The sequence below is a fragment of the Lissotriton vulgaris genome, chromosome 1_1 (genome assembly GCF_964263255.1).
Source record: "Lissotriton vulgaris chromosome 1_1, aLisVul1.2, whole genome shotgun sequence".
Lineage (NCBI taxonomy): Eukaryota > Metazoa > Chordata > Amphibia > Caudata > Salamandridae > Lissotriton > Lissotriton vulgaris.
The window spans coordinates 1,721,780,534-1,721,852,622 of NC_141685.1; positions in this window are offsets into that span (position 1 = coordinate 1,721,780,534).

The following is a 72,089-nucleotide window of genomic DNA, read 5'->3' on the forward strand; positions in this document are numbered from 1 at the left end:
TCGCATCGCCGTGAGGGAAACAGCAGAATAATCCAACTCCCAGGTGCCCCAGCTGTTCCAGGTGCACCAGTGAAGATGAAGCCTGTGCCCGACGGCGCTACAAAGCTCTGGAAAACCTCCTGCCATGCGGGACGCGCGCAGGCGGCGCCTGGTTAAGCCTGGGAAAAGGGCGGGCCGTCTGTGGCCATCCGGGGCCAGAGGAGGCCAGGCTGGGCAGCCCCCCTTTTCTCTGAGTAGCGGGGTGCCGGCCAGCAAGGTACTGTTTGCAGTAATTACTGAGGGTCGATTTGCGTCCCCAAAAGACTGGCTTGATCAAAACTGGCACCTCCTGGGGTTTGTCTTGATTTGTGGTACATAGAAGTGCTGTGCATACTGATTCCGTACCCCCCATCTCGCCCTCTCCTGTCTAAGTGAAAGTGATGGGAAAAAGGAAGTCTATGGAGGGGGAGGTTCAGCTCCATCAAAAAAAGGGAAAAAAACCTAAGAAAGTTACACATGCAGCCAGTAATTGTGTATTAACAAGGATAGAGGCAATTGTAGGAGAATGTGAGGAAGTTTTGGGGGCTAAAAACGCAACTCATCCAGTTACAAATAATGATCCACTGGACGAGGCCCTAGATGAGGTAAAGAGAAGAGTAATTCCAGCAATCTTCAGTAAAAGAATACCACCAATTAGCGCTATTGGAGAGGTACATAGGTCAGAGGAAGGTACATCAGCACCACTTCCTATAGTGCAGAACGTCAGTTGTAATGGCCGGTGATACAGCCAAAGGCAGCACTGAAGCGGATATAGCCAAGGCCCAAATTCCATGCTCTAATCGATATGACATCTTAGAATCAATTGACGAGGACAACATACCTATATCTATGACCAAAGAGAATGTAACCCAACCACCATTTAGCATAGAGATATGCAGTGCCTGCTCTCCCAACATCAGCGCTATATTCCAAAGAGTAGCTCTTCTCGAAAAAGAATTAGTTTCATTGGGGAAGGAGGTGGATGTTCTTAGGCATAGCCGAACAAATTCTCCTGCTCACCCTCCATTACCTCTAGCCGTGGGCAAAAAAACCCTACTTTTGTGGTCCCATCTACTCTCCCCTTGCCCCTTAGTGTTAATAACAGACCACGTTCGGGGGTCGCTGAGGGTACAGAGCTGAGGTCAGCATTAGGGCATAATAATACTGTACAGACACTCCATGAAAGGCCTATCTGCCAGGGTAAACCTAGTACTAACCCTTAGTGCAATAGAGACCTATCCCTAGGAAATAGGCGAGTAGTACCAGAAAAAGAGACCCTTATAGGTATTGTACATAGTAGCGCCCTGATAAGGGAAGGTATGGGCAGCCATTTAAGACCAGGCTTACATATGGGAGTCATCCACCCAGAGAACCCTCTTCCCAAGATATATATGACCAAGGTTCCTAGGTTAACAAGTAATAACAACTATGAGAGTAGTGATTCCCTCAAAAATAAAGTAATACATTGGACGAGACATGTCAGGGGTTCTAGGTCGGTGATCAGAGAGGACCTAGCAAGAGTAAGGAGGGTCAGCCTGGGAAATTCTATGACGGACTGTATTGAGATACAGTTATTTAGTGCTGTCATTGCCAAATATTTGGTGGAACTCGAGCTTCGCACTCTCCCCAGAGCATTCTGCAAACCTCAATGGTCATCAGGAGAAGATGGGACAGAGTCTGGCCTATCCCACTGTGACCGCCGCCTTAAATGGCATAATGTCGCTTACCAAGAGGAGAGCTCATCGAGCAGAAAACTTTGGAGCTCGAGGTGATTAATGCCGCTACGGAGAACACAGTGCCCTCTCCCTTGCCCGAATTCTATCAGAGGACGATCGATGGGTTGGGGGAGTTATTCGCCCTCCCGTACCCTAGCAATCAGAGTACCAATAATAAACAGCTACCTAGGCCTTCAAACCTGTGGTAATCAGACGTTTGCAGGGAAAAGAGGTGTAGCCTTTCTCTGGCCCTAAAAGGGAACAATCCTCTTCTGGTTAGATTAGCATGAAGGGAATATGCCAGGGCAGTAATGCTAGCTATACGCAACTGGGAAGAAGACCACTGGCAGGAACTCAAAGCCGCCTCCCTATTGAAAGATTCTGAAATATTTTGGGAAATCCTTAACAAAGGCAAGCGAAAGGGTTCTGATCCAATCACTTACCATATTGCGGAACATGAATGGCATGCCCATTTCCTTGCCTTGTATTGTGATGCAGAAACAACTACGGCAAGGTTTAACAGACCTATCCCATTAACTGCCGAGGATCATAGGTCAGACTATCTGATTGAGGGCGCTAATTTAGAGGAGCCGTTCGTGATCAATGAAGTTTCATCTGCCATAGCTGGACTAGCGGCAGGAAAGGCGGCGGGTCCCGATGGCCTTCCTGGCGATCTACTTTTGCGCAAAGTTAAAGTGTGGGCTGACGTCATCCTACTCATAATGAACCTGCCCCAGACTATTGGAAAGGGGCAGAGGTGGTCACGATATATAAAAAGGGCAATAGGGAGGATCCTGCCAACTACAGGCCGATTAGTCTAATTGATTTGATACAAAAAGTGGTTGGCAGGGTCCTCCTAATGAGATTAAGGTCGTGGATGGACAAAGCTAACGTCCTCTCGCATTTTCAGGCGGGGTTCAGGAAGAAAGTAGGGACGATTGATCAAGTGTTCAGATTCTGCAGTCTACACTGGAAAGTAGTAACCATTGGGAAGGGCAGCCTATACTTGCTTTTATCAATCTCAAGACCGCATTCAATCTGGTCCCCTGGGCCAAGCTATGGCAAGTCTTGCATGACCTAGGGATTCACCCCATGATTCTTGATTTTATTAAGCGCCTCCATGAGGGGAATTATGCCAGAATTAGGTGGGGTAATCAAGGCCAGTTAACGAGAAGGGTGGCAGTGAATAGGGGGGTACGCCAGGGTTGTGTTTTGGCTCCAACATTGTTCTCTCTCTTTGGTAATGGGGTGGTGGACCATTTGAGAGAGGTTCCAACTGATGCCCCAACCCTGGCTGGGGAGAAAACGCCCAACCTCCTATTCGCAGACGATACGTTACTGGTCTCAAAAACACCTTCAGGCCTACAAAAACTGCTAGATAGGTTTAGCCTCTTTTGTCATCTACGGGGCCTAACGATCAATACCGATAAAACAACATTTATAACATTTCCCCCTTCCAAACGTTTTAAGAATAATATTAACCTGAATGGTATCCCCCTGGAAGTTGTAGAGTCCTTTGATTATTTGGGGATTAGGTTGAATAATCAAATGAAATGGAACACTCATTTAGCCAAAATGCTCCTTAATCATAGAAGAGTAGCGGGAGCCATTTTAAGAGAGCAACATCTCTCAGTTAGAAGACCAGTAGGCCCGGCTCTTGTGGTCTATGAAGGTAAGGCACTCCCTACGGCTCTTTATGGGTCGGAGCTATGGGGATTCGAAGATGTCAGCGAGCTCGAAAGATCTGAGAATACGTTTTTTAGGGGCTTGATATCCCTGCCGCTCTCTACCCCCCTGACTCCGCTCTGCAATGACCTGGGAAGGCAGTTGTTTACCAACATTGCTAGATTACGTCCTTTATTGTTCTGGGTGTGCCTAAGAAGGACCCCAGAACTGTCAAATTATGCGACTGCACTGGACGAGATTATCACTCTAGACAGAGGGAACAAGATTAAGTGGATCTGTAAACTAAAACAGTTGGCAAAAGAAATTGGGTTTGAAGAAGCTTGGGCAACCCAGACCGCGCCGGCCAAGCAATCCATCAAGAAGGCATACTGGGAGTGGGTGAAAGGGGTGAAGGCACGTAAACCCAACCAGGGGACCCTAACTGAACAGTTTTAAGAACACAAGCCAGTTGCTAAATTCGAGCACTATCTTGATTTTATACAATCTTCCCGCGATAGATTGCTGTACATGAAGTTCAGGCTAGGAACGCTCCCACTTAACGACCTGGTAGCGGGTTGACAGATTTATAGCTTGCCCTCCATGAGTTGCCCGGGTTGCCAAGCCCCAACAGAATCGCTTCCCAGTTTCTTCTTTGCATTCCCCTCTTTTAGGGCTGCCAGGAGAAAATGGTTGAAACCAACTTGTAAAAATCTTTGCTTTACTGACTACAGGGCAGCACTACGTTTGTTTAAATCTGACACTTCCTCTCTTAGCATGATCTGTGCCGTAGCAAAATAATGGGCAATGCCTGGCTAACACGGTCAAAGATGGTAAAACTTAGCAAGAGCTAGCGTCTTAAGGTCCCAAATGCTGGTATATGTTGACTGTAAATGAAATTGTTTTTATTGTACATAGTGTAAAAATGTATTTTAAAGGTCTTTTAGTGATTTTATTCTGTTAACTGTGTATTAAATTATCTTGCTAATTGTTGTATGAAATGTTGGATTTTCTATTCCAAAAAATCTGTTTATGCTTTTATGATATTATATATGGAACAAAGTAAATACAACAACTTGGTTAACTTTTCCTTTTGTCACCATTGGAAGATATTGTCAAAAAAACGAAGACCTTTTCTCAACATTGAAAACAGTTTTTTGGGTGTTCTGACTAACTAACGCACACACTTAGAGGCAGATTTATGAGGCCCTTGCGCCACGTTTACGCCACTGTTGCGTCACGCAAGGCGGCGTAAATGTGGCGCATCCCTACAAACGATTTACAACGTGACGCATCTAGGCAGATGCGTCACGTTGTAAAGCCCTGCGCCGCTTGTGGGCGTTCCGGCGCAGGGTGGGCGTTCCGGGGCAGGTGCGCCTCGCAAAAGTGGCTGAGTGAAATCTATGAGATTTCACTCAGTCACTTTTAAGCCAATGCTGCGTCAAAAGCCTGCGCCTGCTTGAAGCAGGCGTAGGTCTTGATGCAGAATTGTTAAAATGGGGCACCCCCGAGCCTTGCTGGAGCTGCGTCGCGCTTGCGACGCAACCCAGCAATGCGACACATTTCCGGCACAGATGCGTCACGCATCTGTGCAGTTTTTGCACCATGGTCCCGTCCAGGTGTCATTGGCATGTGATAGGGGGTTCCTTTGAAATAAATTATGTTTCTGGGCACAGCCCAAACTGTCACCCTGCCAGAGGAGTAAAAATACCTCCCCACAATCAGACCTTTCTCTCTTACAGCAGTTTTTACACAATTTTTCATGGCCATTGACTAGCTGGGTGACAGTTGGAAGGCTTATGGAAAATTAGCCTTATGGAGTTTCAGCCAGGGAAAAGGTACAATTTCTAAACGCTGCATTTTCATATTATTGATTCCAAATCTAACTTCACCCTTTGGGCTTTTAATACATAGTAAAAAAGAGTTGTTGAATCATATTTCTATTTGTTCCCTAACTGAGATAGCGAAATGATTATTTAATATTGCTTCCCATTTTAATTTTTATTAGCATCTTTCCTACAGTGAAAATAGCTTTTAGGTGCTAGTCACTCTAAGGGCATGTTATCATTAAATGTCTACATGTTCTACTTTTAAATAACATGCACCCTGCTTTGTAGGCTTGAAGGCAACTTAGGGGTGAGATATTAATATTCAAAAGAAAGGTTTAGACCTGTGGCGCATGTTAACTGGCGCATCCCTCGGGATGCGCCAGTTAACATAAATCTGCCCCATAAAGCTTTGTGAATGAGATACGAAATCTAACTGGTATGACAGCATGGACTTTTAATTGCAAAACTAAATAGGTGGGACCTGTTAGCATTATAAATAGTGGTTGAGTTTGGATGAAAATTGTAATTTTTTTTAATGGTGAAAACGTACCTTTATAGGGAGGTAAATTGAAAAGAAAATGACGTTTTGTTGGAAGAACACTTAAAAATGTTTGTAGTCTTAGAAATGCTATTTAATCCGTGCTAAAGTGATTTTCACACGGTAAATTTCAATTTTTTCAAACCATGTGCAGGGAATGGTATGTAACGGCCCTGGCTTCCACATACATGAGCACGGAATAAGAGAGGCTGCCAAAGATAAAGAGACAGATCTAGCCCTAGGCGGATGGAGTAAGTTAACATCCACCACCGGGTAAAAGAGTGGTCCGTTCTATTTAATGCGGAACGCCAATCTAAACAGAATGGATGGTATGATTACTATAGACTGCCTGCCATAACTTCTTGACTAGAAATCAATAAATAGTATACAATTTAACAAATATTTGAATTCAGTTTTGAAGGCAAATCTTTAATAAATCAGTCAGCTGTGCCTCTTTTCAACAGTATATGCAAATAAATACACTCGCACGGATTCTCTTGAACAATGGTGCGCATTCATCAAGCCAACATTTTGATATGGTTTCGTGATACAAATGTTGCTGGCTAGAAACCTAGGGGCATATTACCAAGCAATTGCGATAATTATCGCTATTGCTTGGTTAGAGATAAAAATTTACCGCTTAGCTGCGGCGATTTTTACCGCAAATAAACCTTGGTATTACTAAGGTTTATCGCAAATGCAATAAAAATCGCCGCAATGCATGAATATCGCTGAAAATTCAGCGATATTCATGCATTTCCGAGCTAATGCTCTTAGCCATGTTATCCACCTCCCATTGGATAACATGGCTAAGAACTGCTCAGGGCAGGTGTTAGCTTTTGAAGATATTCGCGCTTAGCGCGAATATCTCCAAAAGTTGGTAATAGGAGATAGCGATGTTAGCGACTGTTTTCAGTCTCTAACATCTTGGCACGCCCACTTTGCATGTAATTAGTGATAAATATCACTGACATGCAAAGTGGGGCCCAAGATGGTCGCTATCTCCTACTAGCTGTCGCTAACTGGTGTTAGCGACAGCTAGGTCATAGGGAGATAATTTTATCTCCGCTTTCTTGGCTTTTAAAGCCAAAATAGCGGAGATAAACCCCCTTGATAATATGCCCCCTAGATTTTTGCCACACCTGCTTATATGTTTGAGAAAATACAAATTTCGCTTCAACAAAGCAAAGAAAAACAAATGAACCATATGTCTAAAAGCTATAAATGTGTCTAGCCTAAATATTACTTGTAAAAACTAATGAAGGCTTTCAGCTTGTGAAGCACAAAAAAAGCTATCCCAAATCTGCTGGAAATAACATGCTAGCTGTGTAATTGTTACCATGCACCAAAGCAGAAAAACAGATGCCTAAAGCTACATAGCTGACAGCTTAGTTGTTTAAAACTGCAGGTTGTCTTGAGAATGACAATGGTTTTAGAACTGCTGTTCAAACCCATGCTGTGATGCCTTATACACGATATTTTACGATGCTTTGGTTTGCCTACTCTTTAATTTTATGTCAGTTTCTGTCAGATTACATTTGTAGCAAATATATAAATAATAGACCTCGGAATTTTTTGTATAGTTTGTATATTTATTAGTAATCTCTTTGAATCTACAATGTATACAATTTACTACGAACTATTCTTTTTTACAGAAAGAGAGATTGAGCCCGGGGTTAAAATGAAATAAACACCTAACTAATAAAGGCTGCTGGATTATTTATCTTGAAATGTGGAAAGGCTAAAAATGAACCTGTCACTTGATGACAGGAAAAATAAATGCAATGTGCAGGAAAACAGTTCTAGTGGGGAGACACTATCATCCAAGCGTTATTTCAGGAGGTTCTTCTATTTAATAGTTGTCCCCTTTGTATTATTTACTTTGACATAGCAACATTAGAATGTATATACCTCCTGCTCTACTAAAGTGGTGTATTCGTCCCAAGTCTTAATTGGTAAACCAACTTAACATATATGGCCAAGGACCTAATTTATAAGATCATTTAGTAGTCTTGTACCCTCAAATTCCTTAGGACCACTGCCTACTCTTAAAAAATATGGTTGTCAACATTTACAAATGGAAAGGGGTCCCTTGGGACGCTTTGCCATTGGACGAATGGGTGTCCACTACTTGAGATGTCAGTAAAATAATAATACTTAGCTACCGGATTTTAGTAAGTAAATATTAAAATATCAAGTTACAAGTTGCTATTTGGAAGTGACGCCCTAAACATGGCACTTCTAAATATCAATTCTGTATGTAGTCACAAATCCAATTTGCAATTTAATTACGTGCTAGAGATTTGCAATTTGTGTTAAGTACATACCCAAATGCCATTTTGTGGTCACAAAAAGCCTGATTTTGGTAATCGGAACCTTTGTGACTACAAAGAGCATTAGTAAAGCTGGCATCCAGTAAATACTAGCAGTAAACTTGCAACGTTCTAGTAAATGCTTCACATACTCGAACAATCATCTCGTCTGCCAACAGTGGACAATAGCAGCAGTTTGTATCTTTTGTGCTATTCTTCATTTTTATGTTGCAGTCGCTTTGGGTTGCAAATGTGATTATGGGACTCATATCCAAATGGATTTGTAAAATCATAGGCTTGTGATCTGAAGATTAATAGCAAAACAATGGTAGTTGTTAGAAAATGAGGCACTCATCCAAGTGGTTTTCAGTGTGCTGTGTCCATGCATTGGTATCACGAACCATTGATTGATACTGACTCCTAAAATGAAATGGCATCAATTCACAAAGTAGTAGCTGTTGGAAATGACCCTTTTTACAGGGTTATCCCCAAACTTTTTGCTTCTTCCTCCCTTTTTTTCTGACTTGTGGTTGTTGGCAATAGGACTTTGTGCACTTTACCACTGCTGATCAGTGCTAAAGTGCATAGGCTCTCTGTGAAAATTGCTATTATAATTGGTTATCCATGATTGGCAGATTTCTTTCATCAGTAGGTCCCTAGTAAAGTGCACTGAGTGTACCAGGGCTGGTGATTCATATGCTACTGGTGGGCCTGCAGCACTGATTGCGCCACCCACATGAGTAGCCCTAAAATGGTGTCTCAGGCCTGCCACTGCATTGCCTGTGTGCAGTTGCTAATAACCCTGGGCAGTGAACTACGCTCCGCTCGCGGAGTCTGCGAAGTAGCCGCAACTACTCGCTATGCAGTGAACGCGAAGTTGTTGACTACTTCTCAATCTATAGCGTAGCGTAGTTCTCGAGAGTGTTAACGACTTACCCTGGTTTTGCGTTCGCCTTCTCGATTTTCTCTCCCGGTCGAGTGCGCCACGACATTTGGAATCCAGCCGCACAATCCCGCGAGACTGTGTGAACGCGATCATGTCATTTGGACGCACGGTCACGTCATTAAGACGCACGATCTTCCTCCTGGCGCAATGTTGGTAAGATCGCGTTTCAGAACACGCAGAAACTGCAATCTGGCACAGAATATCTCTCGAGCATGATAAAACCTTCTCGAAAATTATCTTTTTGCTCAGGAAAACCCCTCAGATTGTGATTTGGCTGTAGTCTTTTGTGCAAGGATTCCTCTTTTTTTCTACTCTTTTTTCAAGAGTAAGGAAGTGCCCCTGAGTCTCCAACTTCCTGTTCCTGTCCACCAGGCTCCTCTCAGTGCTTTGTCCATGTGCTGTGCACTTTCATGTGGATTTGGAGCTGGAAGGATCATTTTTTGTGTATGTCTGCTGCATCATATCATTTGATTGGATTGGAGAACGTTTGGATTTGAAATTTTGTTTTACAAGTAAGTTGGAGAATTTGATTGCTTTGGGCTTTTTTTATGCTACAGTTATCTGGGCTTTTCAATCCTTGTTCAAAATTATTGTTGAAGGAGGCCTGTACTTTCATGAGGGTCCAAGTTGTATTTCTTTGAAATTTCATCCAGTAGGCCGAGAGGTACCTATGGGTCCAACCATGTTTCTGTGGTGTCTGTTAAATTTCAAGTTTTTAAACATCATGGATGGCATTGGATTCAATTGCAAACTGTGTTTTTTGGAGTGGAATTTCAGTTTTTGTGTGTGTGTTAATTAAATATTGGCCTTTCAGCCAATAGGTAACCCTAGGAGTTCATATAGTTAGAGGAGGCCTGCTTGAGTTCATTGTATGCACTTTTTGTGGGTGGCCTGGCCATGAGGTGGCGGCCATTTTGTGGGACCAGCCACTGTGCTTTTGCTATAGGCCTCCAAGCTTGTGGCCTACTCTGCCACTAGGCCCAGAGTTACTACTCGAGTCATCATGGGTGCATGAAAGTTAATCAACTGTTTTTGTGGTGTTTGTTTAATTTGTAACATCATTTATGGCATGGATGGCTTTGGATTGATTTGCAAAATGTGGTTTTTGGTTTGGAATTTCAGGTTTTGGGTGTGTGTTAAATAATATGGCTTTTTCTGCCAGTAGGTAACCCTAGGAATTCAGCTCGCGTAGTTTTGGTAACTTTGCACAGTGCAACAACGCAACCTTACAGTGTTTGTCTTCTTCGCCTGCTCAATCTGCGTGCTCAGGCACGCGATAACGACGTTTTGTACAGTTCGTGCTGCCAAACATGCCGAATTTGCAATCTCGTGAACAATATGTCTCGAGTTGCATAAAACCTTCTTGAAAATGATGATTTAGTTCAATTTGCTAAAGAAACTCCTCAGGTTGTCATTTGGTTGTAGTTTTTGGAGCATGGAGTCATTTTTCTGTTCATTTTTTTTTAAAAGAGGAAGTTAGTTCCCCTGAGACCTCAACTTCCTGTTCCTGTCCTTTGTATGTACTTTGTTGTTTGAGGGTGGGCTGACCATGTGGGTGGCGGCCATTTTGTGAAGCCAAGCATTGTCCTTTTGCCATTGGCATGTATTGTCTGTCTTCTATTACTTTTCATGTTGTTGTGGGTGGCAAGGCCATGTGGTGACGGCCATTTTGTGTGACCTTCCACTGTGCTTTTGCCATAGGCCTCCAAACGTGTGGTCTATTCTGCCAGTAGGCCTAGAGTCCCAGAGGTAGTCAGCGGGGGTGTTTGATGTAGCTGTTTCTATGTTGTTTGTTGAATTTAACATCATTTAGGGCATGGATCGCATTGGATTGAATTCCCAAATGTGGTGTTTGGGGTGTAGTTAACTTTTTGAATGTGTGTTAATAAATGCATTTGTTGTATGCTGATTTTATTTTTTGCATTAAGCTGTGATGTGTAAATAAAATAACAGGCATCCTCCTTTGTCTGGCCACATAGGGATATAGGCCTGCTTGAGTTTATTGTATGTACTTTCTTGTTGGTGGGCTGACCATGTGGGAGGTGGCCATTTGGTGAAACCAGACACTGTGCTTTTTCCATAGGCCTGCATTGTCTGTTTTTTATTTGTTTTCTTATTTTTTTGTGAGCACCTGGCCATGTGGTGGCGACCATTCTGTGGGACCAGCCACTGTGTTTTGCCATAGGCCACCAAGCTTGTGGCCTACTCTGTCAGTACGCCCAAGGGTACTACTCAAGTCATCATGGGTGCATGAAAGTTAATCAGCTGTTTTTGTGGTGTTTGTTTAAGTTTTAACATCATGTGTGGCATGAATGGTTTTGGATTGATTTGCAAAATGTGTTTTTTGGTGTAGAATTACAGGCTTTGGGTGTGTGTAAATAATATGGCTTTTTCTGCCAGTACTTAACCCTAGGAATTCAGCTCGCGTAGTTTTGGTAACTTTGCACAGTGCGACAACGCAACCTTACAGTTTTTGTCTTCTTCGCGTGCTCAATCCGCGTGCTCGGGCACGCGATAACGACTTTTTGTACAGTATGCGCTGCCGAACATGCGGAATTTGCAATCTCGCAAGCAATATGTCTTGATTCGCATAAAACCTTTTCGAAAATGATGATTTTGTTTATTTTGCTAAAAATACTCCTCAGGTTGTCATTTGGTTGTAGTTTTTGGAGCATGAAGTCATTTTTCTGTTCATTTGAATTTTTTTTAAAAGAGGAAGGAAGTTCCCCAGATACCTCAACTTCCTGTTCCTGTCCTTTGTATGTACTCTGTTGTTTGAGGGTGGGCTGACCATGTGGTGGCATCCATTTTGGGTGACCTTCCACTGTGCTTTTGCAATAGGCCTCCAAACTTGTGGCATATTCTACCAGTAGGCCTAGAGTCCCAGACATAGTCAGTGGGGGTGCTTGATGTGATGTGATGTGATTGGATACTTTTATAGCGCACTACCACTCCAAGGAGCATCTTGGCGCTGTGACTCCCTATGTCAAGCAGATGACCATAGCTAGACTGTTCTGGATGAGGAAAAGGATCAGATTAAAGTTTTGCATCCTGTGTCTGACAGTGAGTAGATCCATGTTTTCAACATTTTTCTGAAACTTTGCTCTGTATTGGCTTCACGAAGGTGTTGAGGTAGTTTATTCCATGCTTTTGCACCGATTGCAGCTAGGGATTTGCCTCCCTTACTGGGGCTTGGTGATGAAAGGCCCTGTAGGGGATTGTCAAAACCTTAAACAGAATGCGGTTTCGTACCAGAAGCCAATGCAGGGCGTCAAAGAAGCAGAGGCCGAGGATGCTCTTGGCCATACAAGAACTAGTCTGGCCGCTGCGTGCTGGACCATCTGGAGTCTATGCAGGGCAGATTTGTTAAGCTCTGCATACAGGATATTGCAGTAGTCTAATCTTGATGTTATCAGTGCTACTGCAACCGTCCATCTGGCGCTCAAGGGAATCAGGTCAAAGCCCTGCATACAGGCTATTGGAGTAGTCTAATCTTGATGTTTTCAGTGCTACTGCAACCGTCCGTCTGGCACTCAAAGGAAGCAGGTCAAAGAATTTTCTGAGACCTCTAATGATGTTAAAGCAATTTCTGTCCACTTCCCTTGCATGCTGTTTAAAGGACAGTGTGTTATCAAATTTAATCCCCAAATTCCTTACTGCATTGATGGTATTCGGTGGAGCCTCTGCCTCCTTCGGCCACCAAGACTGAGGTGAGAAGCAGTTATTGGTTCCGAACGGCACAATTTCTGTTTTTGCGGAATTACATTTTAGGTGGTTGTTAGTCATCCATGAAAATGTTGCCGAAAGGCATTCTTTTAGGGTCAATTCAGCATTGGTTGGATTTTTGTCAAGTATTAGTACCAGCTGGGTATTTTCGGCATATGCGATTGTACTAATACCGAAGGAAGAGATCAGATTGATCAGGGGAACCATATAAAGGTTGAACAATGTGGGGCTCAGACTTGAGCCCTGCGGGACCCCTGTTATCAACACTTTCTCCTCGGAGCAGAATTGGCCCAACATAGTGACCTGACGCCTGTGTGCTAGGAAACTTCTGAACCATTTGAGAACGGTTCCCGCTATGCCCGCATTAGCTAGGCGATGAAAAAAGATAGCATGGGACACCGTATAGCTGTTTCTATGTTGTCTGTTGAATTTAACATCATTTAGGGCATGGATGGCATTGGATTGAATTCCCAAATGGGGTGTAGTTAACTTTTTGGATATGTGTTAATAAATGTCTTTTTTGTATGTGTTGTTGTTGTGTAACTTTCCAACTTTGGGGGGGCGTGGCCGACCGAGCAGCAAGATGGCCGCTGAATAAGCGAGCTCTGCCGACTGCGGCATTAATCCTGTAATTATTCTTGTAGATCTCGAGGCACACTTAAAAAAACCCTGCACAACGTGGTGGCGGTGAACGAGAGGAACCGGCAGATACCTTTTTCGTGCCTGCAGCGTGTGTGATTTGGTGATTCTGTGCTCTGACTGCTGACGCCGAGACGATGTGGTGACGAAGGCCGAGGAGATGATGTCCGGTATGGGCGCCTGAATCCACCTGAGGCCAGGGACGAGAAGGCGCACTGGAGATGCGCACTCTAGCTCGCCAGGAACAGCGGACTTGCTCCGGACAAGCGGCGGCGATAACGTGATCCACATGCCTGCCACAAGTAATGAGAAATTATGTGTATCACCTGGGAATATATTTTAAAACATCAGAGCTGGACAAGTTGAGATAGGCGCCATCTTGGATTGGGAAGAACTGCGAGCCCATGACCTGTGTTCCTTCTCGCACTGCCAGATGTGTTGTCATGCTCTTGGCCTGTATAAAGCCTTCCTTATAACCATGCTCCAGTGAAGCTGCGACCATTTGTTAAATAAAACTGTAAAGGCCTACACGAACCAGGGTGAACTTTACATAGGCCGGGTCAAAATGGCGGTCAGCGGCTGAAGGCGAAAGGAGGTGATCGGATACCGGTCAGAGTTGGATAAGCCCTGAGTGAGGTGTGGTTGATAACGCTACGCTGCATTGAACACTGCACCCTTAATACGGGAGCTAGTGCCGGCGACCAGTTGAGAAGCCGGTGTGCTTCCGTGACTTGTGAGCTCCACGGCATCTGTGCACTGGCTAAACCTCCTGATTCTCTAAAAGCGATATGGCACATCCTGCGTGACCGTGAGAACAACAGCTAGAGTGGGTGAGCCCAGTGGAGTAGATAACTGCTTGGCGGCTGAGACCGCGCTGACCTGCTGGGACCCGTGAACCCAATTTTCAGACAATCCTACATTGCCCTGTTGGTACCACTGGGACATTGCACGTGGGCTGCTCTGAACACTAAACCTACATACCGACTGTATGGGGAAGATGGGCAAAGGGGATCCAAGGCAGTCGCGCCTCACATTTGAACAAAAGCGCCAAAACAAGCAGTCATCCCAGGACCCCGGAGATGCAGAACCGGGAGCAAAGGGTGATGAACAGGACATTGATGTGAAACAATTAATGTTAGAAGTGCGCTCTAGCTTACGGAGCATAGATACAAAGTTGGACTCAATGACCGCCCAGCTGGAGTCGGTAAGGGCACAGGTCAGCACGCATGAGACCAGACTGGATTGCCTAGAAAACCGCAATACTGAATGCTGTGAATTCCAGCATGACTCTAAGGTACGGTTCACTAACATGGAGAAACAAATGGAAGAGCAGCGCGCCAAAGCCAATGATTTGGAAGCACGTTCTAGGAGATGCAACGTCGAATCACGGGGATTCCGGAGACCACGGCATTCGGGAAAATGGAGGTCTTCATCAACGACCTACTGCATGAACTATTTGACCCTAACCTGTCGCCTGTGTTCACTGTGGAAAGGGCACACAGGGCTTTGGGTAAGAAACCGCCAGTTGGAGGAACACCAAGACCCATTCTCGTGAAACTGCTTAACTACCAGGACAGGGATAACATACTCAGACTGGCGACAGAGAAAGGTAAAATAACCCACAAAGGCAATAATCTCTCCTTCTACCCTGATTTCACGCCCCTGGTGCAGGTGGCCAGGAAAGAATTTGTACCGGCGAAACGCCTTCTGCTACAGGGGGGCCTTCCATACTCCCTCCTATACGCCGCAAAACTACGAGTTGTTCACAAGGGGACAGCTAACTATATTACAGACGCTCGCTCTGCCCTAAAATTTGCAAAGCACATCTGTGGCTCCAAATCAAGGAGTAAGACTATGCCAGATGGGGACACGGAGGCAAGATTTAGTGACAATGACTAAGTACAAATAGCCCTTCGCAGATGTGAACCTGGTGGAGGGGCCTCTGTGGGTCGCTTGGCCAAAATTCTCTGTGATGAACCCGACCCTGCATAGATGACTCCCACTACTGCTAAGAGTATAATGAGAATTGGGAGTAACTTCACCCTGCGCCCCTACTAGGTGTATCTCCGGTTCCGCCATGGCGAACTTTAAAACTTTCTACAACTTGTGCCTTAGACCTTACCTAAATAGACACAGTCACCCTGTGAAAACGGGGCTGTATGCTCGAGATGCCTTGCCCCCAAGGGGTGTCTCCCACTATTTAGTGGTTTGGGTGGTTTTATGCCTGTTATGTTTTAGGGGGGGTTTCATCACAACCTGATTGGGGGGTTGGTGTGGGAGGAGGGAGGATTTGGGGAAAGGGGTGTTTGGCTGAAGGTTGATGCTTCGATACTATGTATTCTATTGCTCCTATAGATGGTCAAAACATGGTTGGGCTGGATGATGATCACTGTGACTCTGTGATGGGCAAATGGGAGGTATTAGGCTGTCACCTGGAACATCCGAGGACTACAGGATAATAGAAAGGCAAGACTACTTCATGGATACCTGCAGAGGCATAACATTGACATATGATAAATACAGGAAACACATCTGAATGCCTCACCGTCACCCAGGCTCAAACTTGCCAGATGGGGCCATGTGCACTCTGCCATCTTTTCAAATTATGCACGAGGTGTGGCGATACTTATTAGGAAAGGCCTTGACTTGAGGGAGCACTCGATGATTTGTGATGAGGAGGAACGCTATGTAGTATTGCACGGGACCCTATTGGGGAAGCAGGTGGTGCTTGTGGCAGTATACGGCCCGAATGTCAATGATCCAGAGTTTTTCAGGAAGGTATGGGCCCAGATCACACTAATGCATTGCCCAACGATTATCTGGGGTGGAGATTTTAACGTAGTTCTTAATGATGCACTGGATCGCAAAGGCGCCCCTAGGCCACCACACCCACATGCAAGCGATGCCGTAAACGACATACTCAGAGAGGGTTCACTGATAGACATTTGGAGGGTGCGACATCCCATGAGCAGGGAAGGCACCTGCAGCTCCAGTCATCACGGGCCTGGTCTAGACTAGACTTTTGGTTGGTCACCTCAGATGTTGCTGCATGGACTGTTAGCGTAGAAGGGATGGCCCGTTCGCTGTCCGACCACGCCCCATGCCTGTTGATATTAAAAGGCCCAGATGTACCCACCCATGCCTTCTCCTGGCGCCTGCCACCACACGCTTTGCTAGATGCTGCCTTCACGGAAGAGATAAGGGCGGATATCGTTAGCTACTTTGACAACAATGTGGGGTCAGTGTCTACGGAGTCGGTACTGTGGGATGCATTCAAGGCGGTGATCAGAGGGCAATGCATAGCGCGTCAGGCAGGTGTTCTCAAAGCTATTAAGGGCACCCTCAGCGCGTTAGAGAAAGATCTCAAGGACCTTGAAAAATCATTTTGTGACAACCCCACACCTGAGCTCGCGACACAGATTAAGGCTAAGCTGCTGGATTATACTGAGGAAGCGCAGCGCGAGCTTAAATTCTTGTGGAAGCAGGCTGAGGCGCGTAGATATGGTGAAGACATTAGCCAGGCTCACATCTGCTACAGCTGCGCCCGCCCAGGTACATACTATCATTAATCCTGAGGGGGAGGATATTGTAGGCCAAGAGGAGATTCTGTCGACATTCACCACATTTTACTCAACACTGTATGACTCCACTCAGGCGCAAACACGAGAAATGCTAGAATCCTACTTAGACTCCATTGCCTGAGTCTGGTTTAACGATGCCCATCGCAAATATATGGACCTTCCAGTGACTGTCCAGGACATCGCTAAGGTTATTAAAGGACTGCCCTTGAATAAAGCCCCAGGCCCTGACGGGCTCACTACAGCCTTTTACAAGGCTTATGTAGAAGAACTAGCACCGAGACTGCATGCTGTCTTTACCGAAATACTGGTTGAGGGGACGCTGCCGGAGCCCATGAGAGAAGCCCTTATAGTTACACTTTTAAAGCCAGACAAAGACAGCAAATCCCTAGACTCATAGAGGCCCTTGTCTCTCATAAATGTTGATGTAAAGATATATGCGAAAATCATAGCGGATCGCCTTTACCACTGTTGCCGATGGTAGCCCTCCCTCACCAGTCGGGATTTATACCGGGCCGCGCAACCTCGCATAACCTACGGACTGTCTTCTCAGTACTACACTACCTCCGTCCGAATGTACAGGCAGCAGCTGTATTTTTAGACGCCACTAAGGCCTCTGATTCTCTTGAATGGCCCTATCTCTTCCGAGTGTTGGAGCGCATGGGGTTCAGCCCAATGTTTATAGCGCTAATTCGCCCACTATACACGGCGCCTATGGCGAGGGTGAGAGTGAACGGCCTCATATCTGCCCTGTTTTCGGTTTCCCGAGGCACGAGACAGGGTTGCCCCTTATCCCCGCTCTTGTTTGCCATTGCAATGGAACCATTGGCGGCCAGAATTCGGCAACACCATACTGCGTGTGAGATAGGATTTAGCACCCGCTGCCTATTGATTTCATCATACGCTGATGACGTGACACTGTATGTCTCGAAACCGGCTGAAAACTTGAACCCGTTGCTTCATGAATTTGTTAAGTTTGCTGGACTATCAGGCATCTCTATAAATTGGGCCAAGTCGGTCATATTTCCACTAACTGAAAACACTTTAGAGGTGCAGTCCGAATTTCCTCTGCGGTGGGAGGCGGATGAAGTTAAATATTTAGGGGTGTGGATCAGCCGCAAACTCCAAGACATCTGGACCCTAATTTTGGCAAAGCAATGGCTTGGCTTGAAGGAAAGGTTGCCAAATGGACAAAACTGCCGCTATCCCTTACAGGCAGAATTGCCCTAGTGAAGATGGTGGTTTTGCCGAAGTTCCTCTATCTCTTTGTTAACATTCCGATCCCCTTGATGAAGCACTTTTTCACTTGTCTGAGATCTCATCTACGATCCTAGGCCTGTGTGTCTTTCAATTGTTCCTGTTGGCTTACTGTTTACATCCCCATTGCTATCTGCTGCAGGTCACTGAATCTGCATCCATCCGATATGATGCACAAATGAAGGATAAACAAGTTCTACTTTCACTACATTTGTATTTTAGTTCTTTGCTATTCTTACTCTCACTGAGTGTACTAACACTACTAGTAATTAAAATTAAAGCTCAACAAATTCCACATTTGACTGATGTTCTTCTGCCTTCTTTGCATGTAGGTGCACTAAAGACTATGGAGGAGGAGTCTGTCATCATTCATCGCCTGTTGTACTGCCAGATGGATGTCCTTCTGTTGTATGTGACGTGACGTGTGGTGTAACCCGGCCGGACATCTCTGAAACTTGTGCAACTGAGTGCTGCTGACATCTGAAGAAGATGGGCCCAAAGAAAGCAGGTACCAGGTCCTCCAAGACCAAGAAAGTTGCTCAGAAGAAGGAAGAACAGAAGAAGGAAGCGACGCTTAAGTCTGATGTTGACCCCAAAACCTTTTTTGGGAAACCAAAAAGTACACCTGCAGCAGCGGTGTCTGGGGTACAAGCTGGGGCCAGCATCTCTGCATCAGTGGGCCCAACCCACTAACCCAGGCCCAAGCAGATGAGTCTGGAAGAGGTAGCCAACCTAATGGTGGAAAGCAGTGATGCTGAGCCTGACCTAAACTTATCGCTATCTCAAAGTAGTACACAATCAACGCAGGAGGGAACACAGCAGATAAGTGGTGAACAACAACCACAACCACCGCCCTCTATAGTAGTTGTTCAACAACAATAACCACAACCACCACCTGCAATAGTAGTTGTTGTTCCTCCCGAAGTAGGGGCAGTTCAGGAAATTGAGCCTCATGCAAAGCAAGAAGCAGAGGATGCCACTCATGCAGGAGATCTATTGTCTTTCAAATCCCCACCAAGAAAAAGGAGGATTAATCCATTGAGTTCTTCGCCAAACATCCTCCCTTCTGATGATCTAGATCTCACTTGGGATCCACAACAACTGGAGCATGAGAGGGAGACACATCCCAAGACCAGGCTAGGGAAAAGGAAGGTCCTAGAAAGCCTAACACTGATGGAGGTCGATGTAGAACAGCAGGATAATGATGATGATGAGTCTGACCCAGTCATCACAAGCATCACTCCTGGCCCCGAGGACATGGAGACCAACATTTTCACCCTATCCAGAATGACTGCAACTAGTAGGGATGTAGCATGCATACCTCCAACCCAGGCAACACCAACATGACCTCCAGCTTCCATTTTTACATTAGCAAAGGGCCGGCAGCGTCCTACACCCAGCACAAGCACCACCTTAGCAGAAGTAGGTAGTGGTACTACTGCGCAGCCACTTAGTCAAATTCAACACACACCCTTCAGTTCATACGACATTGGAAGTGGCACCTCTAGCAGGAGACAAAAGTTAAGCTCCCCAGTGTGGGACTTCTTTACGGTTAGCGCAAAGGAGACAACATTGAAATATGCTCCATTTGTCATTCCTCTGTTAGTCGTGGTAAGCTTGGTACAAACTATGGTACCGGAGGCCAAATGACCCATTCGAAAAATCACCACGCAATCAAGTGGGAGGACAACCTTCGTGGCATAAAAACTGGAACCATTGATGTTGGTGGGGATAAACTAGTAGAAGGTCCACTCACGGTCGAACAGGAAGAAGAAGAGGGAGACATTCTATCTGGTAGTGGTACACAAAGTACCCCTGTCCCAAGCACTGCTGTGGTACAGCCCACATCCTCCGCATCAGCAACATCTCAGTGGCACAAGAGTAGAGTCAGCCGGAGACACCAAGGAGTACTGAGAAGTCTGTGATGCAAAGTGCTGCATCAAGTCTAACCGAAAGAAATACCACGCAGCGTACCATTATTAGCATGTTTAGGCAGGAGGGAAAGTAATAATGCAACCACCCAATAGCATTTTTGTACAACGCTAAGCTTGCTAAAATGTTAGCACTGGACCTTCTCCCTTTTTCTTTTGTTGAAGGGTTGGGTTTTCTGGAATTTGTGACAGCCATCTACCCAAAATGGAACGTTTCGAGCCGCTACTATTTTGCCAGAGTTGCTGTTCCAGCACTACATCACGACGTGCTGGAATTGCTTGGAAAAGCCTTACATCAGAGTGCTGTTCATAGTATCTACCTGACAACAGACATGTGGACCAGTTGCCAAGCCAATAATTACATGTGCATCACTACTGGATCTCTTTTCAGGTGTTAGAGACAAGCTATCTGCAGGCATTGACACTGTTGAGATTTTTAATGAGACTCGCAGACATGCAACTGTAGCCATGTTTGCTATGGAGAAATCTCATACTGCTGCAAACATTTTGGCTGAGTTTAACAGCAAGATCTTTGAATGGCTGCGACCAAGAGGGCTTAACATTGGTTTTGTTGCCACGGACAATGGCAGTAATGTATTTAAGGCCATGAAAGATGGTGGCTATTTCAGGGTCTAGTGTTTGGCACACTGCATTAACATTGTTATTCAAGACTTTCTGAAAAATGAAAGCAAAGTCAGCAATTTACTGACCACCTGCAGAAGAATATGCACACATTTCAATCATTCTTTTAAAGCCCGGAAGCAGCTAAGGGTCATTCAACGTGAGCATAAAATTCCAGTCAAAGCACTCATTCAGGAGGTCCCAACACGTTGGAACTCAACTTATTATATGCTTGATCGTCTGTTTGAGCAGTACATACCACTTAATGCTTATGTCATGACAAGAAGATTAGGGGGTCCTGCATTGAAAGCCATGACCGTTGAGATTTGGCAATGAGACCTCATTAAATGCCTGACAGAGATGCTACTTCCTTTTGAGGTCTTCACACGTGCAGTCAGCAGGGAGGACTGTATTATGGGCCAAGCTATCCCATTGTTATACATGATGGAGCAAGAGCTGAAGGAGGTGTCTGAAACATAATAAGGTGTGGAAGAAAAAGTAGACGCATGTTATTTGGCTAAAGCCTTAGCCGCCCGCTTATCTGACAATTCAAGGATTCAAAATAAGATTGTGTCATATCGACATTACATTACTGCTACAATTTTGTATCCACGGTACAAATTATTTCTGAACAGTAATGCAGTAATTCCTTTTTCAGAAGGGGATGTTGCCAAGTACAAAACTTTAATAGCTGAGGAAGCCACTGATTTAGAAAACGAACGGCTCTCAATTAGAGGCCTGCCAGTGCCATCCCAGGACAGTGCAAGTACTACAGGGCATCCTCCAGAGTCAAGTTCTTCTTCAGAGTATGAGAGCAGTGCGTTTGATTCCCAGCAGTCAACAACACTACCAATAACATCAACAGCACCAACAGGATCTGATTCATCAGACACAACAAAAAAAATAGCTGCTTGGTTTCTACAGAAAGGGATGGGTAAGACCGTTGCTGGTGCAAAAGTCAAATCGGAGCACCACTGAACATTGAGTGGATGGTCCAGCCCTATCTGGATGACACAACAGAGGTGCTCATGGAGCAAAGCCCATTGGTAAATTGGTATGGGAAAAGAAGCCGATGGCCAGTGCTCAGCAGGCTGGCGATAAAGTATCTGGCTTGCCCTGTCACAAGTGTCTCTTCTGAGCGTGTTTTCAGTGCTGCTGCTGCCATTGTGAAAAGGACCAGTCTCTTGCCCAAAAGCGTAGAGAGGTTAACCATGATCAAAATGTATCAGCATTTCATACCACCAAACTACAAAATACGTGAATCACAGCAGGAAGAGGAGAGCGACTCCCAAGACATAACTAGTGGGTTACATGACCTACTTCTGTCCGAACCACCAGGGTTTGAGGACGAGCTCCTCTTCCCTGACAACTAGGCTTTCAAATTGTTACTTTCTCCCTTTCTTTATTTGTGTGTATATCTGTCTTTTCTGGTTCGAATCAAACCACAACAAATCCATCACCACCGTCTCTTACTTTTATTTACCTATTGGAGTTGCACGGCTGTGCATTTAGCTGTCCACTCCACTCCTCAGAGTCCTGCTTCATCTTCCTGACTCGCCCTAAATACAATTCCATCTTGCCAGACATTGGATGGAGATGGAGAATAGTACAATAATGTAGCCTCTAACAGTCCCTCCATAACAAGTGCAACGTACATTACTATAGCCATCATCTGTTTTGTTTCCAATCCGAACCTCATCACTGTCTTAAGGCTACCACCTCTGTCTGCAGGCATCCACAACTAAGCATGGGCGGAAAATCCGTTTCGCTCGCGGATTTTGCGGATTTTCGGTAAATTCGCAATCCGCGAGATCCGCGAATCTCCCGCAAAATCCGCAAATCCGCGAGCAGCGGATTTTATGGCTTGCTCGCACTGTTCGCGTGAGTTCGCGGCTTGCCAGTACAACTTCGCACCCCGCGAGTAAGTGCTAAATTGCAGAAATACGATCTTAGCAAAACTGAAACTACTTACCAGGTTCAAAAGTTCAGGCTCATCATTAGTAGCCATTTCCTGTAGTGCTTCCTGAGGGGCCCCTCCAGAGTTCAGTTGCCAGTTGCAACTATTATGTGACCCTGCTCTGAACCTCAGAATAGTTACACATATGCCACAAAGGTCATGAATTACAGCTAAGGGAGACAAGCAGGAGCCAGGCTGGAAGTTAAAATCCATTAATCAGCCCCTAATTCATTATTGTCAGTTGGGGCAGGGCAGGTGTTGTAACTAATTTTGCAACAATGAAAGCACTTAGCAAGTGCAAAAGATCACTAATCAGGAAGCACTAAGGAAGCAGGTGCCAGCTAAAAAAATATTCTGTGACATATTAATCAGCCCCAAATTAATTCAGGTCACTTGAGGCAGGGAAGGTGTGCTTCGCTTTGCCGAAAATAATGTACACTGGACAACCAGAGGGTGTGGTGATGAAACAGAGGGTGGCATGGGTGGGCCAGAGGGTGGCATGAGTAGTCAGAGAGTGGCAGTGGTGACAGAGAGTGGCAGTGATGAAGAAGAGTGTCCCAAACAGGCTGGACACGTAGAAACAACAAGTTCGCAAAACTTGCGACCCGAAAGGTAAGTTCGCAAATTGCGAAATTGTAAAAACCCTCGCGAACTGGCAGAAACACGCGCGAACACAAAAAAAAAATCCGCAAATTCGCGGGAATTCGCGGATTTTGCGGATTGCGAGTTCGCAAATCCGCAAAATTCGCGAATGCGAGATTCGCAAAATTCGCCCATGCTTAGCTTCACTGTCAGAAATTGAGCAGGCATCCAAAACTAAAGTAAACTCGTCATCACTTTCAGCAGGCTTGGTCGGCATCTCTGATCTGACAGCCAAAGAGAAGAGCAAGACAGGTATATGAAATGAATGATGCCATGCATTGCATTGGATGCTTGCTGACTCTGAGCAAATGTGTATGAAGTAGAACTATACTAGTAGTTTTTAAATAATAACGAAGTACTTGTGACTCAAGTGATAGACAATGTTTCCATGTTGTTTAATAATATTAACTGCAGGTGCAGTCTGGACTTACTTAATCATAGTCACTCACTACAGACTGAGTTACTGTTGGTCTGTTGGACAACACATACACGTACCACACCTGATGATGATGACCACCATACTATCTTTGCACCCTGTCAGTCATTTGGATGTGAGATGATTGATGGAAATGTTTCAGGATGTGGAATACAAGGTAAACACAACCAATCAACAAGAACCACAGCAGACCTAGGCTACATGTCTGTGCAGTGGTGGAGTACAAAAGTGGTATGATGACTGACATTGGCTCATTGATTTAGTCACTTGATTTGGAAAATGCTAGGTTGCTGTATGTATATGCCTTTTGTCTGGCTCTGTCAAAAATTAAGGTAAATGGAGTTTGGATCACGGACTCACGGCCCGGTGCCATGGGCCTGTTCTGTGCTGGCTCCTATCTTGTTGTTCTGCTAGTATAATGCTGTGTAACTAGTAAAGTAGACACAATGTATCCAAGCCGCCTCAGTCTGAAAGTCTTCTCGCTCAGAAGTCTTGTCTTTTTGCTCTACACTGTAACAAATTTTTATTTTTTCATTCATTTATTTTTTAATACTCCTTTTGTTTTTCCATCAACACTTACAGACCGGCCTTTTACCCAGTGCTATTATACTTGGAACAACAACTCACACTTACCTTACCAAATCCTCATCAGCCAGCCAGTGGCACCCAAGAATGATGTTCAGAGTATCCATGGAAGGGAGGAACAAGATGAATGACGAGATACAACTACACATTTGGACCTGGATAATAAAGTAACTTTAGTATCATGTTCGTATTTTTAATAATTTGATTCCTTTTTTCTCTTCATTCATTTTATGACTGTGTGACGTTGTTTGGTAATTGCTCCCTACAACTATTTTTCAATTTTCTTTGCTAGCTTTCATCCCGGTACAGCAGGAAATTAGAGTTATTCTGAGGGCATACAGCCAAGGCAAATGTAATATATAATAAATACTTCTTTGTACTGTCGAATTGTGTAATAGTAGTTAAGTACTACTCATTATTAACCATCAAGTTATCTTCCTCATGCATGCATTTCCTTTTTCTACCTTTAGTTTATAGGTTTATTGGATAGGGGATCATCAATCATCGTCTTCATTGTTTTGCTTTTGTTGTCTCCATGCGTACTGTTTTTCTTTGTCAAACCTTTACCCAAACCCCCCTTCCCATCCATTCATCAAACCCTAACCCTCTTCCCCCGGGCTGTGTGGGTTTATATTGAGGTGTGATGTGACTACATTAAATCTACACCAACAATTGATCACACGCTTGCTGGGGCAGATGTGTTGAAAGCAACACTAATTAAATGTCAATGAGGCAGGGCGAGGATTTTCTTCTGCTTGCCCACCCATGCTCAGTGTATGTACAAGCCAATTTATTTTCCAAAGGGACCCACCGAATACATCTTAATTAATTGACGGCATTGATTGGATTTACAGCATTAAATTTTGCGAATTAGGATTGTGTTTAAGTGACTTCTTCAACACAACTACAGTTTAACTTCTTATCTTCTTGTACTAGGCTGTCCACGACACCATTGTTTTCTTTTAGTTTAGCAGTTGCAATATTGTTTGTTTGTCAGTCTTCTTATGTACTGCACTTTTCTACTACCCCCACAGTCTCTCTCAGGCAAATGACTGTCTCTCTTTTTTGTTTGCAAATGCTAGTGCCAGTGTCTACTACTACCACCACAACCACGGCATCTTCTCCATTGACTTGGGAAACCATGCAGCCATTGCTGTGCCGAACTTAATCATCATCAATCACAGGTGAGATAAGTTTGCTGGGAGGTATAATGGAGTAGGAGGAGCGACTGGCTGTACTAGTAGGACAAATATAACTCAGTGAGGGGTACCGTATCTATCTGTTTGCATGTTACAAAAGTGGCAGATTATTTAAATCAAACACTGGCTGCTGCCCTGCATCTGCAAGTAACCTTGTGACGTACTTAAATTCATAAAACAGTAACCCCACCACAAAACATTAACATCGTATGTGTAAGTATAAATAAATAACGTTTATTTTCATTAAAAAATAGCCTATCCCACACCTCCCCTCACCCACCCCTCTCCCTAACCCCAACCAATGTCCAAGTCCAACCAATGTCCAAGAGAAACCCTAACACCCAATTCCCACCTCCAACAAAAGTATAAAAAAGGGGCAAATCAACAGGGTCCATCTATAATCGGCGGGCTTTAAGGTGTTTGTCTACCAGGATTTTGATGCGCTCCTCTAATTGGTCCTCCAGCTGGGCCATCCGAAGGAGAAGTTGTTGGCGAAATGCACGGTACCAACATTTGCATCCATGTGGGGGGGCGGCAGATGTTGACAAATGGTGGCGGTGGGCGGATGCCTGACCGTGGTGCTGTACTCCTGCAGGCGGGGCCTGGCTGGGGCCCGGGGCATTGGAAGAGGCAGCATCTGCTGCCACTGCCTCCTCCTCCTCAGCCTGAGCCACCAGCGGGCGGTGTTCCTCCTCGATGGCCTGCAGTTTTCGTTGCGAGGCCCTGGCTGCCAACTCCTTCTGTGATGGTTTTTGGGAAGGAGGATCGAAACAGAATTGTAACCGAAACTCTTAGCAAATCAGTAACACAAAATGAATTCAACACATAGTGGCACAGTATCACTAGCAAGCGCAGTACAAAACATTTGTGGTAACTTTAAGTATCTATCCTTCTGCTTCCCAGGCCTCTAACATTTGTTGGAGTTTTTCCGGCATTATACTTTCCCTACTGCTATGGATGGACTCCAGTACACAGAAGAATACCAGTCTTTTTCGTATCTTTAGTTTACATAAATTAGATAATCTAGTTGTAGGCTGTAGCCGGCAAGTCAGCTAAGCTTGCGTCCAACACCAACATACGAGGATACGCAGACGCCTGTTACTTTTAACTATGCTGCAGGTGGGAAATCTCGTATATTTTTCGATTAAGGGTGGCACTGGCCATACTCTCTCTGTTACATGAAGGGCAATTGCTCAATTTCACTTTCACTGTGCCCTGACGTCTGGCGACTACAAAAAAGCAGATTAATAATAATATAATATACCTATGATCCAATGATCATTACTTATATGATACGACAGATCAGTCCAGTAGTGGTCAGAGGTGGGAGTGCTGGCGGATAGTGACGTGGAGAGGGGCAGGGTGGGGGGAGCAAACTATGGATTGTGGACAATTACTGGTAAGTAAACATATAAATAAAATTCAGGAAAAAAAAACATAGGTAGGAAGTGGTCCTTGGATTCAGAGGAAGGCACTTGATAATATATATGATGTGCTTGCAAACTACTGAGTCATCAACTGTATTCTGAAATGAAATCCTACTTTTTTATAATATATGATGACCCTCTGTTTTGCTACTCTGGTGCAGTTTCTTTTACATTATCTTCAAAGTAAGACTCTGCATCCAGTGACAGTCTCCACCTACGATGAATACAATCCATCCAGGGGGCATCCATCTAATAAAAGTAAATGTCTATCATTCTTTATTAGGTATCGCTTAGCTGGTTTCACTTTCATGAACAACCACCCATGCGTCCACTCCTTCCTTCCTTGCCTTGGCTTTGGGTTTGACCAAAACACCGCTGATGATTCTTCCTATCCACTATCCACCCATATTGTTGTGTCACCCAATCAGGCAGGCATCTTCTTTCACCTTCCACCCATCCTTCAACAACCCATGCATCTGATTCCTATCAGCCACCTGCATGCTGCTTCCAAAGTATCCTTCTCTGCTAGTCGTATTACATCTCTTTCGTCCTTCCTCCTTCCACCCTAGTTCTTTCCCTTTTTTTCATCACATCCATCAAGGTCATCTGCTCTGACTTTTAGTCTTCTCCATAACTTTCACAGCTGAGTTGGAGTCTAATAGAAGAGGCCTTTGTTTACCCAACTCACGCTATTAATGCTATTGCTAATGCATTGGTAATACTAAGTAAAGCGTGTCTTCTTCAACCGTTGTATATTGTTCAGTACAACTTCAAGTTCATACTTACTTAATAAGTCTCACAGTACAGTGAGGGAAGTGTTCCCCTTCCAGCTAGTAATGCCAATAGGTAATGAAGATAACTTGCCACCGCCCACGGCTACGGTTTCTTCTCCCACTGGTGCTCCTGCAGGTGCTGCATCTCCTGCCCCCTCCTGAATGGCAGCATTGGCATTGCCGCTCTCCCTGTCGGCACTGGTGGTTGGTACTGGTAGTGCACCTATAAAAACAAGTACAACTTTTTAGATGCCTCTACACCCCCCCTATTTTACTCGTTTTTTCACCAGAAAGGAAGATTGAAAAAAACAGTTAAAGTACAACATAAATCATCACTGGTCAAAATTGCATACCACAGTAGAGTCAGTAGACAGACATTAGTAGTATTAATTTATTATATGGTCCCTAGGGTCATCTCATCTCTACTCCTACTCTAGTCTTTGGAAAGTTAGCCTGAGCCATGTAACCATTTTAGATTTTAGATTCATGTCTACTGTTTTACACATGTTGTTACCTCGCAGCTTGTTGCTCGGTAACACGCCTTTGATGCCAGATGAGTGTTGCATACAAGTGAAGAGGTTGAAAAAGAAGGCACTTTTGTATGGAGTTTGGTTAATACGAATTGCTTAGCCATAATGTTACACTTTTTGGCATGACTGCAAAAAGCTTGCATAATTGTATTTTATACTGTCTAACGTGCCCCATTTTTCTCATATTAGGCAGATGAGAAGATTGCCTTCTACTAACCAGAGATTTGCAGAGCTTACGAAAGATGAATGTAACCAGTATACGTTCGACAGTGAGGGGTCTCCCACAATTCCCAGTTCTCTATTATGCACTAGTTGTACTAATGTTTAGTTTTAATCTTCTTTATTTTGCATGTTGGAGCTGAATGTATTTCATGGAACAAATTACAAAGCTTGCTATTATTTGAAAAAAATAAAGCTTTTGAACTTGCACATAGACTCTGTGGTATATTTGGAGTGTCTGTGGTGTTGTGGACTTACATGAGTGAGTGAGTGAAAGGGTCTTATGTTCTGTGTTGTGTTATAAATTCTTTGGGTATCTTCGTGTGGGGGGTCGGCACAAATGACTAATGACTGAGACACTATAGCTAGTCGGTCAGTGAATTGTGGGTTCTGAGTTCTGTGACTGAGGTGTAAGTAAGGTCCAACCTCCCATCACCAACATCCTATTTTCTTGTGCATAGTTCTGTATGTGGCTGTGCAGAATACCACAACAGTAGTAGTAGTATGTACTACTTCCCTAACAATAAATACTAGACAAACTGCTGGTTGCGCATTTTGTTGGTGGGAATTGTCAAAGCCTAAAGATTAAAGAGGACAACGCAAAGGACAGGAGTGGACCCAGTGGCTACAGCTATTCTATCACAGCTTTATTCAAAAGAATACCTTAACTAAAGAGTGGCCAACAGGGCAAGCTTAGCTACAGACAGTCTAATAGCAGTAGTACAGAGATTCATAGCAGAGGCAGTTTGAGGGATCTGAAAGGCAGGGATACCCAAAAGTTGGAAAACAGATAATGAAGATCAAAGAAGCTTCTGTTAAAAATTGAAATAGGAGGAAGCTTAATTAATAGTTTGGAAAAAATAAGGTGCATTAAAAGCTATGGAAATATAATTGTTAATAATATAAGCACTGTGGGTCTTACTGGAGCCAGCAGCAGGATCCTCGGTAGAGGAGCGCTCCTCTGGTGGTTGTTGTCCCGCCAACTCAGACCCTGTCTTCTTGCCCCTGGGTGCTGATCATGTAAGAAAAAATGAAGAAAGAGAGAAACATTGAGTGCTGTGAAGCAAAAAAAAAATCATTAAAAAAACGCTCAAACATTTTAGGAAACAACAATTGCAATAAAATTGACTTATCTAAACGACTACTGGCTTGCAGGATTTACTGAACGTCTACTTATATGAACACTAATCAAATTCCATAATCATTCTGATTGCAGAATACTAACTAACAAAGCCAATACCACCTGACCTACAACACCTATTCCAGATGGGCCAATTGTTCAGTAAGTCGGCATTTCTCTTTCATTTTTGCCAGCAAAAATGCATAGATGCGATGGAGGACACACTGCCTTCTTCAAGAAAGAGGTGAAAGCCATCCTTATGGCCAAATTCACTGAACTTTATCGTTGTTTGATCAGAGACTTTGCACCGCTTTTGTATCACTGGCTACCTCACTGTCTAAATTCACCTGAACTTTATCCTTGTTGGATCAGAGACTTTGCACCGCTTTTGTATCACTGGCTACCTCACTGTCTAATGTCTAATGATATCATATTCTTACTTAATTGCGAGCCTATTATACTACTCACTCGCTGCCTATTACTATATTGCTCACGTTAGTTTGCTGAAACTTGATGTCCCTACCCCTTCTCTCTCTGTAACTCTTAGAAAGTGGTATAAGCCATCCTTATAGCCTAGCTCTCCTGATCTCTATTGTAGTTGGACCAAAGACTCTGCACCGCTCTTATATTATCGTTTACTTGACTGTTTATTGTTATTTTAACAGCACATGACTGCTATCCGATCATGCTATTGAATATTATACTGTACCCAATATTATGTTTAGTCACCCTCACCCCCTGCTCTGTGAAGCGCTCTGATATCTGCAAAGATCTTGTTTGCGCTATATAAAACTCTGAATAAATATAAATAAATGCATAAATTTGTGCAGACACCAAATTGTTGGTTGGTTGCGTCATATGATTTTCTGCTACTGACTCAGTGACAATGCTATTGGTAAGCCTACCACTCACTAAACAAACTACAAAAAGGTTCTATGGAGGACTGGGATAAGAAGCAGCATTCAGTGACAGAGGAGGCGTCACCCAGACCGTAAAAAAAAATGAACTAATACTAAGTAAACCTATTATCCATCCACCACTATTTCACTGAAGGACAATGGAAGCACTAGACTCTAGCAATAACTAACTTCAGTTCTCTAAAGTAAACTCTAACATCAATAATCAGCCAAAGCTAGCGCAAAGTTAAAAACAAGTAAGAGAAGTGCCGAGCAGCACCTGTGTCATACAATCACAGAAGATTTTGGAACGGTATTGATCTGCAATGTACTCAACACAACGCTCAGGAACACACAGACTTTGCTGGCAGAGAATCATCTCAAAGTTAACGCTCTAAAAACGGAATTCCTCCTAATAGCACCTCCCACCAAAGTCCCCATCACTCAGGCTTGGCTTAATCATCTCACTGCACTCAACGTTCAACCTACCATCGTGGACTCAGCGAAATCTTTAGGCATAACCCTCGACTGCAATCTCAATATGCAGCATCATATCAGCAATGCAACGAAGGGAGCTAATTTCCAAATTAACACATTGAGGAAGCTGAAACCCTTCCTCCCAGCCAATGACTTCAGGACTGCAGTCCAAGCCCTAGTTATCCCTCGAATAGATTATAGAAGTGTTGCCCTCTGTGGCCTCCCTATATCAACAACCACACCCCTAGAAGCCTCTATTAATGCTGCAGTGAGACTAATCACGGGCTCAAAAAAACGCTCACACATCTCTCCCCACTTAAAATCCTTGAACTGGTTGCCATACGAAACTAGAATACACCTGAAAATCGCATGCATGACACACAAGGCAATACACCACAACTCGCCCTGTTACCTCTCTCAGAAACTGACAATCTCGGTGGCTCAAGAGCCCCAAGAAGAGCAGAAAATCTTCTTTTGAAACCTCAAAGATTCCACAAGAAAAAATCATATAAACGCTCTTTCTCAGGGATGGCGCCCAGGATCTGGAATGCCCTCCCTCCAGAAATCAGACCTATCTCATCCAGGGCATCCTTCAAAAAAGAAGTAAAATCACTCTTCTTAGCTAAATTCACATGAATATAGACTAAAGAAATCTCGTAACTCATTTTTCCTCTCATGACTTTGTCCAGACAGACCACCTATGCACCGTTGCTACCTTACTTGACTCTATTGTTATCCATTTGCTCGTCTTTGCACAAAATGACTTGTTTAATTATTACTCCTTTGTCTTTTTATCCCATTTGTGTGTAAAGCGCTCTGATATCCATAAGGATCTGGTTCACGCACTATAAAACTTTCAAAATAAATAAATAAGTGCACCAGTAATTGTGTTATTCGTCCAAGAATTATACACAATACCTATACTACTATATATTACTAGCTACTCACCAAGCCCCATGACCTCGACACCTAGCAGGTCCAATAGGTCCTGCTCCCAGTCCAGGATGTCGGACCACTGGTAGGCCAGCTGCTGGTGGGTGCGCCGGATCCCCGAGCAGCGAAACACTGCCCAGCGCACCTTCGCCCACCGGTGGTGACGCTCCTGGGTAAAGTACTTGGAGCCTGGCCTGCGGCCTGCTGCCAAGATCATGGGGAGGTGGCGCTGGATGAAGAAAATCAGGGCGGCCACCTCCGCCTCCCCGAAAAGTTGTCGGGCCTGCCGCATGGCAGTCGGCTCTTGGGCGCAGGCTCCTTGCACTTGGAGCCGGTACTACTGCCCTTGGCCATGGTTCTGGCGTGGAGGCAGAAAAGAAGGAAAAAAGAAAGTTAGGGGGAAGAAGTAGAAGTTTTAATAAAGAAGTAAAATAAAACAGTAGAAAAGCAACAAAAACACAGTGAAAGTAGACATAAATCACAAAATATAAACTTAGGGACAGAGAGACAGAGATGATAAATAGAACAAGTGAGAAAAAAAGTGAAAAGTAAGTAAAGATTGCAAAGATTAAAGCTGGATAGAAAACTAGGCCCAGAACCATAGCATAGAGTGAAAAACAAGATGTCCGTGCCCGTCGCGACCACGTGGGTAAGTTTGCGCGTTATTTCTCACTAACACGCACTTCTCGTGAACAAGTAGATAGCGTTCCCGAACATGACGTGCACTACGCGAACACGTTATACGCGACCCAGAACAGGAAATAAGGCAACACGAGTGGGTAGGAAAATTGAAAAAACAAGATGGCCGCACCCATACCCCACCGCATGGGTAAGTTCATGAGCTACGAACCCGTAGCACACAGACAGCGCCCCGAACACGCACAATGCACTCCCGAGCAAGAAAAATGCCTCGCTAACAGGTCCGACAAACTACTACGCATGCTTGCGAAGCTCGCGTAGTGCGAGAACGTCTTTGCTTAGCTTCGTCTGGCGGGGCTACGCGTACTACGTGTACTACACCCACCCCTGGTTGCTAACTGCCATACTGATCTGACCAGTGTCCTCATTGGCCAGGCCTATCCCTTCCCTTTCTGTACACATTGGACACCCCTATGGAAGTCCCAAGGTATCCCCTTGGGCAGGGTGCAGTGTATGTGAAAGGTAGAGCATGTACTAATGTGGGTGACATGCTCTGATAGTGAGCTACTGCCAATTTCGTTTTTCACTATTGAAAGGCTATCTTGCCCATAGGCTAGAATGGGGAATACTGTGTATAATGTTTACCTGCATATCCTCCCATTGGAGCAAGATAGAAAATTAAAGTCTGGTATCCCCGAACTCAGAATTTAATAATCCATCTTTAAGGAAGGATGGTTTTTAAATCCTGTGTTTTAAAACATCACCTTTCTGTGTGCCTTTGCCTATTTATGAATTGACTGTCTGGTTTGTGAGTGACAGGGGCTGGGGTGGCTCAAGGAGGCTGGGTGAGTCAGCAGTAGGCTGAATAGCTTCGTCTGCATCTTGATAGGCTGACCTGCAGTTGCTATTCTGCCAAGGAGAGGGAAGGGCTTTGCTATTGCTGGGTCCCCTGCTTGAAGAGATCTCCTAGGGCCTGAGAAGAGCTAGCCTCCTTTTAAGAAGTCCCAGGATCAAAAGGACTTCACCCCCAGCTTCCCCCTGAACTCTGCTGTGTGAGGTCTGACCTGCCTAGAGTGCTTGATCCATTTGAGGGGCCTCTGGAGGTTGTTTCCTGCTGTTTGGGGAGCTGGAAAAGAAAACAAGAAGAAGATCTACAATTTGCCCGCATCGCTCGCTTGTGGAGCACATCGTCAACAATGCAAGAGAATTCCCGTTGCCGCGAAGATCGTCACAGTGCCTGTTGCCGGTGCAAGAACCGATGCATCATTCGCTTGCGGAGCGCATCGCCCTGGTGCGGTAAGATTCCTGGCACTGCGAGTATCCTCGCAGAGCCTGTCGTCACTGTAAAACCGTCATATTGCTTGCTTGTGGACCACATCCTGTTGTTGCAAATATCGTTGCAGAGTCCAGCACCAACACATCGAGGGGCAGAGGCAGAAGAGGACCAACACTATGCCGCGCATCACCACCTCTACCGAAGATCGTAGCCGTCCTGAAGATCGCCGCATCGTGCCTCTGCGAGACGCTTCTTCCGGAGAACCTGCACCCCGGAATCCACACAAGGTATCGCATCGCTCCCCTTAGAGATCGGATTTGTCGCAACACACCCACTGCTTGCAGCGGGGTAATGCATCGCCTCCCCAGGGTCTCAGGAGTGACGCATCGCATGTTTTTCGACGCTGCAGTTGCCGCTAGGGACTTTTGTCACATCTACACGTACTTTGGGCTAAAAGTGACGCAACTGTGGATTATTTTAACGCAAACCCTTAAACTCTTTTAAAATCATGTTCTTGAACTGTATATGTTGGATTATTGTCGTTTTGTTCTTGTGTAGTGTAGATAAAGGTACTTATTTTTCTAAACCGGTGTGGAGTCCATTTGTGGTGTTTTCACTGCGTTACTGTGAGTGTTGGTACAAATACTTTACACATTGCCTTTGATAAGCCTGTCTGCTCATGCCAAGCTACCAAGGGGGTGAGCATGGGTTATCCAAAGAGTGTATCCCCCTTACACTGACTAGAAGAAAGGGTCCCTATTTGGACACTGGTACCTACCTCTGCCAACTAGAGACCCCCAGATCTAACAGTAGCTATATATTGTGGTAGGCTTCCACTTCGTTATTGGGACCACTAAGTACATTTTATCAGATGTGCATAATTTCAAGTAATTTTACTAACATTCAGAGTATTTCACACAAAAATTTGCAATGTCACAAATCCATCATGAGTACAGAGATCTCGGCTGAAATAAATCCTTTTCAAGGCGTGGGAAAGTTGGCATTCCAATGAGTGGTTAGCCTTGCAATGTGGGAGCTACCCAGTAGCAATTGGTGGTGGGAGTACGGCCGGGCAGTGGCGTGGGGTTGGGGAGGGGCAGGGTGGGGGGTAGTAAACTACGGAATATGGCAAAATGCAGGTAAGTAAACATATAAATAAATAAAACAAATGTTGTTGTGCGCACTGCATCGAATTTAGCGATGCAGTGCGCGCAACTAAATTCTTTTATTTATGTATATGTTTACTTACCTGCATTTTGCCGTATTCCGTAGCTTACTACCCCTCACCCTTCTCCTCCCCCACCCCACGTCACCGCCCAGCAGCACTCCCACCACCTACGGCTACTAGAACTACCACAAACTTATAGGATTGTGGCCATTCCAAAACTCCAATCCATCCTCTTCAACGTTGAAGGGGTAGAGGAGGAAGGGTTTCTTAGTGGGAAATCATTTTTCCTGCAGAAAAAATAAATAAAAATAAAAATCTAAAAAAGTGCATCTGCACAAGGGATATCATTCCATGTGTGCATGCTTTGTTGCTATGGAGTACTCCGCGCACTAGGAATACAATCACTCAGTATTTCCAAGGGTTAGACCTGAAACCCTCCAGCTTTTCCAGGGGTTAATCCTAGAAATATTTGTAAATTCTTAAAAGTATGAATGTACGTTCAGGCAGAGGTGGTGATCTTTTTGCAAATTATTTTCCTGTTTTTTTGTCATTCAAGCCAAATGTTTTATTTGCATTCACCTCCTCATTTCGATCCTCTTGCTATTGCTGGCATGCCACAATGCCACTTGCCTCTTCAATATGTTCTTTATGATTAGTTGTAAGCAAAAGGTCAGATCCTATCCGAAAAACGGCCGCACCAGGGGCAAGACCTAATCCTTGTTCGGCACTTCCTCCTCAAGGAGCTGTACCCACGAGCTCCTGATTCAACATGTGTGCTGGAGTGTTTTTTTAGGAAGAAAAGGGTACTCATATTCGTAGTATTTGAAAATTATGTTGTCAAGGGAGCATGTTTTTGATTTATAATCCTTTTATTTAGTGCAGGTGATTAGGTTCACGGACAAGAAGAAAAGCAAAAACAGCTGACACATGTTTCGCCCGTGGCACCTAATTGGCCGAGGGCTTTCAAAAGGCTGTACATGATATATTGTGATCATCTAATGCCACGTGTGTCATAATTATGAGAAAGAAGAGGGGTTACAATTTTAATTTTTTAGACAAAGGCCCAAGTACAAGGGAATCTGATTTGTGTGAGGGACAGGGATAAGAAGGAGGGAGAGAGAATAGAAAAATCAGAGTGAACACAAAAGTAAAGAGAGAAAAGAGACAGAAAATGGAAATCAAAGAGATGAGTCAATGAATTGAGTGTTTGAAGATGTGAACATGCCAAAGTTGGTGAGAATGGTGAGATGTGCAAGTAAGGAGAGGGGGTAAAAAGAGAGCGGATGTAGCATAGTTCTTAATCAATGACCAAACAAAGAAAATAAAATTAAGATACGCAGCAATGGTAGAGGAGAACAAACAACAGCAACTAGAAAAAGCCAAACAAAATCCCAAGTAAAAAACATTTCCCTAGAAAAGTGAGTTCTAAGGTACATTACTTCGCCAGTTATATTAATGTTCATCCTCAAATGGGTCTGCTTTTATGCTGCATAATGAGGGAAAAAGAACAAACTATGCTAGCCTATTGAGTAGTAGCAGTGTCAAAGTTATATTCTAAATCACAGCACGTATGTAAAATCTTAGGTCATATTAGGTTTGGCAATTAATCTCCATATCAGGTCTGTGAATGAAGCAAGCAAGTATTTATACTTACACACACAGTTATTTGTTCAAGACAAAACGTTGGCGATAATAGATATAGGTTGTAACTTGTTACCAAAAAACGTAAAAATATACTTAAACCGGTGCACTTACTCTTACATCATCATAAGGTCAAACATTACGTGTAACATACGACAAGCCATAAGGTACAATGATCCACTCACCAATAACTTGTCCATGTGTTACATAGCATAAAGGGGGTGAGGAAAAAGGGACAGGAATCACAGAAACGTAAGGACAGAATCAAAAAGGAGGGCAAGAAACCATCTGAAAAAGAGAACCCGAGATCTTGCCGGTGTTGATATATGTAAATATAGTATTGACGCAGTGCCGGGGGTTATATTCAGAGCAAACTGAAGGCCAGAAATCAAAAACTATAAATACGAAAGTGGCTATCAGTGGCAATAGTACAAACATATGTTATGGTGCATAGTGGAGGTTATGGTTAGGTCAAAGGAAAGCCAAAACGAGTTTAAAAAAAACATAATTGCAAAACCGCATGGTAATTACAACATCAAAGGTACGTCACTCGCATTGCTGTGGTCCAGATACTGATGCTAAGGTGGGCGCGCTCGTCTAACGTGGACAAAGGCCTGGGCGATGTCACTGCGTCATCACTGTGTCGATAGTGTCATGGACAATGACATACAATTAAAGCAATACTATCTCTTCAGCCATGGTGAAAGCTATTGTTTAGAAATCTTTTTAGGAAAACTTAAAGTTAAAAATTGAGGGTGTACTTAATGGGCCGAAAAAAAGAAAATTAGAATGATGTAAAAAGTAAATATAAACAAAACTAACTCAAGGGAATATGAAAGGTAATAAAAGTCAGAGGTCAGGCCCTTAAGGCATTAGTGTTGGACTCCAGGCAGATGGGCCGTAATGTTAAAAACACACTATTCTCAGTCAGTCAGTCAAGAGGTCTTTATTCGATTCACATCATAAAAGACAAAAACATATATATTTAAAAACAATTCATTTTGCATATAAGATAATAAATACATTACATTTAAAAACAAGTTAAGAAAAGTATTAAATTTTTAAACATTGATGAACGAGAAGACCCCTTGCTACATAATAACAGTGCTACTTTAAACAAATAGTCATAAAAACTATATAATAAAAAACGTCATTTGCCAAGGTTACGGGTTCGGATTGACCACGCCCAACTCACAAATTTTGCTACACCAATAACGATGGAGGGGGAAGTATCAGTTTTAAGAATCCTAAACGCTGCAAGAGCAGAGCTGGTGCCTAGTAACCGACAGACTGGTAAAAGCCAAACTTTCCTGGGTAACAAATACATAGGGCAGCAGAAAAAAAGATGTTCAATATTTTCCACTGCTGTTACACAGAAGGGGCACTTATCACTACCACCAGTAGTCCAAGAGTGCGTAAGCCCCCGCACAGGTAACGAGCCTACTCGTAGTTGGTGGTACAGTTTGCGATCCTTTGGCTTGGTGATTAAGTCCCAATAAGCTTCATATTTAGGGACATCTTTTACAACCAGAAATTCCAGTGTCATGGTAGGACCATCAACCATAGCGGATCTCCTCTCAGTAATCCAATGCCAGTAAATATCTTTGAGGGCCTTCTTTGAGGGAAAGGTCGCGCGTGCTGGATCAACCCATAATGCCTCCAAATTTAGATTTTTCAAGAGCCTCCTGAGGTGACTGAACCAGGGTACCCTGTGAGACCCTTCAAGACCCCTCACATCGTCAATGGCCTCAGCGAACAAGGATAATTCAGGTGTAGTCCACAGGCGCCGCCAAAACGCCAGTGGTCTATACCGTACCTCATCCTCTATGCATTTGACACCTAGGTCAAGCTGCAGGGGTAAGCAGGGTGTCGATTGTGGGAGACCAGTTGCCATTCTCAGGAACCTATTCTGAGCCACCCTCAAAGAGGATAAATCACTATACCCCCACAGTTCGGCACCGTAGATAGTTGCAGGAATTACCTTGGAACCATAAATTTTAACCAACGGTGCCATGGGTTTGGTGAGAGATTTTGCATACTCCTTCAATAAGGCTCCCCCAAGTTGCGCGTGTTTCAGGGTCATAAGATCCATTTGAGGTTTCCAGCTCAAATTCTCACTTAATGTGACACCCAGGTATGTAAAAACCTCCGTTTGATCCAAAATGGCGCCGCTCATTGACACCTTGGCCTTCACAGCCTTGGGGCCTCGCAGAACCATGAATTTGGTCTTACTGACATTCACCTCTAACTCGTGCTCGCTGCAGAAACACTCAAAACGGGCCAGGGCGGACTGCAATCCCTGCCTCGTTTTAGAAATAATAAGCGTGTCGTCCGCGAACATGAGGAGGGGAATTTTCCTTCCAGCAAGGGTGGGCGCATCCGTTGGGTAGTTAGAAAAATACTTGGTCACCCCATTAATAAACAAAGAAAAAAGGGTGGGGGCCAACACGCACCCTTGTCTAACCCCCTTAGCTACTTTAAAACTATCAGTGACTTCCCCTGGACCACCCCATCTTACTTTGGCATAGGTATTTGTGTGCAAATTGATCAGCAGCACCACCAGCTCTTTGGGCATGCCTAGATCCAGCAAAACTTCCCAGAGCTTGATCCTGGGTACAAGGTCGAAGGCTGACCTGAGGTCCACGAATGCCGCGAACAACAGGCCTCCCCCAAGAAGGACCACCTTCCAATATATTAACATAAATCTAAAAACTTGCTCTAAGGTCCCCATATGTTGCCGAAAACCCGCCTGGAGAGGACTTAAAACATCATGGTCAGAAATCCAGGTCTGGATCCTACCTAAAAGAAGGCGGGCCACAATCTTTTGTAGAGCATCAATGAGGCTTATGGGTCGGTAATTTGCCGTTACTGAACGGTCACCCTTCTTATGAATGGGGAGGATCTCCGCCCCAAGCCATGATTCAGGGACTTTCGCACCCCTTGCCAATGCATTGGCCAGGAGAACAATATATGGGACCCAAAGGTCCTGTTCCTGCTTAAACATGTCAGCTGGTATACAGTCAGGACCTGGTGCTTTACCCCCCGGGATAACCCTTAGTACTGCCCTAACTTCAGTAGGCGTAAAAACCAAAGCTTCGTTGGTAGTAAAATGCGTCAAATTAGCGGGACTTGAAACATTCTCTTTGAATTGGTTCCCGTAATACTCAACCCATTCCCTTGGCTCTACACTATTTGTGGGGGATCTGTCCTGTGGGCGATTGCCCCATTTAAGCTGCCGCCAGAATTTGGTCATGTTATTACTCTGGCAAGCCTCCAATAATTCCTTCCAACGGATCTCGTCCCAATTCTTCTTGGCAGTGGCCTGCACAACTTTATAAGTGGCCCTGCAGCAACGAATTAGGGTCTGATCTCTTGATCTTAAGGCTGCATGTAGCGCCCTTTGTGATTCCCTGCAGGCGCTATCATACCAAGTTAAGGGTTTCAGCTTATGCCTACTAGGGGCAATAGATTTAATAAAGAAGGTTTTGAGATTTAAAAAAAGGTCACTATGTAGAGATGTAATATTATCCAGAAGGGCCGACTCCTGACTGAACCCGCTGATTTGGGTCATTGTATCCCTCAACATGGTTCTAATCCTTAACAGAACCTCCTCATCCACGGCTATTTTGGGCCAACTAACCCTTCTTTCATTGTTGGTCAATAGGACCTGTGGCAGGGACGCCTCTGCCACCGTAGGTACTGCAAAAGCTCCTTCTTTAATCGATAGAACCAAGGGATGATGGTCACTCTCGACTCTATTTACTACCACCATATCCAGCAAACTAGGCCACATTTCCACATTCACCAAGATATAGTCAATGCGAGAGCCAGATCTACCATTATCAAAAGTCATTGCCCCCATCCTATCGGACTTCAGACGCCCATTTACTGCACGCATTCCCTGGTTCAAACAAAGACCCTTCAAAAATATGGCTGATTGGGACCATTTCTTGATGGGTTGTAGTTCCAGACCCGGGATGCCCCACAAAGAATCCTCGTCCTCGGTGAGCATACCATCATCCAACCCCATAGGTTCGAAACAGGTATTAAAATCCCCCAATACCACCCTGTTTGTATTCACCGGTAAAGAGCTTAGGAATCCATCCAACAACAACGCAGCAGGAGAACATTTTCCCCCTTGGATACCCCTCATGTAGGTATTTACAATCACCATATTCAGTCCTGAAGACGAGATTACCCGTATGGCTAACATATCGGGGTTATCCAATGGGAACTCTTCCACTGTTACACCTGCATGTTGGCGTACCCAGATGACTAGACCACCCACTGGTCTACCCCTTGCACCCTTCACTGCAGGTCTAGAGTAGTTCAGAAACCCAACACGAAATACAATGATCCACTCACCAATAACTTGTCCATGTGTTACATAGCATAAAGGGGGTGAGGAAAAAGGGACAGGAATCACAGAAACGTAAGGACAGAATCAAAAAGGAGGGCAAGAAACCATCTGAAAAAGAGAACCCGAGATCTTGCCGGTGTTGATATATGTAAATATAGTATTGACGCAGTGCCGGGGGTTATATTCAGAGCAAACTGAAGGCCAGAAATCAAAAACTATAAATACGAAAGTGGCTATCAGTGGCAATAGTACAAACATATGTTATGGTGCATAGTGGAGGTTATGGTTAGGTCAAAGGAAAGCCAAAACGAGTTTAAAAAAAACATAATTGCAAAACCGCATGGTAATTACAACATCAAAGGTACGTCACTCGCATTGCTGTGGTCCAGATACTGATGCTAAGGTGGGCGCGCTCGTCTAACGTGGACAAAGGCCTGGGCGATGTCACTGCGTCATCACTGTGTCGATAGTGTCATGGACAATGACATACAATTAAAGCAATACTATCTCTTCAGCCATGGTGAAAGCTATTGTTTAGAAATCTTTTTAGGAAAACTTAAAGTTAAAAATTGAGGGTGTACTTAATGGGCCGAAAAAAAGAAAATTAGAATGATGTAAAAAGTAAATATAAACAAAACTAACTCAAGGGAATATGAAAGGTAATAAAAGTCAGAGGTCAGGCCCTTAAGGCATTAGTGTTGGACTCCAGGCAGATGGGCCGTAATGTTAAAAACACACTATTCTCAGTAAACCAACCATAAACGCGCTAGAGCAAAGTACAAAATTAATGTTATGGAAAGCACTTATAATACACAAAAGAAGCACATATATTATATACAAAACATACAAAATCAAGGGAGTATGAAAGGTAATTATTGTCAGTGGGCAGGCTCTCATAGCATTAGTGTCGGTCTTCAGGTGGACGAAAAAAAGATCAGGTCCAAGACATTGATGACAAGGGGCATAACACTATTTTTGGAGGAGGGAGGACGTAAGATTATGAGCCCAGAAAAAAGGGGTTGATAATGGCGTACGAATTGATGGACACAAGTCATCATGTGAAAGTCATTACGAGATCTATGGGTAATGGATGCACACCTTTTTTAACCTCAGATTCTCTTTGTCTCGTCCTCATTTTCCAAGAGTGCGTGCTCACCGGTATAAGTGTCTTGCCCAACTGACACTTCATTTGGACAACAACTTCTTCGTTTGGGGCCTCATCTCACCCCAATGCCGGGCGCACTGCTTAGTTAAGCTAATCTAGCGATCATTTTTACCACCATCTTTCTTCTTCTAATCCATGTACTCCTTTATTTAAAGCCTTTTTTTTAAAGTCAACACTTTATAGAAACACCTTTTCTGTCCACACGCAGCAATATATGTCATTTCCAAAAGCTTCCCATGTTTAAGTTGTGCCCATCCGGACCGTACTAAAACACGAACAAATGCCTAATTCGTCCAGGCAGAATTTATTTGAAACCCAATGCATTTCAGACTACCAGAGCCTTTCTTCAGGGGTAACTATAAGTGACAATAAAGATAAAAACATTTACCATTAACGTGTTTACATAATTTTCGCAGACTGTCAATAGTCATTATAATACTTCATTAATCATTCACTACTGGCCGTGCATTATACATATGCTCATAACACAATGGTTTTCACTCGAACCTGTGTTTAACACAAATGGCTGATTTACTTCCCCTTTACCCCTACTATCCCCCCTCACCTACTCATTAACTTCGCTCAAGTATGCGTGAGCACGCCAAGTGAGGGGAGGACTGAGATTGAGCAAAGAGGGAGAACGAAGAGGTGCTGGGAAGTTGTGAGTGTGTGATTGTGGACAGTGTGCAAGGTAAAGGGTGGGTGATAGCAGAAATGTAGAAAAAGGAAGATGGAGATCTGGATAGTTTGTTAGCATGCTGAGAGAGGAGAGGAGGGACAAGAAGCAGAGTGGGAGAATGAAGTGGGGAGATGTGAGCGTATGATAATGGATTGTGTGCATACTTGAGCGAAGTTAAGGAGTAGGTGAGGGGGAGATAGTAGGGGTTAAAGGGGAAGTAAATCAGCCATTTGTGAAATGGAGGGGTATAGATTGAGTCTTTTTTCGAGCTAGTATTGTATGACTTTACCAGTGGAGTTAAACACAGGTTCGATTGAAAACCATTGTGTTATGAGCATATGTATAATGCACGGCCAGTAGTGAGTGATTAAGGAAGTATTATAATGACTATTGACAGTCTGCGAAAATTATGTAAAAACGTTAATGGTAAATGTTTTTATCTTTATTGTCATTTATAGTTACCCCTGAAGAAAGGCTCTGGTAGCCTGAAATGCACTGGGTTTCAAATAAATTCTCCCTGGACGAATTATGCATTTGTTCGTGTTTTAGTACGAGGTCCGGATGGGCACAACTTAAACATGGGAAGCTTTTGGAAATGGCATATATTCCTGCGTGTGGACAGAAAAGGTATTGCTCTAAAGTGTTGTCTTTAAAAAAATGGCTTTAAACAAAGGAGTACATGTATTAGAAGAAGAAAGATGATGGTAAAAATGAGTCGCTAGATTAGCATAACTAAGCAGTGCGACTGGCAATGGGGTGAGATGATGACCCAAACGAAAAAGTCATAACTAGGACAGAGCAAGACGTAGCAGTCGTAAAAAAGGGGCTGACAGCATAAAAATATAATGATTAATCCAATCATTTGAAGGAAGAATCTAAGTGAAAGACGGAGTAAGGGAGTGGTATGAGATGGACAGGTATATCCTCCTGTGAGGGACAGTCAGATGTTACATCAGCAAAAGGGACAATCTTACTTGCTGTCGTCGGGGTAAAAAGTTGCATCATTGTGAGTGAAGAAATCCTCCTGAAAGGGAAATCTGAAAGGGGTTGGGTTAGGGGACAGGGGACAGGGGAGAGAAAGGAGGACAGAGAAAAGGAAAAGACGCCCTTTTGCACAAACTCAAATACCCATTGTGACCTGCAAAAGGGATACCAGAAAAGTAGTACATGAATCAAGGTAATTGTGGTCTTCTTTAGAAAACTCCGAAAGCTTTGGAGGAGTTTAGTCTTTAAAGCCGATAGTGCATTTCAGCATCTTTGTTCAAGCCATTTGTAACTGTATTCAGGAATATGAGTGCATTTTCCTTCCTCAAAAAACTCCAGCAAACATGTTCTTTATGATTACCTGCAGATTTGGGTCTCTTCCTTCCATTGGTCGGGTTTTATTTCTGCAACGGAGCAAAACATCACAGAAAACTGCGTGAAAGGGGACAATATTTATGAGGCAGCATTAAGCCAAAAAATGTGGCGTAGTGCTGCATCTTAAATATGGATGAACGTCATAAAAAGTTACATTCAAACAGCGCTTGGGGCCTCATAAAAGAGCCGCTCCTCGGTCCTTTGAGGATGAGATCCAGCTTCTGCACCCTTGGGCTCTTGTCATCCTTAATCTTCTGTACACAGGCAGCACTACGTTGCACAAAGACGTCAAGTGCGTTTGGCAGCGCTTTGCAGAGGTGCGCATGCTTCTAGTCATGAGGGTCCTATGTGTCTTCTGCGTTCTGATGATCATGGATGTCCTCTGATGTTCAGAGATGTCATCCAAGACCATGATCCCTATTGGACATCATGTTGTTTGAGGTGGGGCCTAGAATTCTTACTTCAGAAGTCAAATGACACCATAATGTATCAGGCAGCGTTAGGATTTCTGAAGAAGACAGAGCCATTGGTCTTTTTCTTTCCCCCAATCACACTCTGGATCCCTCTTTTGCTTTGTAGCCCTAATAGAAGTGGACATGATGCAAACACAGCAAAATCAAGACAACCTTTGAAAGGGTGGATGACTGAATCCTACTGAGCAGACAACGATCAGTACTTTATAAAGGGACAGGATATTTATTAGGGACCTTTGGAGAATAAAGAAGAAAAAAGGAAGATGACGTTTATTTGTGTGATGAATTTCCAGATCAAGGGGTTACCCCTAAAATGCCTACAGAGTGACCCAGCTGGAGAGAAATACAATTTTGGACTTTGAAAAATACAGCAGTTTGTGAAGTACTTTTCCTATTGCATCAGAACTAGGTATTTTCTCAAATGGTTGTTCTATGCCAAACCTGTACAGTTCTTGAAAGAAATATGGACTGAAATGTTGATATTTAACAGTGATTAAGAGAAATCGAAGCATTTCACTGAACAAAACATTATCATGAACCTCTCTGAACTGCAAGGTTACTGCAATGATCTACATAGAGGCCACACAGCCATACAATTACGAAGACCTACAGAGCAAAATCTCGCTTCTTGGTTTAAAAAGAATAAACACACAATAACAACACCAAATTCTCGTAATTATCCATCAGTCAATTTTTGTTATTAAGTTTATTTTAAAACCATAAAAGACAGTAACATTTCATAGCAATACAAATACAAGCATCAATAAAATTGCAAATATGAGCCAATCATTTTTCATAAAACAGTAAATATTTACACCAATCCTCTCTAAATAAATCTAGCATTCATACAAACATAAAAAAGATGAAATATACAGTTCATCATACACAGATGCTGGCTTAAGCTAAACTAAAATCCACTTTTCAAGATGCCTGTAAGAAAACCAAAGCCCAACTATTCATGAGCTATAAAAGAGGCAGGAATAGCATCCTCTTCAAAAACTGTTTTTCCATAGTTCGGAAGCGAGAAACATCAGTGTACCCCCAGATGTCGCTTCCGTAGGAAGCAATAGGAACACATTTTATCTCATAAATCTTTAAAATCGCTGCACTGGGCGTTAGCCAAGTCTGATAGCAAAGTCCAGTATAGAAGAAATTGATCAGTCAAATAAGTGTTGGAGTCCTTTCGCCGTTCTTGCTAATAAAACTGCATCATCTACATAAAGTACTGAAGGAATCGGATGCTATCCAACTTAAGGTATATCATGACCACCCTTCGCTAAGGTGTTTTCTAGTTGATTAACAAATAGGGTAAAGAGAAAGGGAGCAAGAATGCACCCCTGATGAACACCTCTCTTTAACTTAAATAAAGCTCAACATTCCCCTCCATGCCCACACTGTTGTGAACCATTTTAGGAAACTTTTGTAATTTTCCAGATTCATGCCCTTATATAGGTATAAATCACCATATCCTTATATAGGCATAGAAATCATAACCATATTTAGGCATAGCTCATGCAGTCCAAATTACGTGAGGGCTACTTCCAATAGTTCTTTAAATCTACAATGATTTCGTGGAAAACTCTGCTTCAGCAGCTAGGGACTTTCCCTTGATCGAGAACTCACTTGTCCAAGAACTCATGGAGTTTTCAAAGAACCGAGAGTCTTTAATGACGTTATTATGTCCACCTTTATGTCAAACTCGGCACCTTCACGGTATTAATATGCCCACACTCGCCCAAGCAAATACACAGTGGTTTGGAGCAGGTCGACTATCTACTTGCCCGATGCGCCCTGCTACAGCAAGTGCTGAAGGAATCCGACCCTCCAGCAGACGCACTGAGAGAGACGCTGTCTTTTCTCCTGCAGAGAAATCCAGCGTTTCCAAGCTACCCTTGCGGGTTGTTGGGAAATCGTGTCCCAAGACTGACCTTCTCCATTCTAAACTAAGGTACGGAGCTGATTAGACCCTTAGAGAAATCTTGTTCAGATTCTTGGCAAAAGAATACTACATTTATGCTACACCTCACTTACTTCTTCCCTCGTACTAAGCTTCGGTTATATACACCAGGGTAGAAGTATTTTAGAAGGACCAGTTGAGTACTTTTAGCCTCTGTTATTTATGTATGTATGATGGTTTAGGAACCATACAATGCTCTTACAGTATTATTTTATTCTACTATTTATACTGTATGCATTATATTTTACAAACAGTTTTATGATTGTAGCAGTTCATTTCTTACGCTTGAGAAAGATGACTGTTCAATAAATCCTTTTATTGAAAATGCCTGTCTTTCTATTTTCTCTGCAGCTCTAGTGAAACAAAGCATGCACGATTGACTGAGTGAAGTTTCTATCTATTGTTTGCACAACTCTGAAGATCCGTTTTATCTTGGGGAAACAAAGTTGTCATGTTTATGCTGTTGTCAGAGACTAATCCCTTCTTGTGAATTCGAGAAAGTTTCTAATGACCTCTGAGCTAGCTGGCACATACAATTAAGTCTAGTATAATCAATAGAGACGTAGTCGACCTCAGTCCTACGTCTAATCTATAGGATATAATGTTCCAATGAGCAGAGCCTATTGGGAATATAGGAACTAAACAATAGGGCACCCAATAATTGGTAAGGCACTAATTTAACTCTAGATACTAAAGTAACTCAGTCGTGCTTCTTACCGAAACCCCTTTTTTCCTGTTAATATTCCAATAGACGTCTGGAGCGGGTCAAAGGTTACAATATCCACCATAACTGAGTAGGACGAAAATCCTATGTATTAGTTTCTGGTTTGTTCAAAGTTAAAGGATACAGTGTTCCAAAATATTGTGCACCTTATCTTTATTTCCTTGAATCTTTCTCTGCAAACCTTCATAAAAAACTGACGGAGAGTGGCGAAGAGTTGGCTAGAGCTGCAGGAGCAGCACTTGCACAAAACATAGATACAACAGGTTTTAATGAAAATGACCAGGATGTTATACACATCCCGGCAAATGTAAGAAAAATTATAACTTACAAACTCATAAATAATGGAGTATCATCGAGAGGTGGTAAGGTAATATTTGTAATAGAGGCACATGAATATCGGCAGACATAGGTATTCTATTCATGGATTGTCTTTCCACAAGCAAATCCAGTAACACATGAGTTCCACTTCTACAAGATGGAGGAACATCCAGCGGAATACGCTCCTTTCGAGGATGTTGAAATTCCACTAACTTACCAAGAGCATCAGCTCTGGTTAGATGGCGCCCTACAACATCAACATCACATTACCAGGCTCAGTCCTCTAGGTAGACCAGGAGCTACATGGCCGGTACTCGCCAGCTATACACCACATCCTAACATTGTAGGAATGTTAGATGTAGAACTGTTAGCTCAGCTAAAACAATTAATTAAAATACATAGACAATTGGTACAATGTGTCATGCAGACCCTAACAGTCGAACCTGCTTTTAGAACTCCACAGCAGACCCCTCATCAGGGGAACACAAACAAAATCACATCACAGACTATACAGTCAGTAATCGGTAAGTTGCCGGCAAAAAGGGAACCAATTCCATTATGGTTAACTCAGAAAATTACTCAAATAGAGGCAGTATTTCCCGATAGTACACCGCATGAGAAACACAGGATTCTAACAATCTGTTTATCAATGGGGATTGCACCACACATAGAGGACTGTGACCCTTGTGGTAGAGTCTTTGCTTCAATCTAAACAAAAACACATGGTGTCCCGTCTATGGCGGTAATACCAGACGTTCTGAGACAGATTCAAAATGAATATAGTCCAGAACCGGCCTTGAATCTAGGTATGAAATTACTGAAAGATTTCAAACAGGTCTCAGCTATATTATTAGCTAACATTAATGGAAAGCAGCATCAGTGGCAATCCACCAAAAATTAAAAGAACTTGATATTACTGAGCAACCATATGAACTTGCCAGAAACTTTGAAAAATCCCATCAAGAACTAGGAAGAGATAGTTTTGGAGGGAAACCTGTAAATCCTGAACTAACAGAAAATCCTGAAAAGGTTTTTATCAAAAACAATCTAACTACTCCTAAAAATAAATAAGAAAATAGTAGACAGTCACTTCCTAAAGAGAAGCGTTCTCAATCCAGAGGTAGATCTCCTCAAACGGAGCACTCTGAAAAGAGATATAACCTTAGAAATAGGGATCATTTGAGAAAACTTGATAGATATCAAGATACAGATGCACAATCCTCTCGTACCTTTCAGACTTCCTCACAGAAATCCGAAAGAACACAAAGAAGAACGCGTGTAGTCCAAAGACGAACAACACGTTCCAAAAAATAAGAAAAAACAATTCTCCAAATAGAAGGTAGCAAGTAATAAAATCAGACATACCGAGGATTTTGAGGACACAACTCAAGAATTGGGAGTGGGCCCAGACAATGCTGGACACCGCAGCAGAGGTCACCATAGCTCGCAAGATCATCTGGAGACAGTGGATCTGAATGAATGCATTCAGGTTGAAACTGCCGACACCAGGGTTAGTGTACCCCATAAGTTATATGAAGTAACACTCCGAATAGAAGGGGACATAACTAGAAAAATAAAAGCACTCTTTTGGGAAAATTTATTTAAAGGTTATGACATCCTTAGAGCTTAAAAAGACTGGCCACGTGAATTTAGCAGGGAGTGCACACATGGTGAAGAGAACATTATGCCAGCCTTCTCTAATCATATTTCTATTCATAATAAATACACCTATGCCAGAAAATGTGCTATTGCCCAGGCTCCAGCATTATATAAAAATCATGCAGTACAAAATTCACACAGTGCAGCACTGATGAATAATATAGTTCGGAAGGAATATAAACCTACTTTAGATAATTCAAACGGTTTCTTGTGTCAAAACATTGCACCAGAAAGCAGGTACTTGACCGCTTTCTCAATAATGGGGACACAACAACACTTCTGTCATCTCCCCCAGGGATTCAAGAATAGTCCTGAATTTATTTCAGCCAGAGTAACAGAGTTACTACAAATGTACAATGATGAGGCATTATCCTATATCGATGACATCTATCTCACAGATGATGATTTGGACAGGCACTTGAACAGGGTGAACACCATAATACTTGATTTCAGCTCTGAAGGGTATAAATAAACTTTAAAAAATCAAGAATGGCCCACCTCAATGTCCTATTCGTAGGATACAAACTTTCAAGTGAAGGCAAGAGCCTGGCAGCAAACTTTTTAGAAAAATGTGAGCTGCTCCAAACTCAAAAAACGGTGAAAAACTTGCAGTCAATACTAGGATTCCTAAACTGAACTTACATTCTGAATTACGCAGAAAGGGTTAAACCTCTCTACGAATTAATCAAACCTGATTTCAAAACAACTAATTGGACTCAAAACCCCACAGAAATGTTGCATTTAGTACAAACAGACATGTTGGCAACAATACACTTACAAACATGCGACAATGCACGCAACCTTGTTATCCAAATCATCCCAGGGAGATGCAGATTTATGTACCTGACCTTTAATGAAGGTGAAAAGGTACCAATAGCTTACAAATCACACTTGTACACACAAGTTGAAATGAAATTCACTTCAACAGAAAACATTCTGACAGCGGTTCAGACTGCTGTAGCAAAGGAGAGAGCCCTCGCACAGGTAAGCGCATTAAAATCGTTACACCTGTACCTGCCTTAGAGGCAGTGACAAAGGCAAGCATTCCAAATGCAAAAGCTCTAAATCCGAGATGGATACAATGGGTTAATTCTCTTGCTGCAACAGATGTTAAATACGTTTTTGACCCTTACTAGAATTTCTCCAATACGAACAAGAATGCCTACTGAAATTCTCCCTCTAGAACATTACAGCTGTATGATATGTACAGACGGATCAGCACAGCCCGTGAATGGGGGTAAACAAGCTTACAGTGCTGCGTGTGCGATTGTTAAAGGTCTCTGGCACGATGGTAAATGCACACTTATGGTAAAAAAAAGCTCAGTCACTATGTGACTGTACAGCTCAGCGAACTAAACTACAGGCATTCAAGCTGGCGCTTGAAAATACCGATCGTGAATTCCCCACACTCATAGTGTGCAATTCTTATTACTGAGTCCAGTCTTACAATGAATACTTGCAGACCTGGGTACAAAATGGTTTTAGAGATGCAAAAGGTGGCACAATCAAGCATAAAATGCTTTGGGAACAAGTAGTTCTTTTACAGAAAGAACTAAAAAAGACTAAAGTGATCCATACACTGAGTCATCAGCGTGATGGCGTTAACGTTGAAGGGAATTAATTGGCTAATGAAGCCGCAAAGGCAGCCATGCAAACAGCTTCCGTAACTACAATCAATTGTTTGAAAACAAAGATAGACAGTGAAACCATGCTCGCTGTCAATGCCACGAGCAAAGGCAGCGGAGCCGCGTTACCTCTAAATTATCCACTGAAATACAATACATAATTGATGCAAACTCAGTTCCTTTGGCTCGAATCCCTGAAGTGGAAGATAGGGTAATTCCAAACATCATTTTTGAAGCATATATAGGAGAGGGTCTTATACATCAGGGGATCTCTAAATCTCTATTAGAATTAGAAGAGATGTACTGGTGGCCAAGGATGAAAGCTCACGTATAAGAATTCAGAAATAATTGTGATGACTTTTACAAATACCACAGCTTTGAACACCACCAGATTCCTGACTACAGCGTAGCCAGCCCAGTACAGACCCCACTGGTAGACAGCATAAGGCTATCTACAAGCGGACGTCCAAATGCACTGATGCAGTCCAACAAATATTAAGATAAGATTCATTTGGATGTAGCCTCAGCGCTATGGATATTAGGTTTGTGTGATGGGTGGGTCAAACATCTAATAAATGTCCAACGTAGTCTTAATAACCTGCCAAGAAATTCTCTGGGTAGAATCACTCCATAGGAAATCCTTTTTTGGTACTAGAATGTTGGTTGAAGACCTCGATCGTCACACTTCAGTGGTGGAACAAAAACCCTTTGATATCAAAGATCGTTTGTCTGTTTTACAGGACTTAAATGAAACAAGAAGAAGTCTAAGCAATACCAGTGAAAAACCAATGACCACTGAAGAAAAAACACCTGTCCCAGCAAGACCTGCCTGGATTCCAAAGATTGGGGTTCTGGTCAGGGAGAAAATAGTGGGCAAGATGGAATTTGGGCCTTCTTACAGAAAACTAGTGCCTGTACTAGCAATCCACAGATCAAGAAGGGTACTACTGCTGCTCCTTGCTGAAAACAAGGAGAACCGGTCTGTGTCAATAGACCTGGTAAAACCACACCATGTGGCCGATAATAAGTAGTAGGCCCTGTGGACTTCCAAGATGTAGCAGATGACCAAATCTTGCTACTATCCAAGAGGTTCAAACTGAAAGACTTATCACCTTTGATAAACCTGCAGTGAGAAAAGAAGGACTGTCCAACAAAGCCATGGAACTTGTGCCTCTTGAAACCCAAATAACAGTTCGTCAAGAAACTCCCGTCTACAATGATGTAGCATCTGACTATACAAACATGTCAAGGGAACAAGCAACTTCAGCGATTTCAAAAAATCTGGATGCAATACCAACAAATGACAGAACTGCCTCTGGCTATTTTATCAACTGCAATAACTTTTCTGAGGATCCTTGTGAACCTGAAACTATGCCAGCAAAGAAATCTTTCAAGGAAAAAGTAAAGGCACTTGGTCAAGAGCTTACAAATACATCTCTGGTTTCACCATGGGTTGAACTTTGGATTGTGTTAGGTGTACTTTATCTCCTGCTATGGCTCATTCTTGTGTTAAGTTTGGGAAAGCTGATAGATGGAAAGCACATTAAAATGGACACAGCAAGTAAGAACATCAACTTGCTCCTGAAGCCACACAAATCATCTCATCATGAACAATGAACAAGACTTGTCATCAGTTAACATCACAGCGGTTCCTCTACCTGGTGGAATAGCTTGGGATACAACTGATTATGACATTTATGGCAATGTTGAGCTGCTAAAGATTCCTCATCAATTTAAGTTTTCCTTGAGTGATTTCGTCTCACCAAGCACATTTTCTAATGATTGGGACTTTGAGACTGTTAATAACATGATGGCAGACTTAGAAATGTCAGCAAAATTTACAAAACATGAATACTTAGAAGGTTCATCAAATTATCAAGACATGTATTGTTTTAATTATTTTGGCCATCATTACTTGCATAAATCTGCAAACCCTTGAAATGGTTTAACTTACAATCAATGGGAACATTGTCCAACTCCTCCAAAAGGTAGTTCTAAAACGTTTCTTAGAAACTGTCCATATTTGACAGGTTTTAATGTTACAAACCCAGGAAGTTTTTACTTTAAACATGTAAATAAGACAGGCATGAAAAGTATGTTGATAAATAATAAATACATTTATTCTGCTGCCTTTTATGCTCAGCTTTGACTTTTAGAAAGGCAACATTGAGACAAAAACTGTTTGGGGCACAAAATACTGTCAGGTACAAGGTTTAGAAGCATTGTTCAGACCCTGCATCATCCAAGAACAAATGATGTTCCTAAATGACACTGTTCAACAGACATCATGTCTTGGCATTGCTAAGATAAAATATTTAAACAAACCATCCATACCTCAACCCACACCTGATAGTAATTTAACTTCAGATGAGGAGGTAGACGTAAATTATATTGTACAACAGAACAGAACACATTCGGAATGGAAAAAAAATGTAATCTGGCCCACAGACATGAATAACTGTCAAGATAGATTCCTGAACAAGACACAAGGGTTCACAGTAACTTGGCCAGATCCAAGATATATCCAAAGACAACATCCAGGTATAATAACAACCTATAGTGTAGGAAAAATATGCCTTGAGTGGCTACAGAGATCCACACTTCCAGACATAAAAAACACTTATATTTGTTTAAAGATGGCAGCGTTGATTTATGAGAATTCTTACTTGGACCTCGTAATCCACGTCATAAACGTTTTATATACGCCGGTATATACGCTGCTTACAATGAAGCTTGGAAAGTCACACAAATGCAAACAGCTGAAAGAATACGAGAAATTGATCGTATTCATTTAGAGAAATCACTCTCTGTAGTTGACAATGGGTTAACAACTCTGTCGTCCATAATTTACTCTTTGGGCAGCATTCTATCATCTTCCATATACATAATGGAACAGGACTTGCTAATGCTACAATATGGCCAGTCTCAATTACGTTCTATAATGCTATTAGGCTGGACGTTGCAAAAACCTTCATTCAGGCTATGTGCCTTGGCATCTAATCAACACTACGTCACTGTTTACTGTATTTAACCTTACAGATAAACAAATCTGGTTGGCACAAAGGGGAGCAGACTATACGGTGCTGAGCATAGAAAAACTGGAGAGATTATCATTGACCGTTTCTGAGAAACCATCAGTTGAATGGATAATACATGGCACCATCTCGATACCAGTGATGACGTTCCAGTTTCAGTATTGCTAAAAACACATACCAGCAGGCCTGTATGAAAGGTTGGGTAAAGAATAGATTAAGTCGACCTTGGATTTATCATACACACACAAATGTTGGAGTGGGAGAATGGAAGTATTTCTTAGTGGTAAAAATTGTGAAAACTCACTAAGCGGTACACTATTATGTCAAGGTATTAATTAACACGGAGCCTGCGAAGGTTCTTTCAATAACCTTTCTTGCCACCTGCAGGGTTCGCCCACAACGGTGATAGATCCAATTTTCAGGCAGCTTTCCAATGGTAGCTACAATATGTTAAATGATCACAGCTGTTGTGGAATGATGCTATCTCGTTACTGTGTCAGCCAGGGTCACTTGTTGTATGCAAGTATTGTTTCCTAAAACCAAGACAGACGGGGAGTCGCCACTATGGCCTTTACTGAACATCTCTTCTATACAAATTGATACTTTAAGCAGAATGAAAGCCATTCTTTTGCAAAAAACTGTGCCACTGACCTCGTCCAGAGAGACATATGATCTGCAAGTTGCAAGGACTTCTGCAGAGATACATGCATTATTATCAACAAACTGCCCAATACATTTCACAGAAATGTTAGGTCGTATCTTTAACATGTGTGATACCAGAGGTATTGCACATGTATTGAAGACGATTTTTTCGGGCACTTTTAGCACCCTTTAAAGCAGTTCTGGGCATTTTTCCCAACTTTGTCCACTCTGTGTTCGGCGGCAAGCCTCTCATTTTGGGACTCGTAGCAGGGTTCTTATTTTTATTCCTCCTGCTCTGTTATGGCCAATCCCAGCACCAGTGATACCCAAGTCAGCATGGAAAATGCGCTCCAGTCGATGAGGTATCGTGGGAGAATAACACAGATCCTTGGCTTGGCTCATTTGAGAGCTCTGAATGCCACATGGATCCTTTCATTCAGACCAATCTGGCAAGATTGCATCTTACCTGTTCTACGATGCCTGCTTTGTGGAGAGGAATGCGTGTTAGATGTCTGTCTAACACTACCATCGGTTATGCCAACGGATGCTGATGCATAACTGGGTCTGGTATTGGCTCATGTGTTGTGTTGCCCCCAACTGCTACCAATCTTGATGACGGGATTCAATGAGATCTCACCTGCAAATCGAACTGGAGGTGAGATATGCAGATCAACAGGCACACAGGTACCATCTGCCATGAACATTGCTAACACGGCAACTGACGCTGATGGCGATGTTTCACATATGTGCACAATTGACCTTCTTAAAGAAGTAGTCAAACTTTCATCTACTATGGTAGACGATTTATTTGCCAGCCTTGATGACTTAATGTTTTCTCCTGACACCGAGAATAACTTTAAACGTTAGCACACAGTGTTCTTTCGAACTCTGAAATTCGACCTTCACCTTTTTCAAAACAAAAACTACTAAGTTTGAGACTCTATTTTTACGACAGATTTATTTGACTTTTTCTAAAACACAAAATGAACTTGGCACAAAAAGTAATCTGCTTAAAGTAGAACTATTCTTAGAGAACAAGAATTCCTTGAACACTTCCTAGAAACAATATTAGCCTAATCCACAAACCAAAACAGTTTGTATATTCTGCTATGGGATGGTCTCGACCTTTTTCTTCTGTAACTAAGAGCCGTTTTATAAATGTAATTTTTGTGATTCATTTAGTTAGCATTGCTAATGATATATGTGTTGTTTCTTATTGACACCAGTGCCACCCATTCCACTGTTAAAACAGCAGATGTCCCAGACCTACCCCATTTGGGAAAGAATATCCAAGTTGTAGAAGTTACAAACTAGGAAATTACAGATCCTGTTTCATGTGAAGTACCTGTATAAACAGGTTCATTTGAAGAAAGAAAATAACCAATTACTTTGTGTAAATTGAGTCCTGTAAACCTATTAAGACACAGTTGGTTGTGCAAGTTAAATTTCACAATTCATTGTACCCCTAGAGGAGTGGAGGTCCAAATGCCTGCTGAGGACATGGAATTAAAATTGCTACAACGAAATGGGGTAGAGCTTTACCCATTGACAACTGTTGAAGAGTTGCCCTCAGATTTGAACTGTAAATCCAGAAGTGTGGGATATTACAGGAAAATACATCAGACTAATAAAAGTGATGTAAATAATTAATTTACTCTCTTAATTTCTATGCAGATAAGTACTTAATCAATAATAACTCAATCGAAATGAAGGAAAACAGAGTCCGTGGTGTAAGAGTTTTCTAAGGGTTTTATTCCTCATAAAGGAATCAGGATATCATGTTCTGACCACCACACAGGATGTCAGAAGGGATAGATGAGCGCGCCGTCGTTTATTGACAATACATAGCTTATATACTTGATTTACATCATAATGTTCAATGTAAGAGGCGTAACAGCTGAGAGAAGACAAGATAACAGTATACACGTGGTGCTAGTACATCATCAAGAGGCGTAAACTAGGCGTGAACTAGGGTGTGTGCTAGAAACGTCACTGATAGGTGACGCAAGTGGGTGGCACCAAGGGGTGGTGCTAACAGAATGTTGCAATGTCAGCAGAAATCGGAAGCTTGGATGCGCGCGCAGCTGCATGACGTGTGATAGACGGGGTGCAGGGGACTTGACATTTACACTGGCGGAAAGAGACAGAAGTCTGGCATGTCAGATCAACTTGTGCTTCTATCATATCTGATATCTGATGTTTAGGAACTAAGCTATCTGGGCAGAAAGGTCTCTAGAGCAGAAGCTATTCTATACTTGCTGTGAGTGCGTGTATAAGCGCCTGAGTGTCTGTATGAGAAGCGTGGGGGCATGGGGCCTTCCATGGAAGCATGGCAACAGAGGCTATGAATTACTTGCATAAAGACAGGTCGGCCCTTTAGCCCTGTAGCTGAGGAAGGATGTTTACTGAAGCTAGCAGGCTGGAATGTATCTTCGGGGAGGAAAACAGATAACTCGAAGATTATAGTCAATCTTGGCAGGCAGCAGGCTGAGCTGAGCACGGAGGGCCGCGCTAGAAGTAAGTCAGAGTTCACGGGTACGGGGGCTGCTTGGGCAGAGGCCCTCGCAGTCAGAAGCCAGAAAAGAGGCTCGGTGGCAGAGATTCAGGGCCTACTTTCAGCCAGGCTGAAAAACGTAGGAGTACACTTCAAAAAGACGTTGGCATAGCATACTTAGGAACGGACCATCAAACCCATTCATGGTGGGTCTGAAAGAGGACAAGTTAACGTTGGACGCAAATGTATTTGCGTCTTCATAGCTGGTACAGGAGGGAAGTTACATGCACTTTTAACTCGTACATGGAGTCGGTGGGGTACTCGCTAGGGAACACAACATGACCATAAAATTTATATTACCTCATTCCCTCCTTGTTCCCTACGGACCCTTCATGATATATCGATCCTCATAAATCGATCAGTTTGTTCTTGTAACATTATATGTTCGCCTTTCTTTCTTTGACTGTTTGAGAGGCAACTGGAATGCTCAATGCAGGATGTGGCACACAGTCCACATATCGCTGGCCCACACTGCAGGCACAGGCAACAACTGAATACTATAACAAGGCCAATGCCTAGGAACGATAAGATCTTCCATCCCCAAGCTGTTAACGTAGTCCAGAACCAACCGGACCAAGTCCAGGTGCCTGGATTCTGATGTATCTGATTTGCAATTTTATGTAAACGGGTGATAGCTTGATAGACAGATGGTGCGTTTTGTGGAATGAAAACACAGCAACTTGACCCGATGACCTTACAGGCTCCACCTCTGTCTGCCAAGATGACGTCAATCACAAGGCGATTTTGAAGGACAACAGTCCGTATAGCAGACTGCTCCTCTGTTAAGTTACCTAGAGCGGAGGCAGTTTCGTTCACTACTGCTTCGAGTGTTCTCGTTAATCTGCGTATTAATTTACTGTTTTGGACAGGCCCTAGGAAGAAAAAGAATCCTTTATTGAAATCAGTGTACTGTTCCCATGCCGTTTCGGTGTAGTCGACAAGGGGAATATCTCTTTTGGGTCTATTCGGTGCTAGATTCGTATTTCTATGGTAATCAGGGGGAGCTAGAAAAACAGGTGGCAGGAGGAAGGCAATGTAACAGGTACCATCCCAATCTGGAGGCAAACGTATGTATGCGGTATGACCACAAACAAAGTAGGAATGACTGATAGCTTTAAAGGACGATTTACCATGGTCACTGAACTCGACCACAGTAGTGCATTTACTATGACCTACGTGTACTGAACCTTTCTTGCTAACACATAATTCACCTGTGACTGGTAGTACTAACATATGGGGCAGAACTGGAGCAGTTTCAGATTCAACAGTGAGGATCATAAGGCTAATTGTGTAATTACCTAATCCATATACTTCATTTTCTAGATCAGTTCCTATTCGAGTGGGAAGTCCCTCTTTATCAGGATAACAGACGTTGAGCAGGACTAAGTTCAAGTTTCCCCAAACCCAGCCCCCATCGAAAACAGCAATATCAGGATCTAAAGAATTAATTATTTTAAACCATGCTCCACAGGAGCCATTGTGAGTGAATGGGTACGGAAAGAGAGGCAGAGCTCCCTTGTAATTCTGGTAGGGAGGGAGTCGGCCACATATCCAACAGTCTGTAGCATTATTTGTCTGATGGGAATGGTGTAACATACTAATGAATGTATTGTTGCGCAGCGCAAGTCTGTAAGAGAGTTCATGTGCGGGAAGTTCACTAAAAGTGTGTTCAGCAGAGACATTGTAAGCAGATTGTTCACGCCTGAAAATAGGCCAGTACATAGGAAGCAGAATGCTGGCAATAATAATTAGAATACTCAGAATAAACATGATTATTAGTGTCACTATGCAGTGACTACGAAGTGATTTGCAATATGTTCTTCTCTTTTCCTCTCTCTCTCTAACTCGATCTAGGGGATACATGTCAGAAACTATTTAACCGATTCACCTAGGGGAGGACTTAAACAATTAAACTGTCTGACTTGCTAGATCGAAGCTTCATACGGTAAAGTTCTTGAGGAGTCTTTTCTCTTTTAGGCACAGTAACGTCTTGTGCTTCAACACAGTCTTTGGTGGGGGTGGACGAGTCAGAGTCCTGTTTCAGTCCGTTTTTTAGTTCATTGCATAGTTTGATGTGACTCGTGTGGACCCACCCCTTTCTCCCCTCGATTTTCACGGCGGTCCTGGTGGTAAGCAGAACGGTCTTTGGAGACTTCCAGCGGGGCTCCAGCGGACTTTTCCGGTCGAAATTCCGGACGAGTACCAGGTCCCCTGGACGGACCTCATGCGCCTTTACATCGGTGTTGTCAGGGAAGGCTGCGGCAACCTGTGAACGACATGATTGGAGTGCAGACATCAAGGAGGCAAGGTAATCTGTCAACATGTTACAATCAATATCAGTGATCTTTTTCGGAACGGGCGTCCCCCACATATTCGGCGGTCTGCCAAAGACCACTTCGTACGGGGATAGCCCTGATCTCGAGTGGGCGACCATTCTCATGTAGAATAGTGCCACGGGCAGGGCGACTATCCAGTCGACCCCTTTTTCCTGACAGATCTTGGCAAGACGGATTTTTAGTGTCTGATTATGCCTTTCTACAAGGCCAGCTGCTTCGGGATGTCGGACACAGTGGAACCTCCACTGATATCCTAGCAAGAGGGAAACTTGTCTCATCAGCTCGGACGAGAACGGCTGTCCGTTATCTGAATACACGACACGGGGCAAACCGTACCGTGGGAAGAATTCACGAACCAACTGTCTGGCAGTGGTCGGAGCAGTGTAGTCTGGGACTGGGTATGCTTCGGTCCAGCGGGACAGAGCACAAACAATTACAAGGACATACTTAAATCCTCTACAGCTATTCATCTGGATATAATCCATCTGGAGGACTTCAAAAGGGTGATCGGGAGGATGAAATCCACCTTGCTCAACAGGGACACTTTTACCTGGATTGAACTGACAACAGATCATGCAAGTACGCACTTTCTGTTTTGCTGCTGCTCGTAAGTGTTTGTTGTACCAGAGATTCTGTAAACTGTCTAACATGGCTTTCTCTCCAAGATGGGCAGGACTATGTGCTGTATTTATCATGACTTGAACCATTGAGTCGGGGAGAAACCATATAGATTTTCCCTTCGTCACCCAACCTTGATCTGTCTGAATCCCTCCTAGTTCAGTCCATTTCTTTATCTCCTCTGGAGTAGCATGTGTCTGGATATCAATTACATCTAGGGCGGGATCTCTAACTGCCATACACTGGGTCTGGACTATTGTCTTTGTCACATCAGTAGTCTGGGTGTGAGTCAGTGCTGTATGTTTTGCTGTCTGGTCTGCCAGGTCGTTACCCTGGGAAACAGAATCTGTGACTTTAGTATGTGCCTTACACTTCATGACTGATATGCCCGAGGGCAAATGTATTGCTTCTAACAGTGCTTGAATGAGGGGGCCATGTTGGATCTTGGCCCCATGGGAAGTCAGAAAACCTCGTTCTTGCCAGAGGACTCCGAAGTCGTGTACAACTCCGAAGGCATAGCGGGAATCTGTGTATATGTTAACATTTCTGTTCTTGGCTAGAATACAGGCTCGAGTCAGAGCGATGAGCTCTGCCGCTTGAGCAGACAGTGTGTCAATACGATGTGTTTCTTTAATTTCAGTTTCAGTGGTCACGGCGTACGCGGCCACTAATTCTCCTGTACTTGTTCTCATGCATGAACCATCCACATAAAGTGTCAGGTCTGGATTTGTCAATGGGACATCTGTTAAGTCTCGTCTAGGCTTAGTTACTGCATTAATTATTTCTATACAATCATGCGGAGCTGGATCTGTCATAACTGTAGGTAACAGTGTTGCTGGGTTCAGGATGCTGCAACGTCTGATTTCTATGTGTGGCTGGAATAGTGTTAATTCATAACCTGTCAGTCGTGCTATAGTTAAGTGTTGAGTCTGGGTTCTGTTTAACAAAACCTCTACAGAATGTGGTACTTGAACTGTTAACTGATGACCTAAAACAATTGAATCACTTTGTCTTATTGCTAACGCTGTTGCTGCTACTGACTTTAAGCACGCAGGGAGTGCTTGAGCTACTGAATCCAATGTACTAGAAAAATAAGCACAAGGCTTATGTGAACCTGCTTGGTCTTGAGTGAGGACAGACAACGCTGTGCCATCACGTTCTGTAACAAAAAGTGTAAACGGTTTGCTGTAACATGGTGTCGCTAAAACTGGTGCTTGGCATAAAACTTTCTTTAATTCTTCAAAAGCTTGTGTGTGTTCCTGAGTCCAAGGGAGGACAGTCGAAGTCGCTGCCTCCTGTGTCGTTAACTGGATGAGTGGTTTAGCTAGAAATGCATACTGGGGAATCCATTGTCTGCAGTACGAGGTGAGGCCTATGAAGGCCCGCACTTCCTTTTGTGTCTTGGGTTGCGGCATGTTCACAATTAACTGAATGCGATCGGGAGTGAGCTGTCTCCCCACTTTGGACAGCAAGTGACCCAAGTACACAACTTGCTGAACACAGAATTGTAGCTTCGAAGGAGACACCTTGTGTCCCTTGTCGGCCAGGAAATGTAAAACTGTCAGTGATGCTTTTTCACATTCGGACTCACTTCGTGCGGTGATCAGCAGATCATCGACGTATTGTAGTAAAGCGGTGTTAACTGGCATTTGAATACAATCTAGTTGTCTTTTCAGTGCTTGACTATAGATGCTGGGGCTTTCTGTGAATCCTTGAGGTGCGCGCGAAAATTTGAAACTGCGTCCATTTAAACAGAATCCGAAGAGATATTGGCTCTCTGGATCAATAGGCACGCTGAAGAAGGCGTTCTTGAGATCAATTACAGTAAAGAACGTTGCTTCTGAATCAATAGCAGTCAAGAGAGATGATATATCGGGGACCACAGGATACTGTGGGATAATGCATTTATTCAATTCTCGAAGATCAATCACCAGCCGATATACTGGCGGTGCATTGGGATCAGTACGTTTAAGAATCGGAATGATGGGTGAGTTACAGATATTGGAGTCGGTCTCGACGACCACTCCTTGGGCAATGAGCTCTTCAATGATTTTCAGTAAAGCCGCTACAGCATCGGGTGGTAACTTGTATTGTCTGATTCTGGGTAATACAACACCTGCCTTGAGGGTAACGCGGTATGGTGTAATGTGCATACATCCTACATCAGTTGGGCCTTTTGCCCACAAGTAATCAGGTACATTTTTCAATCTGACGTCAAACTCACGAAGGACGTAATGACCCTTGAAATCCCGCAGAAAGAGTCTAACCCCCTCCGGGGAGCAGCATATTATAGCTCCTAGAGCCTTCAGTGTTTTAATTCCTAACAGATTTTCCGGACATGATTTTGTTAGTAACAGGTCTGTAACGCGTGATAATGGACCCACAGCCAGGGGAACTGGTTCTGATACTTCATTTACAATAGGTTGTCCTGAAAAACCAAGGGAAACATTTTGTGAGCCTGAGAGGGGTGCCCCTGGAACTTCGTCATGACTTATTGTAGTGCGACTTGCCCCTGTGTCAATTAAAAACTTTCTATCTTTCCCCAATACTTGACTGTGTACATAAGGACCTTCTTGATCTACAGGAATCTCGATAAGAGGCAAGCCACCTTCCCTCTCTAGGCTGTTTCATGTATATCGGGAATATTCGGGGTAAGCAGACTGGGCATACTGGTACATCTGTTGTGAGACTTGCTGAGTTGCAGCAATGGGCTGTGGCTGTGGTACTGCTACGGTCTGTGCTGTCTGTGCAGATGCATGCATGGGCTGTGTATTCTGTGTAGACTGATGCTGGTTATGGTCTTGTCTAGGCGGATGCGGTCTCTCTTTAGTTTTACCTGTCGCTATGTTATGTTTCAGAACTGCACATTCGTGTACGTAGTGACCTGGCTGCTTGCAATAATTGCATGTCCCTTTAACAGGAGCTGCAGCGTGACTTGTCTGGGTCGTACCTTTCCTGTGACTGTCGGATGGGACCGTCTGGGCTACTAACATTTTCATTTTCGTGTCTTTCATGCGCTTCTGTTCCTGATCTTGTTCTTCCCTAATTCTATTCTGGTGATATTGTAACATTTGTAACATCTGGGATGGCGTATTTGCTTGCCATGTACTCTCGACTTTATACACTCTATTTTTAACTAACGGTAGGGAATTCTCGACTAACTTTGATACAAAAAGATGTGGGTACGACTCGCTACTTGGCTGGAGGCCACTATTGATAATAAAACATTTCTCGAATCTTGAATAAAAGTCGCTAGTATCTTCATCATGTTTCTGTTTACAGGACGAGATTGCATCCCAATCCTCCTTTCTAGTTGTCAATAATCTGGGCAGGACCTGTACTATCAAACCTGGTAATGCTTTAGTTTTGTCCCCAAGGCCTAACCCTGGAACCCGTTTTTTCTCTTCGTCTTCTATTTCTGCCCAGGCAATCTTTGTGTCTCCCACCTCCCATTCCTTTTCCTTTAATTTCTCGAATATACCCGTAGGCAATAATACTTTCAACATTTTCATGATATCATCATATGTGTAGTCCCCCATTAATAACATGTCTTTAAGCTCTCTATGGAAACCTGCAGGGTCTTTATCATGGCATGGTACTAATTTCTTCATTTCTAACAGTTCTAATTTAGTCAGAGGCGTGTGCACATACACGCGTTTCAAAACCTTGTCCTCACCCATAACAGGGTGTACTTCTCGTAAGGGGTTCTGACTTTCAATACCACCCCCGCACTGCATATGGTACATTTTCCTTTCTGGAGGTGGGGCGGGGACATATTCAGGACTTACAAAGGTATCATATCTGCGTCGTTGTTCTAGAATTATTTGAACTAATTTAGTGCTTAGGCCTCTCCATCTATCCATCAGTAGTGCTTCTAGTGTCTCATGTAAGGGACCTGGATCGGAATAATGTTTTCTGTACTTAATGAGAAGGTGCTGAATCATATATACCCCTGCTAATTTCTGTTCGTCGGGGGAGAGGTTCAGAAATGTCTGTGCTACGGTGTCATCATTATATATGTCTGCATTTTCGGCCCATGATACCGCTGATCGGGCTAATTCTTGTTCATCCATAGAATTGAGTACATGGTACCCCACTCGATCTCGAAGCCGTTTATCAGTTTCCTGGAACTGATGCTCAGCAGAATTCGGATTCGTTAAGGCAGAGAAGAAAACTCTCTTGCTTTCTGGACGGATACCCTTCCTAAGATAAGTTCCCTTACCTACATATGCTATAGTGCTTGTAGTCGGTTCTAGTTCTTCAGATTCTTCTTCCTCCTCGGAGGGAGCCTTTTCTTTCTCTTTCTCGTGTACTGCTATCACTGCTTTCTTAATCTTTTTATACATGGCCTCTATGCAATTTTGTCTGTCATGTTTTCCATCAGCTATATTTTGACCCCACTTGTTCAATGCATCTAATTCACTCTGATCTGTTCCGGGCCTGTCTCGTTCTCTTATTAGACAATTTATGAAAAATCGTAGTATCAGTGCTTGCATGTTAACTTTCTGTTTCTCCAGGGCATCCTTAATACTGTCGGGGTCCTTTCCCGTTTGAACGAACTCATATATTCTATCTAGGCGCTCCTTCATTCCTGCATAACATAACAAACTATCAGTAGCAGATCTTAACCGTAAAGACGCTAATATCATTAAGTCGTCCTGTCCAGGTTCTGGATCATATCTACAAACTGACATATTTTCTTTTAGTGCATCAAGACGGGATGAATTAGAAGAACGGGGGGATCTGTGCGTAAGAGGACTCTGCATACCTCTGAGATTTAATCTGTGAGTCGGTGGCGGGGTCTGGAGACCCGCGGTCGCACCTCCTGAAGCGGAAACTTGGGCATTATCTCTGTGTGTAGTCAGTATCTGAATTTGTCTTTTAGTAGGATCTGATTGAAGTGGTTTCGGCAGATCAGTTTTAGGTGAGGGAAGTGGCGGAGCTGGCGGAACGGAACTAGTCTTTTTCGGTGTCGGCTGAGAGTGATCTTGGGGGGCAGTACCACCCCCGGCCCTGTCAGTAGGCAGGGCACGAACAGGCAGATTGGTGTAAGCTGGCGCTACATCTTCGAGATATGAATTTAGGAATATGTCTTTAGTAGTCTTATGCATTACTTTAGTTGGAACTAATGGTGACGGCAAATTTTTCGGTATTTCTGAAATGGCGTCAGGGGTACCATCGGCCAAAAGATACATGTTGTTCACTTTGCCATTTAGGATACGATCTATTTGTTCTACTTTTACTCGAATTCCCTCAGTAACTAATTCGTTTTCTTGGGCCTTTTCTGATTCTTTAAGCCTGTCTTCTCTACGGAGTGCTCTATCAGCACGCTTACGTGATTCCTTACGCCAAAATTCTATGGCGTCTTTCTGAGATTGTCTAGCTTTCTTTTTCCGTAATATTTCTTCTACCTTTATGATGCACTCGGCATCCCATGTTCCGTTAACTGGCCATCGGTATCTTTCCTCTAGGTGCTTGGTATAATCTGTCCATAACTCTAGATACAAGATGGCGTCTATGCCATGCTTATTATACATGAAATTACCTGGAGTGTCCCTAGGGGGGATTGGAATCTCTTCCTCTAACATCCCTTTCCTAGTTCCTATCTGCTTTAATTTGTTAAAAAACGGCATTGTGCCTACTTGATACTGAAATGCTTGATCCTTAATACTTAATTTCGCCTGTAACTATTTAAACAAAAAAAAACACAATAATGCACAAAAACAATCACATTCATACCACGACATTAATCACATGAAACATTTAAAGACATAGCTAACTTCCCCCTACTCTGAATGTACCGCTCAACGATACAGATACACTGCTGTAACAGTGCAAAAATTCGGAATACTTTATATACTGCTAAACAGTACAGATACACTGCCTAAAAACAGTGCAGACCGGACTTGCGTACCCAAACCCGTCTAGATACGACCCAGCAATGGTACTCACCGGGAAGCACGGAAAACAGAAGGCCTCGGAAAACTCGACGGGACTCGACTCGGAACTTCGGAAAACTTCGGAAAACTTCGGAAAACTTCGGAAAACTGGTGGGCCTCTTCACACCTCGGACCTTGCTTCCTTCGGCTGGGCTCTGGTCGGGATCCTCCGCACTCCTCACCGCCTCGTCTGGGCACTGATCGCAGTCTTCGTCACCTCCGTGTGTCAGAGGGGGATGCAGGAAATCCTGCCAGTACACGTGTGGTCCGTCTAACTGATGGCAGGGGACACGGATTGCAACGCACCTTCCGGCGCGTGAGGTGGGGGAGGGGTCCCTATTCGGGCGCCAAAATGATGTAAATAATTAATTTACTCTCTTAATTTCTATGCAGATAAGTACTTAATCAATAATAACTCAATCGAAATGAAGGAAAACAGAGTCCGTGGTGTAAGAGTTTTCTAAGGGTTTTATTCCTCATAAAGGAATCAGGATATCATGTTCTGACCACCACACAGGATGTCAGAAGGGATAGATGAGCGCGCCGTCGTTTATTGACAATACATAGCTTATATACTTGATTTACATCATAATGTTCAATGTAAGAGGCGTAACAGCTGAGAGAAGACAAGATAACAGTATACACGTGGTGCTAGTACATCATCAAGAGGCGTAAACTAGGCGTGAACTAGGGTGTGTGCTAGAAACGTCACTGATAGGTGACGCAAGTGGGTGGCACCAAGGGGTGGTGCTAACAGAATGTTGCAATGTCAGCAGAAATCGGAAGCTTGGATGCGCGCGCAGCTGCATGACGTGTGATAGACGGGGTGCAGGGGACTTGACATTTACACTGGCGGAAAGAGACAGAAGTCTGGCATGTCAGATCAACTTGTGCTTCTATCATATCTGATATCTGATGTTTAGGAACTAAGCTATCTGGGCAGAAAGGTCTCTAGAGCAGAAGCTGTGAGTGCGTGTATAAGCGCCTGAGTGTCTGTATGAGAAGCGTGGGGGCATGGGGCCTTCCATGGAAGCATGGCAACAGAGGCTATGAATTACTTGCATAAAGACAGGTCGGCCCTTTAGCCCTGTAGCTGAGGAAGGATGTTTACTGAAGCTAGCAGGCTGGAATGTATCTTCGGGGAGGAAAACAGATAACTCGAAGATTATAGTCAATCTTGGCAGGCAGCAGGCTGAGCTGAGCACGGAGGGCCGCGCTAGAAGTAAGTCAGAGTTCACGGGTACGGGGGCTGCTTGGGCAGAGGCCCTCGCAGTCAGAAGCCAGAAAAGAGGCTCGGTGGCAGAGATTCAGGGCCTACTTTCAGCCAGGCTGAAAAACGTAGGAGTACACTTCAAAAAGACGTTGGCATAGCATACTTAGGAACGGACCATCAAACCCATTCATGGTGGGTCTGAAAGAGGACAAGTTAACGTTGGACGCAAATGTATTTGCGTCTTCATAGCTGGTACAGGAGGGAAGTTACATGCACTTTTAACTCGTACATGGAGTCGGTGGGGTACTCGCTAGGGAACACAACATGACCATAAAATTTATATTACCTCAAAAGTCTAGAACTAGTTCAAATAATAGTTAAAACCCAATGCAATTTTTCCAAGAACACCACCTTATCACATGACACCTGAAATCATAGCAGGAAACACACCAATAATTGAAGACATGATACAAAAATGAATTTTGAGAGAAATATTCCGGAGTCAGTGCAACTCAATGATTATGGGATTACAAAAACCCAGTGGTATATTTACGATAGTTCAACATTTTGGAAAAAAATAAGAAATTGCAAACCAATGTTGTCCTGTGGTATCAAATCCAGCAGCCATATTATTAGGGGTGGACGGAGTTCCGAGGAGTTTCACTTTGTGGAATTCTGCAGAGTTGCATAAAAATTTGTGGAATTCCGTGGAGCTCTGCTCCACTCTACAAAAGGTGTCAGGTAAAGAGCAATTAACTTCTTCCCATATTCCATTCATAGTTATGCCTGCCAAAGACACAGAAAAGCCCCTTTCAACAATATTACAAATTTAAACGGCACCCCTCAGACCAATGACAATGAAACCAAAGAAAGAACATACATTACGGTCTCTTTGAATGGGGTCTCATACCTAGTGACAGAGATACAGTGTCTGACCTGTCCCCCTTCCCTCTCTTGTACATAAATAACAAGAAACAGTGCTTCAAATGCATATATTGACTCCTTCAGACCATCCAATTGCAAAAAGGATGTGCTCTTTTGGGGGAATGAGAGCCTTAAACTAGAAAATGAAAAAAAAAGCATGATTACCTGCAACACAGGAAAAATGAACTTGCCATGCAGTTGCAATAGTTTCTGACTATTTTGCCTACCCAATTGGTGGAAGGCAGCTCAATATTCTGTTTGTTAAATGTAAGAAAAAGATTATAGGGGTATAGTACACATGTACGATCTTAAATACAAGACTCTTCTACCTATTTTCCTTTAACTGGACTGTAAAGTTTATTATGATAATAATATAAAATTGACAGATTTCCATCACCCCAAGGTAGGCATTTCATGTTCATGTCAAATGTCGGAAAAGCTACAATCTTGAGGACAAATGCATTTATTTTTCAAAGGTCCGTCTAGAGGAAAAATGTTTCTTTAAAAAGAACATTTAAGAATCAAAACTAAAGAAATTTTCAAAATTGTAATAACATTTCTGAACTCAGGGGCAGCTACTAGATGCCAACAAACCTCAGCCGACTGGGAGGATCAGCAGGCTGTGTGCTTTCCTGATGAAATTACCGCTATTCGAGCTAGCCTATTGGGCAGCTGAAAGTTTTAATGAGGTGTCCCACTCCAATGTGGCCACCTCTGAGGTGCCTACCATGCTCAATCTTCCTCTTATTTCTATTGGCAAATCTTAATTGGCCATCAATTGTCTGAAGGCTGGGTCCCCATCTGACCCTTGTCCGCTCAGGCTACATACTAAAGTGGCCTAGGCTATTAACCCCTTTGTAACTAGAGTCATGAATGCTTCACTGTCTTCCGTAAGGGTGCCTTCCAAACGAAAATATGCCAAAATTCTGCTACTACTCAAAACGCCTTTGGCTGACCCTAAGGTCCATGCTAACTACAGGTTGATCTCTCTTCTTCTGGCTTTCTAAAAAGTATTAGAAAAACATGATAAAGCCCTTTATTCAGGTTACCTTGAAAGTAACAATCTTCTGCATCCTAGTCAATCAGGTTTTGGAGCCAACTGCAGTACTGAAACAGCTCTTCTGGACATAACTGACTGTATTAAAGACAAGCTAGATAACGGGGGCAAGGTCATTCTGATTATGTTGGATCTATCTACCGCCTTAGATACTGTCCCTCATGAAAGACTGTCGGCTGACCTAAACTCCAGTGGGACTGGATGTTTGGCCTTGAAGTGGATATCTTCTTTTTTTAACAACTGAAGCCAAGAAGTGTGGATTCCCTGCTTGCATTCTTAATTCGGGACTTAAAAGTTAGAGTACCTCCTGGCCCGGCATTGAGTTCTACTTTTTTCAATATCTATCTTACTCCTTTGGGTATTCTTTATGAGGCATTGAAGGCTAAAGTAATATTTTACGCTTAAGATACTCAGCTCCTCTTTACTTGTGAAAAAGGGGAAGAATGTGGTGGAGGATTTATCAAATCCTATCTCACTAAGGTATTCAATTGGCTGGCCATTAACCAACTAAAATGCAATCCCTATAAAACGGAGATTGTGTTATTTGGCTCTAGCCCATCTGAGGTTTGGAGGCCTTGGTGGCCTCAGGGTGTGTCTCCTCCTGCCAGTCATTAGAACTCTGTAAAATATTTGTGAATTAAAATTGACAATGCCCTGTCCTTTCAACCCCAAAGTCAGGCTCTGGTGGACACCTATTTTGGGCTACTAAGCACTTTGAAATGTTTTTTACCTATTCTACCTGTAGAAACTAGAATAATTGTGATCTAGGGCCTGATTACTTCCAGGCTCAACTATGGAAATGTTCTTTATCTAGGTCTGCCTTGCTATCTTGTAAGTCGTCTGCAAATGGTACAGAATGTGGCAGCCAGATTAGTCCTAAATCTTGCTCCAAGAACCCATATAACCCCACATCTGAAATCACTCCACTGGCAACCCATTAAAAGAGGATTCTCTTTAAGGCATTTGTCCTGGTTCATGAGGATATGCATGAGAAAGGTACCTGAGAAGGAGGATTTGTGCTTATGCCCCTCCCGGGGTTTTACTATCAACCTATGGCCATGTAGCAAGCATTCCTAAAAGTTGCTGGGCCAGAAACAGTGGAAGATCCTTTTCTTGTCTAGGATTTAGGGCCTGGAACATACTCCCTCTGGAACTGCTTGTTATCCCAGTGCATTCAGTATTCTCGAAAAGGCTTACAATCTGGTCTTTTCTAGCTATTGGCTTAAACGTTCTTTCTTTTAGTCTGCAGGTGATATTTGTCTCTAGAGGTGGGATACTCCCTTGAGTATGCGTGCCCTCTATTTATTTTCATTCATTCGAGTAGCGTTAATGTTAAGACAATGTGATTTCAGACAACAAAATATAAACTGCACATGTGCAATAAAACATTTTAATTTTCAGGAGGACAAGTAATGTTTTGCTTATCAGCAGCATTCTAGGACTCGTAGTTCAAGTATGATTCACTGAGAATACATACCTATAAAGCACAACTAGGTGCATGCTGGAAGTCAAAAAACCAGCTCAGTCCAGCACCACAGTGTCACACAACAATAAACCACTTCTCAGGAGTCCTATGATGAGGCATTTCTCCGTACAATAAAAAAACATCTTTATCTACCCAAGACATACCAAAGAAACCTGCTTTTTAAGATTTTGATTCTGTATTGATTTTAAGAAAAAATTCCCTCGCAGACAACAATCACAAGTAACCCAATACAGCAATAAAATAGGAGGAGATGAAGGAGAAATTTTCCAATGTTAAAGCATGCAAGAGAGAAACGCCACAGTCTTACTCCTGACCTCCATTCAGTCTCATTCAACTGAATATCACACATGGCACCAGAGAGTCAGTTTTATGCGCAGTGGTGTCTTAAATATGTATGAGGCTCTGGTGATACATAATGGCCCCCTTTTCTTTATATCACACTCAAGAAGAACAGTGATGCCTATGTTTTGGATGATTTGAATTGTAATTCTCATGCAGAAGATCGCAATGGGGGAGAGTAAATATCATGCGATTTGTCATTTTGGATTGAAGACCGCACATCTTTTTCTTTTCACACATTTCAAGGCTTGTAGTAAAACCACAATACGGACACATTGCAAAGTTCTACTTGAATACAGGTGAGGTAATATCCTACATAAAATTAACAAGACCAAGCAGTATGGTCAGTTTCACTGTGCAGTTTACCAGAAAGGGGCACAAGGACTAACAGAGAGTTAGTCCTTGTGCCCCCTCTGCTCTCTTTCAAATTTGGGTTAGCTATTCTGCAGGCAGAGAGACGTGCCTTATCCAAATGTACAGCCAACTAAGGAAGCATGAGCTACTTCAACTGGGCAGCAAAATGCTGACTATTGGAGGATGGATCAGACAGGTGCAAGAGGAGACTCCACAGCCAATCGTCGCTTTGAGTCATAATTTCTTTCAGCACACTATGATTGGCTGATTTATAGGTCCCCTTACACATAAGCATTCCTCTCAATGAAAGATGGCTCCAAAGGGGTGGCGACGGTAAAGTCCACTATGTAGCAATGGGTGAAGTTTTTGCCAAACTCTGCAAAATCTCTGTGAACTCCGCCGGTGGAGTGGAGTTCACCAGCCACCCTTACATATTATACCAGATTCTGTGCACATCAGAATGGTTCACTTCAGTTGACATTTGCCAGGCTTGCTTCCTGATCCCTTTGCATGAAGAAAGTCAGTTTCTATTTTCATTCATGTTTTAAAAGAGAGTTTTGACATGGTGCCGAATGACACTATA